Below are 72,089 nucleotides of genomic sequence, written 5' to 3'. Positions count from 1 at the left end.
CAAGGGGGGAGGCATAGAAAGCCATTAAGAGTAGAAAGAGAGAAGAGTAGGGTGGGGAAGAACAGGGGGCAGCACAGCATCCGCATTAATAGAAACAAACATGTACAAATTACGCATTATTGTTATGCACTCACTTCACATCAGAAATGTTTAGCACAAAAGTTAGCGGTAATCAGTTAAGGTTTGGCCGCTAGGCCACCGATGGTCAAAATAACGACACCCTCCTCCATCCGATCACGGCAGGCAGCCTGCTCATGAGAATGTAAGGTTGTTTAGGAATAATTCCGTCTGCGAGTGGTGTCGCCAGATGGACCACAACATGGTAAACCTTTCATAAGCGTCATCCGCCTTCGCCAATTCCTCCATGAGCATAGTGTCATTAAGGATATCCACCCACGCTGAAACAGGGGGGGTGGAGTCCTTTTTCCAGTATAGGGAGATGGCATGATGAGCCGCTGAGAGAGAAAAAAGTTCAGGAGACTGCGTTTCTGCGACCGTATCGACCCAGGGAGAATGGATAAAAGTGCAGACAGAGGCGATGGAGGCAAAGAGGTCTGATACATGTCATTATAAATCGCAAAAATCTTACCCCAAAAAGGGCGTATTCTATCACACTCCCACCAAATATGAACGTATGATCCCTGTGCTCCGTGACAGCGCCAACATCAGTGGTTGACGGAAACATCCTGTGTACTGAGACCGGGACCCTGTACCACCTCGAAAGTAGTTTATAATTCTTCTCCTGTGTAAATCCTGACCTGGAGGATTGATGCGTATGGGTAAAGGAGGTAGACCACTGTGCGGGGGAGATCTCCAAGTGCAGGTCTCTGGACCAGTTGTCTGTGAATGCAGGGAGAGTAGCATACAATCGGGTTTGGACATCTTTATAGATGAACGATAGGGTATGTCTTGGGGTTTGAGCCAGACTGCAGAGATCCTCAAATGGTGTGAGCGGTCTATGTGTATTACCGGAGAGATGGAGATCTCTGCAAATCTGGGTCAGCGAGATAGTAGTGAGCCAGTCAGTCTTTACATTGGACTGGGGATGTGGAGGGGGGCGGAACTGACCAGTAGTAGGATGAACAAATTGATTGGCTGTGGGCCAATGTTCACGGGTATAGTTCCCACAATGTTGCTTAGCAGCAAGGGCTGGGAGGACCGGATTGTCGAATAGGGGTGTTAACGGACCAGGATCTGTGGACAGAGCATAAGTGACAGCCTTAACATACCACAATGTGAGAGCCGCCCTTGTCAGAGGGGAGATCCCCTGCATCATCCGGAACCCGGCATGATGCCCCCACATTAGGGCCCGTAGGTCCACCGGGACCATGTCTTGTTCAATTAAGGTGGAGGGTTTAATGCGAGGTCTCGGGAACCAGTCCAAGAGTCGGGATAGTATCGCGGATGTGTGGTACAGTCGGAAATCAGGGAGGCCTGCTCCCCCTCTGAGTTTGGGGGCATTTAAAACCTTATGTTTAAGTCTAGAGGGGTGGTGTTGCCACACAAACCTGCCCACTATGGCTCACAAAGCTAAAAAAAAAGGAAGTCGGTAGAAGGATGGGAAGAGTCTGGAACAGATATAACGCCCTCGGAAGGACATCCATTTTAATGACACTCATCCTCCCCCACCATGATAGCTTGAGAGTGTGCCAATTCTCAAGAGAGCGCTTAATGGAAGTCAACAAAGGGCTAAAGTTGAGAGCGTACACGTCATGAAAGTTAGCAGGGATTTCCGTACCGAGATATTTGATCGACCGAGATTGCCACTTAAAGGAGAAGCGTTGCTGAACAAATTTTAGGTCAGCCGGTGGTAAAGATACATTTAAAGCTTCCGTTTTGTGCAGATTCAGTTTGAAATTACTATAAGCTCCAAACCGATCAAGCTCCTCGAGTATGGCAGGGAGGCTAAGACGGGGTCGAGTAACATACAATAGTAAATCATCTGCGTAGAGAGATAGCTTACGGGGAGCCGAAGGGGTGTCGATCCCATGAATAGAATGATTATTTCTGATGGCTTGAGCCAAATGTTCGACAGTAATCGCAAACAAAAGAGGCGATAGGGGGCACCCCTGTCTGGTGCCGTTCCGGATCCCAAAAGCCTCCGACGTTTCCCCGTTAGCCAGGACCCTGGCAGATGGATTCTTGTAAAGAGCCATAATTTTGGCGAGCATTCGTGGACCCAAACCTATTTGCTGCAGGGAGGCCTGGAGAAACATCCAGTTCACCCGATCGAACGCCTTTTCGGCATCGCAAGGTCCGTTTTGTTAGGTTTTTACAGCATTTTGAAAGTTTATAAACTAGCAGCAGACTGTGGCCATCTTAGGTGTGGGCATCTGAAGCCAGACTGTATTTCTTCCTGGATTTCAGCCTTGCAGATCTCGCACATGCTCAATGCTGCACAAGCAGTGAAATAAGTTTCAGGTCAGGTTTCCATGGCAACGGCAGTGTTAGAGGAAGTTGCCACCCATATCTATGCAAACCCCTCCTCCCTCCAGGAACCAGTAAATATACTGCATGTACAAGAAATATTATTCAAGAAACACACACACACTATATATATATATATATCGTGTTCTGTACATATACACACACACACACACATATCTAGCCATGCTGTTGGAGTGGGACATGGCAGGTTGGGAGAGCGAGTCTGCTGTAATAGCTATGCCCGCAAAGCGCAAGCCTAACTCGACCGTAATTAAGGATGGGGGGGGGGGGAGAAGCAGAGGAAGGGCAAAAAGCACATTGTCCTGATGTGGGGTGCGGTTTGCTACGTACACCATTTTGTCAATGGCGGTAAGGGGAGGACGCTGGACAAAGGAAACGCATCAGCCTCAAACATCCACCTCCAGAGTATACGCGCACGCACGCACACCTTAAAAAAGCATGGCCGGAAGCTCCTTTCCATTGATTTGAGGAGCAGCAGTAATAATAAATTGGTGTTCCCGAAAGGCCGCAAAGCCCACTCATTTTCAGGGGGGAGATGCACATGAAACCCGATGACCGCTCAAGATGGGCAGATGGGGAAAAGAGGGAGGGCACAGGCGCAAACAGCCATTGGCCAGAGGGAGAAGGGGAGCCTTGCAGAGAGCAGAACAACCCGGGGAGTACACGCAAGCAGCCAAGGGGGAGCAATATACATACCGATACGACGGAGGTAGCGGGTGCAATTAAGGAGAAAGATTCTCCCTCACCACGACACAAGGGCTCTGTCGGCCGGGCAAACGCAGTGACAAGGAAGATAACTGGCCTGGTCCCTTGCATCCTCGCTAGACATTTTAACACGCCGGACTCACCGGTATAGGATGGGGCTATCGCAACATACCCGGCGCACAGCTAAAAGACTACGTGGGCTCGATGGCCGGTCTGGGGTGACCACAGGATGTACATCATCCATCCAGGCTGTTGCCCAGCTGTCGATTGAAAATCTCTGCAGGCAAAAATCCCAGGAAAGAGATGAAAAGAGAGAGAAAAATAAATCAAGCTTTGGCACCAAAGGTTCCACAACCAGCAGGGTAGTGGAACTGAGTTGCCTGCGGCAGAGAGGCGGTTTGCTACCGGCTAGGACTGCCCATAGGTGGCGCTGTGTTCTTTTTAGTGTGTGCGTGCGTGCGTGCGTGCGTGCGCACGCCCGCGCCTAGTGTCCCCCTCTCAAAAGTGGTGCTGTAACCCTACGGTCCAGAAGAGCAGTGCTTGTCCATAAAAGGCAGAGGAAGTTACCTTACGCTAACCTACTTGAACTAAATCACATAGATTGGATACTCACAGCTTTCTTGCGTGCACGTTGCTGTGTATGGACCACAACCCCTTTCACCTTCTCTGGAAAATTCACAAAACTACCAACAGCTTGTATGCAGTCCTTGGTTATCCTACTAACGTCTTTAACTTGCCTGAAAGAAAAAGAAAAAAAAAAGAAAAAAAATACAAAAAAGGAGTTACGACACGCCAAGTATCACGTTACCTCAATGTAAGTTAAATAGATGTCACGGTCTAATTTTAAGCCCATTCTGCTCGTGTGGCTGTATAGTACGATGTAAATAAGTCAAGACATTAGTATGTGTTACCAAAAGGCAAAGTGAAAAGAAAGTAGTAGCAGTAGTAAAATAAACCCAAGTGCTGCATTCATAGTAACCCCCGGCATTGATAAATAGCGCCTCGGATTGGCGTCTCAAGGTCTGGCATCGGGCTCAGAACTTAGGAGCTATGGCAGTAGAGAGGCTCCCACCGACCACCTAGGGAAGTACAGAAGCCGGAAGGTGACGTGGGCTCATGCTAGGTGAAGAGCCTACGTGCCAACCGGTGTTAAACCAGAGCTCCTGGCGGTAGTTGCTGGGTTTTGCTGCAGGTAAGCACCAGGTCACAGCCCTCGGGGATGCCATGCACAGAGAGGAGAGCAAGCAGGGGTCCGGGAAGCAGATCTAGCAGGTAGGGATCGAGCAGATGCTCGGTCTGCAAAATGAACCAAAGGTCAGTCATAAGTGGTTGGGATAAAGCAGAAGCATAGTCAAGAAACAAGTCAAGGTTAAGTAATGGGTGGTAGGTAGCAAAGCTACAGGAGGCACGGGGGGGGGGGGGGGGGGAGTAAAAATAGCGAGGTATGGCATGCGGACGATGGCAAGTGCTGAGACACGGCAGAAATAGGAAGTTCACGAGAGGGGGAATGGGTTCAATAGAAACACGGTTCACGGCGAGATCGTTCAAGAGAGCACTCTGGTATACTCAGGGCAGGGGCAAAAGACAATGCCGATGGGCCATGGACAACAGACATCGCCAAAAACACTGCACGGGTGGCAGGTTCAGACCTGGATCCTGACAGCACGCCCTCTGCAGCACAGGGGAAGGGGAGGCAGGCAGCACCGGGGGGGTGGAGAGCAACGGGGGGGCAACGAGGAGCACGGGGGGGGGCAACGAGGAGCACGGGGGGGGGGGGGGGCAACGAGGAGCACGGGGGGGGGGCAACGAGGAGCACGGGGGGGGGGGGGGCAACGAGGAGCACGGGGGGGGCAAAGAGGAGCACGGGGGGGGCAAAGAGGAGCACGGGGGGGGGCAAAGAGGAGCACGGGGGGGGGCAAAGAGGAGCACGGGGGGGGGCAAAGAGGAGCACGGGGGGGGGGCAAAGAGGAGCACGGGGGGGGCACTAGGGGGCAGAAACTAGCACAAGGGGGGGGGGCTGGAGAGCAACAGGGGGGGGGCTGGAGAGCAACAGGGGGGGGGGGCTGGGGAGCGCACGGGGGGGGCAGCGAGGAGCACGGGAGGCAGCGAGGAGCACAAGGGGGGCAGGAGAGCACGGGGGGGAGGGGCAGCAAGGAGCACGGGGGGGCAGCAAGGAGCACGGGGGGCAGGAGAGCAAGGGGGGCAGGAGAGCAAGGGGGGCAGGAGAGCAAGGGGGGCAGGAGAGCAAGGGGGGCAGGAGAGCAAGGGGGGAGGGGCAGCGAGGAGCACGGGGGGGCAACGAGGAGCACGGGGGGGGGGGGGGGGGTAACGAGGAGCACGGGGGGGCAACGAGGAGCAGGGGGGGGGCAACGAGGAGCACGGGGGGGGGGGCAAAGAGGAGCACGGGGGGGGGGCAAAGAGGAGCACGGGGGGGGGGGGCAAAGAGGAGCACGGGGGGGGGGGGCAAAGAGGAGCACGGGGGGGGGCAAAGAGGAGCACGGGGGGGGGGGCAGCGGGGGGCACTAGGGGGCAGAAACTAGCACAAGGGGGGGGGGCTGGAGAGCAACAGGGGGGGGGGCTGGAGAGCAACGGGGGGGGGGCTGGAGAGCAACGGGGGGGAAAGGGGAGCGCACGGGGGGGGCAGCGAGGAGCACGGGAGGCAGCGAGGAGCACAAGGGGGGCAGGAGAGCACGGGGGGGAGGGGCAGCAAGGAGCACGGGGGGGCAGCAAGGAGCACGGGGGGCAGGAGAGCAAGGGGGGCAGGAGAGCAAGGGGGGCAGGAGAGCAAGGGGGAGGGGCAGCGAGGAGCACGGGGGGCAACGAGGAGCACGGGGGGGCAACGAGGAGCACGGGGGGGGGGGGCAACGAGGAGCACGGGGGGGGGGGGGGGGGCAACGAGGAGCACGGGGGGGGGGCAACGAGGAGCACGGGGGGGGGGCAACGAGGAGCACGGGGGGGGGGGCAACGAGGAGCACGGGGGGGGGGCAACGAGGAGCACGGGGGGGGGGGGCAACGAGGAGCACGGGGGGGGGCAACGAGGAGCACGGGGGGGCACGGGGCGGCAGCGGGGGGCACTAGGGGGCAGAAAGTAGCACAAGGGGGGGCTGGAGAGCACAAGGGGGGGGGCTGGAGAGCACAGGGGGGGGCTGGAGAGCACAAGGGGGGGGGCTGGAGAGCACAAGGGGGGGGGGGCTGGAGAGCACAAGGGGGGGGGGCTGGAGAGCACAGGGGGGGGGGCTGGAGAGCAACAGGGGGGGGGGCTGGAGAGCAAGGGGGGGGATGGGGAGCGCACGGGGAGGCAGCGAGGAGCACGAGGGGCAGCAAGGAGCACGGGGGGGGCAGCAAGGAGCACGGGGGGGGGCAGCAAGGAGCACGGGGGGGGGGCAGCAAGGAGCACGGGGGGGGGGGCAGCAAGGAGCACGGGGGGGGGGCAGCAAGGAGCACGGGGGGGGGGGGCAGCAAGGAGCACGGGGGGGGGGCAGCAAGGAGCACGGGGGGGGGGGCAGCAAGGAGCACGGGGGGCAGGAGAGCAAGGAGCACGGGGGGGCAGCAAGGAGCACGGGGGGGCAGCAAGGAGCACGGGGGGGCAGCAAGGAGCACGGGGGGGCAGCAAGGAGCACGGGGGGGGGCAGCAAGGAGCACGGGGGGGCAGCAAGGAGCACGGGGGGGCAGCAAGGAGCACGGGGTGGGGGGCAACGAGGAGCACGGGGTGGGGGGCACTAGGGGGCAGAAAGTAGCACAAGGGGGGGGGCTCGAGAGCACAAGGGGGGGCTGGAGAGCAACGGGGGGGATGGGGAGCGCACGGGGGGGGCAGCGAGGAGCTCGAGGGGCAGCGAGGAGCACGGGGGGGGGGCAACGAGGAGCACGGGGGGGGGGGGGCAACGAGGAGCACGGGGGGGGGCAACGAGGAGCACGGGGGGGGGCGGCAACGAGGGAGCACGGGGGGGGGCGGCAACGAGGAGCACGGGGGGGGGCAACGAGGAGCACGGGGGGGGGCAACGAGGAGCACGGGGGGGGGCAACGAGGAGCACGGGGGGGGGCAACGAGGAGCACGGGGGGGGGCAACGAGGAGCACGGGGGGGGGGCAACGAGGAGCACGGGGGGGGGGCAACGAGGAGCACGGGGGGGGGGCAACGAGGAGCACGGGGGGGGGCAACGAGGAGCACGGGGGGGGGGGCAACGAGGAGCACGGGGGGGGGGGCAACGAGGAGCACGGGGGGGGGGCAACGAGGAGCACGGGGGGGGGGGCAACGAGGAGCACGGGGGGGCACGGGGCGGCAGCAGGGGGCACTAGGGGGCAGAAAGTAGCACAAGGGGGGGGCTGGAGAGCACAAGGGGGGGGGGCATGGGGCGGCAGCGGGGGGCACTAGGGGGCAGAAAGTAGCACAAGGGGGGGGGGGCTGGAGAGCACAAGGGGGGGGGGGCTGGAGAGCACAAGGGGGGGGGGGGCTGGAGAGCACAAGGGGGGGGGGGGCTGGAGAGCAACGGGGGGGGGGGGGGGCTGGAGAGCAACGGGGGGGATGGGGAGCGCACGGGGGGGCAGCGAGGAGCACGGGGGGGGGCAGCAAGGAGCACGGGGGGGGCAGCAAGGAGCACGGGGGGGGGGGCAGCAAGGAGCACGGGGGGGGGGGGGCAGCAAGGAGCACGGGGGGGGGGGGCAGCAAGGAGCACGGGGGGGGGGGGGCAGCAAGGAGCACGGGGGGGGGGGGGGCAGCAAGGAGCACGGGGGGGGGGCAGCAAGGAGCACGGGGGGGGGGCAGCAAGGAGCACGGGGGGGGGGGGGGCAGCAAGGAGCACGGGGGGGGGCAGCAAGGAGAACGGGGGGGAGCAAGGAGCACGGGGTGGGGGGTAGCAAGGAGCACGGGGGGGCAGCAAGGAGCACGGGGTGGGGGGCAACGAGGAGCACGGGGTGGGGGGCACTAGGGGGCAGAAAGTAGCACAAGGGGGGGGGGGCTCGAGAGCACAAGGGGGGGCTGGAGAGCAACGGGGGGATGGGGAGCGCACGGGGGGCAGCGAGGAGCTCGAGGGGCAGCGAGGAGCACGGGGGGGGGGCAACGAGGAGCACGGGGGGGGGGGCAACGAGGAGCACGGGGGGGGCAACGAGGAGCACGGGGGGGGCAACGAGGAGCACGGGGGGGGGGCAACGAGGAGCACGGGGGGGGGGGCAACGAGGAGCACGGGGGGGGGGGGCAACGAGGAGCACGGGGGGGGGGCAACGAGGAGCACGGGGGGGGGGGCAACGAGGAGCACGGGGGGGGGGCAACGAGGAGCACGGGGGGGGCAACGAGGAGCACGGGGGGGGGCAACGAGGAGCACGGGGGGGGGGCAACGAGGAGCACGGGGGGGGGGGGCAACGAGGAGCACGGGGGGGGGGGGGCAACGAGGAGCACGGGGGGGGGGGGGGCAACGAGGAGCACGGGGGGGCACGGGGCGGCAGCAGGGGGCACTAGGGGGCAGAAAGTAGCACAAGGGGGGGGCTGGAGAGCACAAGGGGGGGGGGCATGGGGCGGCAGCGGGGGGCACTAGGGGGCAGAAAGTAGCACAAGGGGGGGGGGCTGGAGAGCACAAGGGGGGGGGGCTGGAGAGCACAAGGGGGGGGGGGCTGGAGAGCACAAGGGGGGGGGGGCTGGAGAGCAACGGGGGGGGGGCTGGAGAGCAACGGGGGGGATGGGGAGCGCACGGGGGGCAGCGAGGAGCACGGGGGGGGGCAGCAAGGAGCACGGGGGGGGCAGCAAGGAGCACGGGGGGGGGGGGGGAGCAAGGAGCACGGGGGGGGGGGGGCAGCAAGGAGCACGGGGGGGGGGGGGGGCAGCAAGGAGCACGGGGGGGGGGGCAGCAAGGAGCACGGGGGGGGGGCAGCAAGGAGCACGGGGGGGGGGGGGCAGCAAGGAGCACGGGGGGGGGGGGGCAGCAAGGAGCACGGGGGGGGGCAGCAAGGAGCACGGGGGGGGGCAGCAAGGAGGGGTGGGGGGTAGCAAGGAGCACAAGGGGGGGGCAGCAAGGAGCACAAGGGGGGGCAGCAAGGAGCACAAGGGGGGGGCAGCAAGGAGCACAAGGGGGGGGCAGCAAGGAGCACAAGGGGGGGGCAGCAAGGAGCACAAGGGGGGGGCAGCAAGGAGCACAAGGGGGGGGCAGCAAGGAGCACAAGGGGGGGGCAGCGAGGAGCACGGGGGGGCAACGAGGAGCACGGGGGGGGGGGGTAACGAGGAGCACGGGGGGGCAACGAGGAGCAGGGGGGGGGCAACGAGGAGCACGGGGGGGGGGGCAAAGAGGAGCACGGGGGGGGGGCAAAGAGGAGCACGGGGGGGGGGGGCAAAGAGGAGCACGGGGGGGGGGGGGCAAAGAGGAGCACGGGGGGGGGCAAAGAGGAGCACGGGGGGGGGGGGCAGCGGGGGGCACTAGGGGGCAGAAACTAGCACAAGGGGGGGGGGCTGGAGAGCAACAGGGGGGGGGCTGGAGAGCAACGGGGGGGGGGCTGGAGAGCAACGGGGGGGAAAGGGGAGCGCACGGGGGGGGCAGCGAGGAGCACGGGAGGCAGCGAGGAGCACAAGGGGGGCAGGAGAGCACGGGGGGGAGGGGCAGCAAGGAGCACGGGGGGCAGCAAGGAGCACGGGGGGCAGGAGAGCAAGGGGGGCAGGAGAGCAAGGGGGGCAGGAGAGCAAGGGGGAGGGGCAGCGAGGAGCACGGGGGGGCAACGAGGAGCACGGGGGGGGGCAACGAGGAGCACGGGGGGGGGGGGCAACGAGGAGCACGGGGGGGGGGGGGGGCAACGAGGAGCACGGGGGGGGGGGCAACGAGGAGCACGGGGGGGGGGGGGGCAACGAGGAGCACGGGGGGGGGGGGCAACGAGGAGCACGGGGGGGGGCAACGAGGAGCACGGGGGGGGGGCAACGAGGAGCACGGGGGGGGGCAACGAGGAGCACGGGGGGGCACGGGGCGGCAGCGGGGGGCACTAGGGGGCAGAAAGTAGCACAAGGGGGGGCTGGAGAGCACAAGGGGGGGGGGCTGGAGAGCACAGGGGGGGGCTGGAGAGCACAAGGGGGGGGGGCTGGAGAGCACAAGGGGGGGGGGCTGGAGAGCACAAGGGGGGGGGGGCTGGAGAGCACAGGGGGGGGGGCTGGAGAGCAACAGGGGGGGGGGCTGGAGAGCAAGGGGGGGGATGGGGAGCGCACGGGGAGGCAGCGAGGAGCACGAGGGGCAGCAAGGAGCACGGGGGGGGCAGCAAGGAGCACGGGGGGGGGCAGCAAGGAGCACGGGGGGGGGGGCAGCAAGGAGCACGGGGGGGGGGCAGCAAGGAGCACGGGGGGGGGGGCAGCAAGGAGCACGGGGGGGGGGGCAGCAAGGAGCACGGGGGGGGGGGCAGCAAGGAGCACGGGGGGCAGGAGAGCAAGGAGCACGGGGGGGCAGCAAGGAGCACGGGGGGGCAGCAAGGAGCACGGGGGGGCAGCAAGGAGCACGGGGGGGCAGCAAGGAGCACGGGGGGGCAGCAAGGAGCACGGGGGGGGCAGCAAGGAGCACGGGGGGGCAGCAAGGAGCACGGGGTGGGGGGGCAACGAGGAGCACGGGGTGGGGGGCACTAGGGGGCAGAAAGTAGCACAAGGGGGGGGGGGCTCGAGAGCACAAGGGGGGGCTGGAGAGCAACGGGGGGGATGGGGAGCGCACGGGGGGGGCAGCGAGGAGCTCGAGGGGCAGCGAGGAGCACGGGGGGGGGGCAACGAGGAGCACGGGGGGGGGGGGCAACGAGGAGCACGGGGGGGGGGCAACGAGGAGCACGGGGGGGGGGCGGCAACGAGGAGCACGGGGGGGGGCGGCAACGAGGAGCACGGGGGGGGGCAACGAGGAGCACGGGGGGGGGCAACGAGGAGCACGGGGGGGGGCAACGAGGAGCACGGGGGGGGGCAACGAGGAGCACGGGGGGGGGGCAACGAGGAGCACGGGGGGGGGGCAACGAGGAGCACGGGGGGGGGGGCAACGAGGAGCACGGGGGGGGGGCAACGAGGAGCACGGGGGGGGGCAACGAGGAGCACGGGGGGGGGGGCAACGAGGAGCACGGGGGGGGGGGCAACGAGGAGCACGGGGGGGGGGGGGCAACGAGGAGCACGGGGGGGGGGGGCAACGAGGAGCACGGGGGGGGCACGGGGCGGCAGCAGGGGGCACTAGGGGGCAGAAAGTAGCACAAGGGGGGGGCTGGAGAGCACAAGGGGGGGGGGCATGGGGCGGCAGCGGGGGGCACTAGGGGGCAGAAAGTAGCACAAGGGGGGGGGGGCTGGAGAGCACAAGGGGGGGGGGCTGGAGAGCACAAGGGGGGGGGGGCTGGAGAGCACAAGGGGGGGGGGGGGCTGGAGAGCAACGGGGGGGGGGGGCTGGAGAGCAACGGGGGGGATGGGAGCGCACGGGGGGGCAGCGAGGAGCACGGGGGGGGGGCAGCAAGGAGCACGGGGGGGGCAGCAAGGAGCACGGGGGGGCAGCAAGGAGCACGGGGGGGCAGCAAGGAGCACGGGGGGGGGGCAGCAAGGAGCACGGGGGGGCAGCAAGGACACGGGGGGGGCAGCAAGGAGCACGGGGGGGGGGGCAGCAAGGAGCACGGGGGGGGGGGCAGCAAGGAGCACGGGGGGGGGGGCAGCAAGGAGCACGGGGGGGGGGGCAGCAAGGAGCACGGGGGGGGGCAGCAAGGAGCACGGGGGGGGGGGCAGCAAGGAGCACGGGGGGGGGGGGGCAGCAAGGAGCACGGGGGGGGGCAGCAAGGAGAACGGGGGGGAGCAAGGAGCACGGGGTGGGGGGTAGCAAGGAGCACGGGGGGGCAGCAAGGAGCACGGGGTGGGGGGCAACGAGGAGCACGGGGTGGGGGGCACTAGGGGGCAGAAAGTAGCACAAGGGGGGGGGGGCTCGAGAGCACAAGGGGGGGCTGGAGAGCAACGGGGGGGATGGGGAGCGCACGGGGGGGGCAGCGAGGAGCTCGAGGGGCAGCGAGGAGCACGGGGGGGGGGCAACGAGGAGCACGGGGGCACGAGAGCACGGGGGGGGCAACGAGGAGCACGGGGGGGGGCAACGAGGAGCACGGGGGGGGGCAACGAGGAGCACGGGGGGGGGGGCAACGAGGAGCACGGGGGGGGGGGCAACGAGGAGCACGGGGGGGGGGCAACGAGGAGCACGGGGGGGGGCAACGAGGAGCACGGGGGGGGGGCAACGAGGAGCACGGGGGGGGGGGCAACGAGGAGCACGGGGGGGGGGGCAACGAGGAGCACGGGGGGGGGCAACGAGGAGCACGGGGGGGGGGCAACGAGGAGCACGGGGGGGGGGGGCAACGAGGAGCACGGGGGGGGGGCAACGAGGAGCACGGGGGGGGGGGGGGGGCAACGAGGAGCACGGGGGGGCACGGGGCGGCAGCAGGGGGCACTAGGGGGCAGAAAGTAGCACAAGGGGGGGGCTGGAGAGCACAAGGGGGGGGGGCATGGGGCGGCAGCGGGGGGCACTAGGGGGCAGAAAGTAGCACAAGGGGGGGGGGGCTGGAGAGCACAAGGGGGGGGGGCTGGAGAGCACAAGGGGGGGGGGCTGGAGAGCACAAGGGGGGGGGGGGCTGGAGAGCAACGGGGGGGGGGGCTGGAGAGCAACGGGGGGATGGGGAGCGCACGGGGGGGCAGCGAGGAGCACGGGGGGGGGCAGCAAGGAGCACGGGGGGGGCAGCAAGGAGCACGGGGGGGGGGGGGGGAGCAAGGAGCACGGGGGGGGGGGCAGCAAGGAGCACGGGGGGGGGGGGGGGCAGCAAGGAGCACGGGGGGGGGGGGGCAGCAAGGAGCACGGGGGGGGGGCAGCAAGGAGCACGGGGGGCAGTGGGGGGCAGCAAGGAGCACGGGGGGGGGGGGCAGCAAGGAGAACGGGGGGGAGCAAGGAGCACGGGGTGGGGGGTAGCAAGGAGCACAAGGGGGGGGCAGCAAGGAGCACAAGGGGGGGCAGCAAGGAGCACAAGGGGGGGGCAGCAAGGAGCACAAGGGGGGGGCAGCAAGGAGCACAAGGGGGGGGCAGCAAGGAGCACAAGGGGGGGCAGCAAGGAGCACAAGGGGGGGCAGCAAGGAGCACAAGGGGGGGCAGCAAGGAGCACAAGGGGGGGCTGGAGAACACAGGGAGGCAGCAAGGAGCACTGGGGGGGGGGGAGGAGAGCACGGAGGGGGGAGGAGGAAAGCAAGGGGGGACAGCGGAGAGCACTGGGGGGCTGTATAGCCCAGGGGGAGGTGGAGAGCACTGGGTGAAAGGCTGAGGGTACAGGGGGTAGCGGTAAGAATGGGGCTGGTGAAAAAGCCAAGGGGAAGGTGGAGACCACTGGGGAGAGGGTTAAGCATGAGGGGAGGTGGACAGCACTGGGGGCTAGAGCACCAAGTGAAAGGCAGAGGGCACAGGGGGTGACAGAGAGTACTGGGGGCAGTGGTGAGAATGGAGGAGGTGGAAAGGACTGGGGGAGATGCCAAAAGGCGCAGAGGGAGGTGGAGAACACTGGGGGGGCGGCACAGGGGGAGGTGAAAAGTACTTGGATGAGGTGGAGAGAACTGGGAGGGGGCTGGAGAGCACTGGGGAGAGGCAGAGGGCACAGTGGCAGCAAAGAGCACATGGGGGAGGTGGATAGCCCTGGGGGAGAGGCAGAGAGCACAGGGGTCTCCGGTGAAGCTCTAGGCGTGTGTGAGCTTGCACCTGTTCGGCGCCAGGCTGGCTGTCCTGGGAACATATCCACTGCCCGCCACCAATCCCACAATGTGTGCTGCTCAGCGCTCCACTGTCACTTCTCCTCACACAGGAATATCTCACAACACTTGTCTAGGACTCCTGTCAGGTAGGTGGGTTAGTGTATGGGTCAGGTAAGTGGGTCAGTGTGTATGGGTCAGGTAGGTCAGTGTAATGGTTAGGTATGTCACATATTATAAGGGCAGGGCAAACAGGATGAATTAGGGGGGTGGCGGCAAAATTAGGTTTTGTCTAGGCCATCAACATTTCTTGCACAGGCCCTGCAGGTTGGCGATACAGTAAACCCGCTTTCCTGAACCACCGAGAGTTTCATCCGCAGCAGTCAGCCGTAGGGTCCCCTACCTTACTGCTACACGACTGAGCCAAAGATGTGCATCTGTCACCTGGTCTCAGGTGACCTGACACCACAGCAGTAAACTACTTCCAATGGCGGGGGGGGGGGGGCACTCAAGACAAGCACAAAGAGTTGCTAGGGGTGCAGAAGGCAGTAAACCATACCTATAGCTCCCCAGAATGAGCTTAAACCCACGCCCACCCAAGTGATCAGAAGGATCGTGTTTGGGAGATCAGAAAGGGAAACGAGTAGACCCAGACACAAGGAGCTCGACTGTTACCTAACCTTACCCTAGAGATAGAAGCAGAGCCAAAAGCAAAGACCCGTAAACATAAGGAGGACTTAAGCAATGCTGGTCCTAGAGTAACCCCTGCTCTCAAAAGCAGGGTGGCATCAAACCCAAAATGGAGACAAAGACCCTCAGTATGCACTGCCCAGAAACTGGGCACACGTACAACCCAGGAGGGAGGGAGACAACTTAAGAAAACGCTGACCCACCACAGCAATGTGACCGCCTCAAGCCCACGCGTAGCCCGCCAAAACGGCAAGTTGGGGAACCAAGGAGAGAAGGGAAGGGAAGGGGTTAGCATGGCCACTGACCAAACAGATGCTCCTCTCCATCAAATGGGGAGTGGGAGCAGCAATTGCAAAACGGTAAAGAGGCGATTCAGCAGACACAGAAATTACCCAAGCCCAGTGACACTCAGGGGGGCACCCCGGCCGAGCCACTGCTAGCCGTGTTGATTTAAACATGGATCAGTAGCCTGAACCCGCCCCCTTTCTCTACTCATTGGGTGACTGGCTTTGATTGAGCCAATGGCATCATGCTGCTGTCTCAGAAAATGAGGAGGGACGTACCGGGCAGCCAAGACACTCCTGCAACATCCCTGGATATAGATGGGCTCGTGCAAGTATTAGACTTTTTATCTTAATGCATTGATATGAAAAAAAAAAAAAAAAAAAATGACGAGGAAGGCATCGGCTGAAATGCATTGGCATTTTTTGTATGCGGCTATTGCTGGTGTGCAGCAATAAAGTCCATTGTTGAAGAAGCCATCGAGTTGCCGACTCACGTCTGTTATGCACATGTAGACACTGGCCGGTAAGGGGAGAATGCTGGGTGAAGGAAAAGAGCCAGCGTCACATCCTTCCGCCACGACACGTCGGAACATGCAAAACTTGGGTGGAAGCTATGCAATGCGAGGGCGTTTACTAACATTGACATGGCAGGCGCTGCTACCCACCAAAGTAGGTCGCACGGCCACAGCCTAAACGTTTGCCGAGCCCACCTGTGAGGGTCCAGACGCAGTACGCTGGCCATGGAAAGGTACCCCAGAGTATACCCCTGCCAATGCAAGCAGAGTGTCAGTAAAGCCAAATGTAGCCAAAGAACCTCAGTATGCTCCAACCAGCCGCTGGGTACACGTCAAACCTGGAAGGAGGGAGGGAGACCGCCCATGAAATACCGGAGCCCCCGCCGGCAATGTCACCGCTGCTGCCTACACAGAGGCCACCAAACAGCCAGTCCGGAACCAAGGAGGGAAAGAAAGGGGTTAAGACATGGTCACCGACCAGCCAGACGCTTCTCTCCATCGACTGGGGGGCAGGGTGGCAATAGTAAAAACAGGGAGTAGGTGACTGAGCAGACGCCAAACCGCCCCAATCCTACCGACGCTCAGGGAGAGGGGTGATATACATGGAGACTGAGTTACAATCAACTGGCACAAGAGGAGAGAGGGTGTGGATGCAGATGGCCATTGACTGGAGGGTGGAAAGGAACTCGCGGAGCCCACCACCACAGGGAGTAAACACAGCAAGGGGGAGGAATATAGATACCAGTACACCTGAGGTAGCAGGACGACGCTCTGTCAGCCAGTCAAAACCTCTGTTGCAAAGAAGATAGCTGCACGGTCCTATGCATCACCGTGAGACATTTAAGTCACTGGTCCATCATCCAAGCCTGTCGCCTCGGCCTGCCCGATTATCGAAAATATTGGCAGGGAAAACTCCCAGGAGAGAGATGAATGGGGGAAAAATAAAAAAATAAAATAAAAAAAAGCTTTGCCACCAGAGGTCCCAGCAGGGAAATAGTTCCTTACTCTTACACTACGAAAAACAGTTGCCGATGGCAGAGAGGTGGTTTACGACCCGCTAGGACTGCCCATAGGCGGCGTCGTGTTTGTTTTTCTGCCCAGTGTCCTACTCACAAAAAGGTAGCGCTGTAACCCTATGATCAAGAAGAGCAGCATTTGTCGATGAAAGGCAAGTTACCTTGAGTTACCCCTTGAAATAAAACACATAGATCAGATACTCACACAGGTGACTTGCATGATCATCACAGTATAAGGCTAACCCCTTGGACTTGTCTGAAAAAAAATTCACAAAACTGCCTCCAGCAGACATGCGTGCAGGTCCTGGCGTCTTGCTACACCTTTAAATTGCCTGAAAGAGAAATGAAAGAAAAAAAAAAGAAAGAAAAGATGTAAACAAAAGTTACAGTACCGCCACCAACACGATACCTCAATTTAACAGGTACAATGCTCCCGGTGTTTAAAATTTAAGCCTGCTCTGCTCGTGTTGCTGTAGAATACGATGTCACATGTCAATACTCTAGTATTGATTACCCAAAAAGGCACATTGAAAAGGAAGTAGTAGTAGTAAAAAGAAGACCACGTGATGCAGTCATAGTAATCCCCAGCATTGATATCAATGGATACATTGATAGCACCCTCGTTGGTGTGTCACGGATCAGGATCGGAGGTCAGGAGGTATAGCAGTGGAGAGGCTCCCACTGACCGTTACAGAAGCCAGTCACCGTAGCGGATGGGGTGGGCTCTCCTGGGGTGTCGAGCATATGCCCAAACCGGTGCTCACCAGAGCTCCTGATGGTAGAAGCTGGGTTTTGCTGCGGGTAAGTACCGGGTCGCGGCCCTCTGGGATCGATCGCCTCACCAAGTGGAGGGCCAGCAGGGGTTCCGCAGCAGATCTATCAGCTAGGGATGGAGCAGAAGCTTGGTCAGTAAATGAGCTAAAAGTTGATCACAAGGGGTTGGAGGTTGGGATCGAGAGGAAGCAAAGTCAAGAAACAAGCCAAAGTTAAGTAACGGGCGCTAGCAAAACTACAGGCAGAAAGGGGGACTACAAAGAGCGAGGTACGAGCTGGTGAGAGCTCAATCGCCTGGCAAACAGGGAGTGCTAAAATAAGAAGTTCACGGGAAGGGCAAAGGCTCCAATAGAAACAAGGCTCATGGCGAGATCGTTCAAGGAATTGTCCTCCGGGGAGCACTCCGTTATCCTCTGGTGGCTCAGTTATCCTCTGGCGGCTGTGAGGCAAAAGACGAGGCCAAATGCAACAGAGGTGGCAGGTTCAGAGCCCGGGTCCTGACAGCACTCCCCTCCTCTGAGGACATCCCCTGGATGTTCTTAGGGTCAGGATGGTGTGGGAACATCTGGTGGAATTCTGTCGTTAGTCTGTGGGCATGAACATTCTCGACGGTTTGTCAAGAATTTTCGTCTGGCCCCATTTCCTGCCACTTCGACCAGATACTGCAAATGTTACCAACAATCTGGGAATCGAGAATTGCCTCGAGAGCCGATTCTTCCCCTTGCACCTCGACAAGTGGAAAAGGAGGGAGAATTCCACACAGAAAAAGGGTTTTTCATCAAATGTTTTCAGCAAGGATACGGGAAACACTGGGTCGAATTTCATACAGTCAGGACATTTTTAAGCGATACTAAAGTCTTATTTTGTTCTCTTTTTGTAGAACAACCCTGTTATATACTTACCTGCCCTGTGCGGTGGCTTGACAAAGAGCAGCCCGGATCCTGCTCTTTGTGGGTACCTCGATGTCGAGAAGGAATCTGGAAAAAAGGTCAGGAGTCCTCACACGTGTCCCTAAAGTAAAAAAAAAAAACAAAAAAAAAAAAAAACAAACACACACCGACTTGTGTACTCATAGGGAAAGGCCGACAGGATGGGCAGATGCAGCCACGACAGGGAGAAAAGGCGATAAACCCAAGGCAGAGGCGGCTGAGCTCCAAAACGTAGGCAGAAAGGCAAGCGAGAGCAGTAAAACACTACCTCCAAATGCACACCATACCTATAGCTCACCAGAATGGGCTTAATCCCACTCTCGCCCAAGAGATAAGAGGGATGGTGTACGGGAGACCAGAAACGGAAACAAGTAGCCGTAAACACAAGGAGCTGGACTGTTAAACGAACCTTACCCTGGAGGTTGAAGCAGAGCCAACAGCCATCTGTAACCATATGGAAGGCTTAAACAATGCTGTAGGACTGAGCGGATGCCGAGCATGATGTGTACAGGGTATGCCCTCCTAGCTCCACCCACCCACACAGGGGAAGAGCGAAGGCAAGCCTACCTCTGCCACAGCACAAAGCATGGGCAAAAGGGCAGCGGCAGAAGGGAGGAAAGCCCTTCAACAAAATGATATATGTAGCCAGGCCTACGTTACACGTCTAGACATTACAAAGAAGCTCACCCAAGCTCTAAGGCGGCGTCTAAAGAACGTGTGAGCAGAGTGTCGGTGTCTGGCTATAGCGTTCACGGTAAATCCATAATAGAGACGATCCAGGAACTCCATCGCTTCTTTGTCAATAGACTTTATTGTGGCACAACAGCAATAGCAAGAAACGAGTAAGGCATCGGCTGAAACGCATTAGCATCTTTTGTGTTCTGCTATTGCGCAACAACAACGTCTATTGATGAAGAAGCCATCGAGTTGCTGGCTCGTATCTATTATACATAGCTAGACACTGGCGTGTACGGGGGAGGATGCTGGGCGAAGAGAGCCAGCTTCACCCATCTGCCTCTAGCCACGGCAAAGCAACCAGGGCAATTACTAAGGTTGGAATGGAAGGCTCTGCCACCCGCCAAAGTATGCCACAAAGCCACAGGTTAAAATTTGCCCAGAACACAGACAGGTGCTGAGCCCGCCGGTGAGAGAGAGTCCTGACACAATACGCTGGCCGTGGACAGTTGCCCTATGAAACAGGTTGCCGAGGTTTCCTGCCACGCAAGCAGAGTACCAAAATGGAGCCAAAGAACCCAAGTATGCACCCCGCAACCACTGGACACAAACACACACACACACACACACACACACACACACAACCCAGGAGGGAGGGATGGAGGGAGGGAGACCACCTATAAAAAAAAAAAATACATGAGATTCTCCAGCAATGTGACCTCTGCAGCACCCGCGGTGGGAACCATAGATAGAAGGGAGGAGGTTAAAAAACAGCATGGGCGACCACCAGCCAGATGCTCATACCTATTAACGGATGGAGAGGCAAGACGGAGAGGCAAGAACACAAAGAGCGAAGAGGTGTCCTATAGCAGAGACACAACAGCGCCAGACCCTCTGCCACCCAAGGGGGCACACATGGAGCCCAAGGTCCACTCAACAGGCAGAAGGGGAGAGGAAGGTAATCGTGCAAAGGTGCGAGGTCACAGATGCAGGCAGTAATTGAATGGCAGGTGGAAGGGGCATGGCAGAGCTAAACACCCCAGGGAGTACCTACAGCCTGCCAGGGGAGAAATAATCATAACCAGTCCAGCAGAGTAACACTCTGGAGGACAAATCTGCATCCCAATGAGACAGGGGTGTTAGCTACCTGGTCAAATGCATTCCCTGTGAGACATTTAACTGGCCGGCCTTACCGTTCCAGGATGGGGCCGTCGCAGCCAACCCAGCGCACAGCGAAAAAGTGTGGGCTTGCTGGCCAAGCTGGGATGGCTGCGGGATCTACATTATCCAGCCTGTTGACCAAAACTAGCAGTTGGAAGATCCACATGGGTAAAACGCTAACGAAAAATGAAAAAAGCTTTTTTTGACACAAAGGTTTCAAAAAAATAAATTACTCGGGCCTGCCCATAGACTATGCCGTGTTCTTGTTTTATTATACCTATTGTCCTACTCCTAAAGCCGGCGCGGTAATCCTACACTCAAGACGACCTGTGTCCATCACTGACAGAAAGAAAAAGTTACCCTGACCTACCTGTGTGAAACAAATCTTGTAGATGGGATACATGAAGGTGACTTTCATGATGGTCATAGTTTATGGCCCATGCCTTCACCTTAACTGAAAAACAAAACAAAAACAGTTAGATTAATCCAACGACCTGCATTTTAAAAAATCCGTCATATACCACCAGCCGACTCATATGCCGGTCACGGTTTCCTACCGATACTTTCGAGATAGCCTGGAAAACAAAAAAAAACAAGTTGAATCAAGGTACAGCGGTAGTGGTGATACTGTAGTAGTTACACTGCTCCCAGTTTCATTTTACACCTGTTCTGCTTGTGAGGTTATATAATATGATGTAACAGATCACACCAATCCTATGTGGAGGTCCTGGGTCCGTACACCTGCTGTGCACATTATAAGGGGCACCCACCAACCCTGTGATGAGTTGCTGGGTCTGCACACCCACTGAGCCCATTATAAGGGGTTCTCACCAGTCCTGTGCCGAGTTCCCAGGATTCTACACCCACCGATCCCTTTGAGTGGTTCCATTCATTCCTGTGCTGAGTTCACCGGTCTGTACACCCACTCATCCCATTAGGAGGGGTCCCACAATCCGCATGCTTAGATCTCAGGTCTGTACACCAGCTCTGCCCATTATGAGGGGTTCAAACTATCCCTCTGCGTAGTTGCCGGGTCTGCACATTATGAGGGGTTCCCACCAACCCGGTGCCGAGTTCACAGGTCTGTACACCCACTGGGCCTGTTCTGATGGGTTCCCATAATCCCTGTGCAGAGTTCCTGGGTCTGCCCACCCACTCTACCCATTATGAGGGGTTTCCACCTAACCTGTGCCGAGTTCACATGTCTGTACACCAGCTCTGCCCATCATGAGGGGTTCCCACCAAATCTATGCCAATGTTTCCAGGCCTATACATTAGGAGGGGTTCCCAGGAGGCCTGTGCTGAGTTTCCAAGTTTCTACACTCACAGATCCCATTATGAGTGGTTCCCATCATTCCTGTGCTGAGTTCCCAGGTCTGTACACCTGCTGGGCCCATAATGAGGCATTCCAGCAATCCCTGTGCCGAGCTCCCAGGTCTGCACACCCACTCTGTCAATTATGAGGGGTTCCCAACAAACCTATCCCAAGTTAGCTGGTCTGTAAACCCACTGATCACGTTAAGAGGGGTTCCCAAAATCCCTGTGCAGAGTTCACGGGTCTGTACACCACCTCTGCCCATTAGGAGGGTTCCCATGAGCCCAGTGCTGAGATTCCCAGGACTGTAAACCTGCTTTGCCCATTATGAGGCATTCCAACTATCCCTGTGCTGAGATCCCAGTTCTGTACACCCACTCTGCCCATTATGGGGGGTTTCCCATGAGCCCTATGCTGAGATCCCCAGGTCTGTACAACTGCTGGGCCCATTATAAGGGGTTATCCCCAGACACGTGCTGAGTTCCCGGGTCTGTAAACCCACTCATCCCATTAGGAGGCATTCCCACCAACCACGTGCTGAGGTCCCATGTCTGTACACCTGCTGGGCCCATTATGAGGCAATGCAACAATCCCTGTGCCGAGTTCCCAGGTCTGTACACAAACTCTGCACATTAGGAAGGGTTCCCATCAGCCCTGTGCTGAGATTTCCAGGTCGGTAAACCTGTGGGGCTCAATATGAGGCATTCCAACAATCCCTGTGCTGAGATCCCAGGTCTGTAAACGACCACTTACCTTTATGAGGGGGTTCCCATGAGCCTTATGCTGAGATTCCCAGGTCTGTACACCTGCTGGGCCCATTATGAGGGGTTCCCCCCCCCCCAAACACCTGCTGAGTTCCCGGGTCTATAAACCCACTCATCCCATTATCAGGCGTTCCCACAAACTATGTGCTGAGGTCTCGGGTCAGTACACTTGCTGGGCTCAATATGAGGCATCCCAACAATCCCTGTGCCGAGTACCCAGGTCTGTACACCACCTCTGCCCTTTATGAGGAGGTTCCCATAAGCCCATTGCGGAGATTCCCAGGTCTGTAAACCTGCTGGGCCCATTATGAGAGGTTCTTTCCAAGCACGTACTGATCTCCCGGGTCTGTCAACCCACTCATCCCATTATGAGGCGTTCCCACCAACCATGTGCTGAGGTCCCAGGTCTGTACACCCACCCTGCCCATTATGATGGGTTCCCACCAGAACTGACCCAACTTCCCTGATCTGTAAACCCACTGATCCCATTATGAGGGGGTTCCCAAAATCCCTGTGCCTAGTTCCCGGGTCTGTACACCACCTCTGCCCATTAGGAAGGGTTCCCACCAGCCCTGTGCTGAGATTTCCAGGTCTGTAAACCTGTGGGGCTCAATATGAGGCATTCCAACAATCCCTGTGCTGAGATCCCAGGTCTGTAAACGACCTCTTCCCTTTATGAGGGGGTTCCCATGAGCCTTATGCTGAGATTCCCAGGTCTGTACACCTGCTGGGCCCATTATGAGGGGTTCCCCCCCCCCCCAAACACCTGCTGAGTTCCCGGGTCTATAAACCCACTCATCCCATTATGAGGTGTTCCCACCAACCATGTGCTGAGGTCCCAGGTCTGTACACCCACCCTGCCCATTATGATGGGTTCCCACCAGAACTATCCCAAGTTCCCTGGTCTGTAAACCCACTGATCCCATTATGAGGGGTTCCCACAATACCTGTGCCTAGTTCCCGGGTCTGTACACCACCTCTGCCCATTATGAGGGGGTTCCCACCAGCACTGTGCTGAGATTCCCAGGTGTGTAAACCTGCTGGGCTCAATATGAGGCATTCCAACAATCCCTGTGCTGAGTTCCCAGGTTTTTAAACAACCTCTGCCCTTTATGAGGGGGTTCCCATGAGCTCTATGCTGAGATTCCCAGGTCTGTACACCTGCTGGGCCCATTATGAGGGGTTCCCCCCAAACACCTGCTGAGTTCCGGGGTCTATAAACCCACTCAACCCATTATGAGGAGTTCCCACAAACTATGTGCTGAGGTCTCAGGTCTGTACACCTGCTGGGCCCATTATGAGGCATTCCAAAAATCCCTACGCTGAGGTCCCAGGTCTGTACACCCACTCTGCCCATTATGATGGGTTCCCACCAGAAATGTCCCAAGTTACCTGGTCTGTAAACCCACTCTACCCATTATGAGAGGTTCCCAAGAAATTTGACCCAACTGCCCTGATCTGTACACCCACCGATCCCAATATGAGGTGTTCCCAAAATCCCTGTGCCGAAATCCCAGCTCTGTACACCACCTCTGCCCATTAGGAGGAGGTTTCCACCAGCCCTGTGCTGGGATTCCCAGGTCTGTAAACCTGCTGGGCCCATTATGAGAGGTTCTTCCCAAGCACCTACTAATCTCCCGGGTCTGTCAACCCACTCATCCCATTATGAGGCGTTCCCACCAACCATGTGCTGAGGTCCCAGGTCTGTACATCCACCCTGCCCGTTATGATGGGTTCCCACCAGAACTGTCCCAAGTTCCCTGGTCTGTAAACCCACTGATCCCATTATGAGGGGTTCCCACAATACCTGTGCCGAGTTCCCGGGTCTGTGCACCACCTCTGCCCTTTATGAGGGGGTTCCCATGAGCCCTATGCTGAGATTCCCAGGTCTGTAAACCTGCTGGGCCCATTATGAGGGGTTCCACCCAAACACCTGCTGAGTTCCCGGGTCTATAAACCCACTCATCCCATTATGAGGCATTCCCACAAACTATGTGCTGAGGTCTCAGGTCTGTACACCTGCTGGGCCCATTATGAGGGGTTCCACCCAAACACCTGCTGAGTTCCTGGGTCTATAAACCCACTCATCCCATTATGAGGCATTCCCACAAACTATGTGCTGAGGTCTCAGGTCTGTGCACCTGCTGGGCCCATTATGAGGCATTCCAACAATCCCTATGCTGAGGTCCCAGGTCTGTACACCCAGCCTGCCCATTATAAAGGGTTCCCACCAGAACTGTCCCAAGTTCCCTGGTCTGTAAACCCACTGATCCCATTATGAGGGGTTCCCACAATACCTGTGCCGAGTTCCCCGGTCTGTACACCACCTCTGCCCATTAAGAGGGGGTTCCCACCAGCCCTGTGCTGAGATTCCCAGGTCTGTAAACCTGCTGGGCTCAATATGAGGCATTCCAACAATGCTTGTGATGAGGTCCCAGGTCTGTACACCACCTCTGCCCTTTATGAGGGGGTTCCCATAAGCCCTATGCTGAGATTCCCAGGTCTGTAAACCTGCTGGGCCCATTATGAGAGGTTCTTCCCAAACACATACTGAGCTCCCGGGTCTATAAACCCACTCATCCCATTATGAGGCATTCCCACAAACTATGTGCTGAGGTCTCAGGTCTGTGCACCTGCTGGGCCCATTATGAGGCATTCCAACAATCCCTATGCTGAGGTCCCAGGTCTGTACACCCAGCCTGCCCATTATAAAGGGTTCCCACCAGAACTGTCCCAAGTTCCCTGGTCTGTAAACCCACTGATCCCATTATGAGGGGTTCCCACAATCCCTGTGCCGAGGTCCCGGGTCTGTACACCGCTTCTGCCCATTATGAGGGGGCTCCCATCAGCCCTGTGCTGAGATTCCCAGGTCTGTAAACCTGCTGGGCCCATTATGAGGCATTGCAACAAACCCTGCGCTGAGTTCCCAAGTCTCTACACCCACCCTACCCATTATGACAGGTTCCCAAGAAATTTGACTTAACTGCCCTGATCTGTACACCCACTGATCCCATTATGAGGGGTTCCCAAAATCACCGTGCCAAGTTCCCGGGTCTGTACACCACCTCTGCCCATGAAGAGGGGGTTCCCACCAGCCCTGTGCTGAGATTCCCAGGTCTGTACACCACCTCTGCCCTTTATGAGGGGGTTCCCATAAGCCCTATGCTGAGATTCCCAGGTTTGTAAACCTGTGGGGCTCAATAAAGAGGCATTCCAACAATCCCTGTGCCGAGTTCCAAGGTCTGTACACATCCTCTGCCCATTATGAGGGGGTTCCCACCAGCCCTGCGCTGAGATTCCCAGGTCTGTAAACCTGCTGGGCCCATTATGAGGCATTGCAACAAACCCTGCGCTGAGTTCCCAGGTCTCTACACCCACCCTACCCATTATGAGAGGTTCCCAAGAAATTTGACCCAACTGCCCTGATCTGTACACCCACTGATCCCATTATGAGGGGTTCCCAAAATCCCTGTGCCAAGTTCCCGGGTCTGTACACCACCTCTGCCCATTAAGAGGGGGTTCCCACCAGCCCTGTGCTGGGATTCCCAGGTCTGTAAACCTGGGGGGCTCAATATGAAGCATTCCAACAATCCCTGTGATGAGAACCCAGGTCTGTACACCACCTCTGCCCTTTATGAGGGGGGTTCCGATAAGCCCTATGCTGAGATTCCCAGGTCTGTAAACCTGCTGGGCCCATTAGGAGAGGTTCTTCCCAAGCACATACTGATCTCCCGGGTCTGTCAACCCACTCATCCCATTATGAGGCGTTCCCACCAACCAAGTGCTGAGGTCCCAGGTCTGTAAACCTGCTGGGCCCATTATGAGGGGTTCCACCCAAACACCTGCTGAGTTGCTGGGTCTACAAACCCACTCATCCCATTATGAGGCATTCCCACAAACTATGTGCTGAGGTCTCAGGTCTGTGCACCTGCTGGGCCCATTATGAGGCATTCCAACAATCCCTATGCTGAGGTCCCAGGTCTGTACACCCAGCCTGCCCATTATAAAAGGGTTCCCACCAGAACTGCCCCAAGTTCCCTGGTCTGTCAACCCACTGATCCCATTACGAGGGGTTCCCACAATCCCTGTGCCGAGGTCCCGGGTCTGTACACCGCTTCTGCCCATTATGAGGGGGTTCCCATCAGCCCTGTGCTGAGATTCCCAGGTCTGTAAACCTGCTGGGACCATTATGAGGCATTGCAACAAACCCTGCGCTGAGTTCCCAGGTCTCTACACCCACCCTACCCATTATGAGAGGTTCCCAAGAAATTTGACCCAACTGCCCTGATCTGTACACCCACTGATTCCATTATGAGGTGTTCCCAAAATCACCGTGCCAAGTTCCCGGGTCTGTACACCACCTCTGCCCTTTATGAGGGGGTTCCCATAAGCCCTTTGCAGAGATACTCAGGTCTGTAAACCTGCTGGGCCCATTAGGGGAGGTTCTTCCCAAGCACGTACTGATCTCCCGGGTCTGTCAACCCACTCATCCCATTATGAGGTGTTCCCACCAACCATGTGCTGAGGTCCCAGGTCTGTACACCCACCCTGCCCATTATGATGGGTTCCCACCAGAACTATCCCAAGTTCCCTGGTCTGTAAACCCACTGATCCCATTATGAGGGGTTCCCACAATACCTGTGCCTAGTTCCCGAGTCTGTACACCACCTCTGCCCATTATGAGGGGGTTCCCACCAGCACTGTGCTGAGATTCCCAGGTGTGTAAACCTGCTGGGCTCAATATGAGGCATTCCAACAATCCCTGTGCTGAGTTCCCAGGTTTTTAAACAACCTCTGCCCTTTATGAGGGGGTTCCCATGAGCTCTATGCTGAGATTCCCAGGTCTGTACACCTGCTGGGCCCATTATGAGGGGTTCCCCCCAAACACCTGCTGAGTTCCGGGGTCTATAAACCCACTCAACCCATTATGAGGAGTTCCCACAAACTATGTGCTGAGGTCTCAGGTCTGTACACCTGCTGGGCCCATTATGAGGCATTCCAAAAATCCCTACGCTGAGGTCCCAGGTCTGTACACCCACTCTACCCATTATGAGAGGTTCCCAAGAAATTTGACCCAACTGCCCTGATCTGTACACCCACCGATCCCAATATGAGGTGTTCCCAAAATCCCTGTGCCGAAATCCCAGCTCTCTACACCACCTCTGCCCATTAGGAGGAGGTTTCCACCAGCCCTGTGCTGGGATTCCCAGGTCTGTAAACCTGCTGGGCCCATTATGAGAGGTTCTTCCCAAGCACCTACTAATCTCCCGGGTCTGTCAACCCACTCATCCCATTATGAGGCGTTCCCACCAACCATGTGCTGAGGTCCCAGGTCTGTACACCCACCCTGCCCGTTATGATGGGTTCCCACCAGAACTGTCCCAAGTTCCCTGGTCTGTAAACCCACTGATCCCATTATGAGGGGTTCCCACAATACCTGTGCCGAGTTCCCGGGTCTGTGCACCACCTCTGCCTTTTATGAGGGGGTTCCCATGAGCCCTATGCTGAGATTCCCAGGTCTGTAAACCTGCTGGGTCCATTATGAGGGTTTCCACCCAAACACCTGCTGAGTTCCCGGGTCTATAAACCCACTCATCCCATTATGAGGCATTCCCACAAACTATGTGCTGAGGTCTCAGGTCTGTACACCTGCTGGGCCCATTATGAGGGGTTCCACCCAAACACCTGCTGAGTTCCTGGGTCTATAAACCCACTCATCCCATTATGAGGCATTCCCACAAACTATGTGCTGAGGTCTCAGGTCTGTGCACCTGCTGGGCCCAATATGAGGCATTCCAACAATCCCTATGCTGAGGTCCCAGGTCTGTACACCCAGCCTGCCCATTATAAAGGGTTCCCACCAGAACTGTCCCAAGTTCCCTGGTCTGTAAACCCACTGATCCCATTATGAGGGGTTCCCACAATCCCTGTGCCGAGGTCCCGGGTCTGTACACCGCTTCTGGCCATTATGAGGGGGCTCCCATCAGCCCTGTGCTGAGATTCCCAGGTCTGTAAACCTGCTGGGCCCATTATGAGGCATTGCAACAAACCCTGCGCTGAGTTCCCAAGTCTCTACACCCACCCTACCCATTATGACAGGTTCCCAAGAAATTTGACCCAACTGCCCTGATCTGTACACCCACTGATCCCATTATGAGGGGTTCCCAAAATCCCTGTGCCAAGTTCCCGGGTCTGTACACCACCTCTGCCCATTAAGAGGGGGTTCCCACCAGCCCTGTGCTGGGATTCCCAGGTCTGTAAACCTGGGGGGCTCAATATGAAGCATTCCAACAATCCCTGTGATGAGAACCCAGGTCTGTACACCACCTCTGCCCTTTATGAGGGGGTTCCGATAAGCCCTATGCTGAGATTCCCAGGTCTGTAAACCTGCTGGGCCCATTAGGAGAGGTTCTTCCCAAGCACATACTGATCTCCCGGGTCTGTCAACCCACTCATCCCATTATGAGGCGTTCCCACCAACCAAGTGCTGAGGTCCCAGGTCTGTAAACCTGCTGGGCCCATTATGAGGGGTTCCACCCAAACACCTGCTGAGTTGCTGGGTCTACAAACCCACTCATCCCATTATGAGGCATTCCCACAAACTATGTGCTGAGGTCTCAGGTCTGTGCACCTGCTGGGCCCATTATGAGGCATTCCAACAATCCCCATGCTGAGGTCCCAGGTCTGTACACCCAGCCTGCCCATTATAAAAGGGTTCCCACCAGAACTGCCCCAAGTTCCCTGGTCTGTCAACCCACTGATCCCATTATGAGGGGTTCCCACAATCCCTGTGCCGAGGTCCCGGGTCTGTACACCGCTTCTGCCCATTATGAGGGGGTTCCCATCAGCCCTGTGCTGAGATTCCCAGGTCTGTAAACCTGCTGGGACCATTATGAGGCATTGCAACAAACCCTGCGCTGAGTTCCCAGGTCTCTACACCCACCCTACCCATTATGAGAGGTTCCCAAGAAATTTGACCCAACTGCCCTGATCTGTACACCCACTGATTCCATTATGAGGTGTTCCCAAAATCACCGTGCCAAGTTCCCGGGTCTGTACACCACCTCTGCCCTTTATGAGGGGGTTCCCATAAGCCCTTTGCAGAGATACTCAGGTCTGTAAACCTGCTGGGCCCATTAGGGGAGGTTCTTCCCAAGCACGTACTGATCTCCCGGGTCTGTCAACCCACTCATCCCATTATGAGGTGTTCCCACCAACCATGTGCTGAGGTCCCAGGTCTGTACACCCACCCTGCCCATTATGATGGGTTCCCACCAGAACTATCCCAAGTTCCCTGGTCTGTAAACCCACTGATCCCATTATGAGGGGTTCCCACAATACCTGTGCCTAGTTCCCGGGTCTGTACACCACCTCTGCCCATTATGAGGGGGTTCCCACCAGCACTGTGCTGAGATTCCCAGGTGTGTAAACCTGCTGGGCTCAATATGAGGCATTCCAACAATCCCTGTGCTGAGTTCCCAGGTTTTTAAACAACCTCTGCCCTTTATGAGGGGGTTCCCATGAGCTCTATGCTGAGATTCCCAGGTCTGTACACCTGCTGGGCCCATTATGAGGGGTTCCCCCCAAACACCTGCTGAGTTCCGGGGTCTATAAACCCACTCAACCCATTATGAGGAGTTCCCACAAACTATGTGCTGAGGTCTCAGGTCTGTACACCTGCTGGGCCCATTATGAGGCATTCCAAAAATCCCTACGCTGAGGTCCCAGGTCTGTACACCCACTCTGCCCATTATGATGGGTTCCCACCAGAAATGTCCCAAGTTACCTGGTCTGTAAACCCACTCTACCCATTATGAGAGGTTCCCAAGAAATTTGACCCAACTGCCCTGATCTGTACACCCACCGATCCCAATATGAGGTGTTCCCAAAATCCCTGTGCCGAAATCCCAGCTCTGTACACCACCTCTGCACATTAGGAGGAGGTTTCCACCAGCCCTGTGCTGGGATTCCCAGGTCTGTAAACCTGCTGGGCCCATTATGAGAGGTTCTTCCCAAGCACCTACTAATCTCCAGGGTCTGTCAACCCACTCATCCCATTATGAGGCGTTCCCACCAACCATGTGCTGAGGTCCCAGGTCTGTACACCCACCCTGCCCGTTATGATGGGTTCCCACCAGAACTGTCCCAAGTTCCCTGGTCTGTAAACCCACTGATCCCATTATGAGGGGTTCCCACAATACCTGTGCCGAGTTCCCGGGTCTGTGCACCACCTCTGCCCTTTATGAGGGGGTTCCCATGAGCCCTATGCTGAGATTCCCAGGTCTGTAAACCTGCTGGGCTCAATATGAGGCATTCCAACAATGCTTGTGATGAGGTCCCAGGTCTGTACACCACCTCTGCCCTTTATGAGGGGGTTCCCATGAGCCCTATGCTGAGATTCCCAGGTCTGTAAACCTGCTGGGTCCATTATGAGGGTTTCCACCCAAACACCTGCTGAGTTCCCGGGTCTATAAACCCACTCATCCCATTATGAGGCATTCCCACAAACTATGTGCTGAGGTCTCAGGTCTGTACACCTGCTGGGCCCATTATGAGGGGTTCCACCCAAACACCTGCTGAGTTCCTGGGTCTATAAACCCACTCATCCCATTATGAGGCATTCCCACAAACTATGTGCTGAGGTCTCAGGTCTGTGCACCTGCTGGGCCCAATATGAGGCATTCCAACAATCCCTATGCTGAGGTCCCAGGTCTGTACACCCAGCCTGCCCATTATAAAGGGTTCCCACCAGAACTGTCCCAAGTTCCCTGGTCTGTAAACCCACTGATCCCATTATGAGGGGTTCCCACAATCCCTGTGCCGAGGTCCCGGGTCTGTACACCGCTTCTGGCCATTATGAGGGGGCTCCCATCAGCCCTGTGCTGAGATTCCCAGGTCTGTAAACCTGCTGGGCCCATTATGAGGCATTGCAACAAACCCTGCGCTGAGTTCCCAAGTCTCTACACCCACCCTACCCATTATGACAGGTTCCCAAGAAATTTGACCCAACTGCCCTGATCTGTACACCCACTGATCCCATTATGAGGGGTTCCCAAAATCCCTGTGCCAAGTTCCCGGGTCTGTACACCACCTCTGCCCATTAAGAGGGGGTTCCCACCAGCCCTGTGCTGGGATTCCCAGGTCTGTAAACCTGGGGGGCTCAATATGAAGCATTCCAACAATCCCTGTGATGAGAACCCAGGTCTGTACACCACCTCTGCCCTTTATGAGGGGGTTCCGATAAGCCCTATGCTGAGATTCCCAGGTCTGTAAACCTGCTGGGCCCATTAGGAGAGGTTCTTCCCAAGCACATACTGATCTCCCGGGTCTGTCAACCCACTCATCCCATTATGAGGCGTTCCCACCAACCAAGTGCTGAGGTCCCAGGTCTGTAAACCTGCTGGGCCCATTATGAGGGGTTCCACCCAAACACCTGCTGAGTTGCTGGGTCTACAAACCCACTCATCCCATTATGAGGCATTCCCACAAACTATGTGCTGAGGTCTCAGGTCTGTGCACCTGCTGGGCCCATTATGAGGCATTCCAACAATCCCCATGCTGAGGTCCCAGGTCTGTACACCCAGCCTGCCCATTATAAAAGGGTTCCCACCAGAACTGCCCCAAGTTCCCTGGTCTGTCAACCCACTGATCCCATTATGAGGGGTTCCCACAATCCCTGTGCCGAGGTCCCGGGTCTGTACACCGCTTCTGCCCATTATGAGGGGGTTCCCATCAGCCCTGTGCTGAGATTCCCAGGTCTGTAAACCTGCTGGGACCATTATGAGGCATTGCAACAAACCCTGCGCTGAGTTCCCAGGTCTCTACACCCACCCTACCCATTATGAGAGGTTCCCAAGAAATTTGACCCAACTGCCCTGATCTGTACACCCACTGATTCCATTATGAGGTGTTCCCAAAATCACCGTGCCAAGTTCCCGGGTCTGTACACCACCTCTGCCCTTTATGAGGGGGTTCCCATAAGCCCTTTGCAGAGATACTCAGGTCTGTAAACCTGCTGGGCCCATTAGGGGAGGTTCTTCCCAAGCACGTACTGATCTCCCGGGTCTGTCAACCCACTCATCCCATTATGAGGTGTTCCCACCAACCATGTGCTGAGGTCCCAGGTCTGTACACCCACCCTTCCCATTATGATGGGTTCCCACCAGAACTATCCCAAGTTCCCTGGTCTGTAAACCCACTGATCCCATTATGAGGGGTTCCCACAATACCTGTGCCTAGTTCCCGGGTCTGTACACCACCTCTGCCCATTATGAGGGGGTTCCCACCAGCACTGTGCTGAGATTCCCAGGTGTGTAAACCTGCTGGGCTCAATATGAGGCATTCCAACAATCCCTGTGCTGAGTTCCCAGGTTTTTAAACAACCTCTGCCCTTTATGAGGGGGTTCCCATGAGCTCTATGCTGAGATTCCCAGGTCTGTACACCTGCTGGGCCCATTATGAGGGGTTCCCCCCAAACACCTGCTGAGTTCCGGGGTCTATAAACCCACTCAACCCATTATGAGGAGTTCCCACAAACTATGTGCTGAGGTCTCAGGTCTGTACACCTGCTGGGCCCATTATGAGGCGTTCCAAAAATCCCTACGCTGAGGTCCCAGGTCTGTACACCCACTCTGCCCATTATGATGGGTTCCCACCAGAAATGTCCCAAGTTACCTGGTCTGTAAACCCACTCTACCCATTATGAGAGGTTCCCAAGAAATTTGACCCAACTGCCCTGATCTGTACACCCACCGATCCCAATATGAGGTGTTCCCAAAATCCCTGTGCCGAAATCCCAGCTCTGTACACCACCTCTGCACATTAGGAGGAGGTTTCCACCAGCCCTGTGCTGGGATTCCCAGGTCTGTAAACCTGCTGGGCCCATTATGAGAGGTTCTTCCCAAGCACCTACTAATCTCCAGGGTCTGTCAACCCACTCATCCCATTATGAGGCGTTCCCACCAACCATGTGCTGAGGTCCCAGGTCTGTACACCCACCCTGCCCGTTATGATGGGTTCCCACCAGAACTGTCCCAAGTTCCCTGGTCTGTAAACCCACTGATCCCATTATGAGGGGTTCCCACAATACCTGTGCCGAGTTCCCGGGTCTGTGCACCACCTCTGCCCTTTATGAGGGGGTTCCCATGAGCCCTATGCTGAGATTCCCAGGTCTGTAAACCTGCTGGGCTCAATATGAGGCATTCCAACAATGCTTGTGATGAGGTCCCAGGTCTGTACACCACCTCTGCCCTTTATGAGGGGGTTCCCATGAGCCCTATGCTGAGATTCCCAGGTCTGTAAACCTGCTGGGTCCATTATGAGGGTTTCCACCCAAACACCTGCTGAGTTCCCGGGTCTATAAACCCACTCATCCCATTATGAGGCATTCCCACAAACTATGTGCTGAGGTCTCAGGTCTGTACACCTGCTGGGCCCATTATGAGGGGTTCCACCCAAACACCTGCTGAGTTCCTGGGTCTATAAACCCACTCATCCCATTATGAGGCATTCCCACAAACTATGTGCTGAGGTCTCAGGTCTGTGCACCTGCTGGGCCCAATATGAGGCATTCCAACAATCCCTATGCTGAGGTCCCAGGTCTGTACACCCAGCCTGCCCATTATAAAGGGTTCCCACCAGAACTGTCCCAAGTTCCCTGGTCTGTAAACCCACTGATCCCATTATGAGGGGTTCCCACAATCCCTGTGCCGAGGTCCCGGGTCTGTACACCGCTTCTGGCCATTATGAGGGGGCTCCCATCAGCCCTGTGCTGAGATTCCCAGGTCTGTAAACCTGCTGGGCCCATTATGAGGCATTGCAACAAACCCTGCGCTGAGTTCCCAAGTCTCTACACCCACCCTACCCATTATGACAGGTTCCCAAGAAATTTGACCCAACTGCCCTGATCTGTACACCCACTGATCCCATTATGAGGGGTTCCCAAAATCCCTGTGCCAAGTTCCCGGGTCTGTACACCACCTCTGCCCATTAAGAGGGGGTTCCCACCAGCCCTGTGCTGGGATTCCCAGGTCTGTAAACCTGGGGGGCTCAATATGAAGCATTCCAACAATCCCTGTGATGAGAACCCAGGTCTGTACACCACCTCTGCCCTTTATGAGGGGGTTCCGATAAGCCCTATGCTGAGATTCCCAGGTCTGTAAACCTGCTGGGCCCATTAGGAGAGGTTCTTCCCAAGCACATACTGATCTCCCGGGTCTGTCAACCCACTCATCCCATTATGAGGCGTTCCCACCAACCAAGTGCTGAGGTCCCAGGTCTGTAAACCTGCTGGGCCCATTATGAGGGGTTCCACCCAAACACCTGCTGAGTTGCTGGGTCTACAAACCCACTCATCCCATTATGAGGCATTCCCACAAACTATGTGCTGAGGTCTCAGGTCTGTGCACCTGCTGGGCCCATTATGAGGCATTCCAACAATCCCCATGCTGAGGTCCCAGGTCTGTACACCCAGCCTGCCCATTATAAAAGGGTTCCCACCAGAACTGCCCCAAGTTCCCTGGTCTGTCAACCCACTGATCCCATTATGAGGGGTTCCCACAATCCCTGTGCCGAGGTCCCGGGTCTGTACACCGCTTCTGCCCATTATGAGGGGGTTCCCATCAGCCCTGTGCTGAGATTCCCAGGTCTGTAAACCTGCTGGGACCATTATGAGGCATTGCAACAAACCCTGCGCTGAGTTCCCAGGTCTCTACACCCACCCTACCCATTATGAGAGGTTCCCAAGAAATTTGACCCAACTGCCCTGATCTGTACACCCACTGATTCCATTATGAGGTGTTCCCAAAATCACCGTGCCAAGTTCCCGGGTCTGTACACCACCTCTGCCCTTTATGAGGGGGTTCCCATAAGCCCTTTGCAGAGATACTCAGGTCTGTAAACCTGCTGGGCCCATTAGGGGAGGTTCTTCCCAAGCACGTACTGATCTCCCGGGTCTGTCAACCCACTCATCCCATTATGAGGTGTTCCCACCAACCATGTGCTGAGGTCCCAGGTCTGTACACCCACCCTGCCCATTATGATGGGTTCCCACCAGAACTATCCCAAGTTCCCTGGTCTGTAAACCCACTGATCCCATTATGAGGGGTTCCCACAATACCTGTGCCTAGTTCCCGGGTCTGTACACCACCTCTGCCCATTATGAGGGGGTTCCCACCAGCACTGTGCTGAGATTCCCAGGTGTGTAAACCTGCTGGGCTCAATATGAGGCATTCCAACAATCCCTGTGCTGAGTTCCCAGGTTTTTAAACAACCTCTGCCCTTTATGAGGGGGTTCCCATGAGCTCTATGCTGAGATTCCCAGGTCTGTACACCTGCTGGGCCCATTATGAGGGGTTCCCCCCAAACACCTGCTGAGTTCCGGGGTCTATAAACCCACTCAACCCATTATGAGGAGTTCCCACAAACTATGTGCTGAGGTCTCAGGTCTGTACACCTGCTGGGCCCATTATGAGGCATTCCAAAAATCCCTACGCTGAGGTCCCAGGTCTGTACACCCACTCTGCCCATTATGATGGGTTCCCACCAGAAATGTCCCAAGTTACCTGGTCTGTAAACCCACTCTACCCATTATGAGAGGTTCCCAAGAAATTTGACCCAACTGCCCTGATCTGTACACCCACCGATCCCAATATGAGGTGTTCCCAAAATCCCTGTGCCGAAATCCCAGCTCTGTACACCACCTCTGCCCATTAGGAGGAGGTTTCCACCAGCCCTGTGCTGGGATTCCCAGGTCTGTAAACCTGCTGGGCCCATTATGAGAGGTTCTTCCCAAGCACCTACTAATCTCCCGGGTCTGTCAACCCACTCATCCCATTATGAGGCGTTCCCACCAACCATGTGCTGAGGTCCCAGGTCTGTACATCCACCCTGCCCGTTATGATGGGTTCCCACCAGAACTGTCCCAAGTTCCCTGGTCTGTAAACCCACTGATCCCATTATGAGGGGTTCCCACAATACCTGTGCCGAGTTCCCGGGTCTGTGCACCACCTCTGCCCTTTATGAGGGGGTTCCCATGAGCCCTATGCTGAGATTCCCAGGTCTGTAAACCTGCTGGGCCCATTATGAGGGGTTCCACCCAAACACCTGCTGAGTTCCCGGGTCTATAAACCCACTCATCCCATTATGAGGCATTCCCACAAACTATGTGCTGAGGTCTCAGGTCTGTACACCTGCTGGGCCCATTATGAGGGGTTCCACCCAAACACCTGCTGAGTTCCTGGGTCTATAAACCCACTCATCCCATTATGAGGCATTCCCACAAACTATGTGCTGAGGTCTCAGGTCTGTGCACCTGCTGGGCCCATTATGAGGCATTCCAACAATCCCTATGCTGAGGTCCCAGGTCTGTACACCCAGCCTGCCCATTATAAAGGGTTCCCACCAGAACTGTCCCAAGTTCCCTGGTCTGTAAACCCACTGATCCCATTATGAGGGGTTCCCACAATACCTGTGCCGAGTTCCCCGGTCTGTACACCACCTCTGCCCATTAAGAGGGGGTTCCCACCAGCCCTGTGCTGAGATTCCCAGGTCTGTAAACCTGCTGGGCTCAATATGAGGCATTCCAACAATGCTTGTGATGAGGTCCCAGGTCTGTACACCACCTCTGCCCTTTATGAGGGGGTTCCCATAAGCCCTATGCTGAGATTCCCAGGTCTGTAAACCTGCTGGGCCCATTATGAGAGGTTCTTCCCAAACACATACTGAGCTCCCGGGTCTATAAACCCACTCATCCCATTATGAGGCATTCCCACAAACTATGTGCTGAGGTCTCAGGCCTGTGCACCTGCTGGGCCCATTATGAGGCATTCCAACAATCCCTATGCTGAGGTCCCAGGTCTGTACACCCAGCCTGCCCATTATAAAGGGTTCCCACCAGAACTGTCCCAAGTTCCCTGGTCTGTAAACCCACTGATCCCATTATGAGGGGTTCCCACAATCCCTGTGCCGAGGTCCCGGGTCTGTACACCGCTTCTGCCCATTATGAGGGGGCTCCCATCAGCCCTGTGCTGAGATTCCCAGGTCTGTAAACCTGCTGGGCCCATTATGAGGCATTGCAACAAACCCTGCGCTGAGTTCCCAAGTCTCTACACCCACCCTACCCATTATGACAGGTTCCCAAGAAATTTGACTTAACTGCCCTGATCTGTACACCCACTGATCCCATTATGAGGGGTTCCCAAAATCACCGTGCCAAGTTCCCGGGTCTGTACACCACCTCTGCCCATGAAGAGGGGGTTCCCACCAGCCCTGTGCTGAGATTCCCAGGTCTGTACACCACCTCTGCCCTTTATGAGGGGGTTCCCATAAGCCCTATGCTGAGATTCCCAGGTTTGTAAACCTGTGGGGCTCAATAAAGAGGCATTCCAACAATCCCTGTGCCGAGTTCCAAGGTCTGTACACATCCTCTGCCCATTATGAGGGGGTTCCCACCAGCCCTGCGCTGAGATTCCCAGGTCTGTAAACCTGCTGGGCCCATTATGAGGCATTGCAACAAACCCTGCGCTGAGTTCCCAGGTCTCTACACCCACCCTACCCATTATGAGAGGTTCCCAAGAAATTTGACCCAACTGCCCTGATCTGTACACCCACTGATCCCATTATGAGGGGTTCCCAAAATCCCTGTGCCAAGTTCCCGGGTCTGTACACCACCTCTGCCCATTAAGAGGGGGTTCCCACCAGCCCTGTGCTGGGATTCCCAGGTCTGTAAACCTGGGGGGCTCAATATGAAGCATTCCAACAATCCCTGTGATGAGAACCCAGGTCTGTACACCACCTCTGCCCTTTATGAGGGGGGTTCCGATAAGCCCTATGCTGAGATTCCCAGGTCTGTAAACCTGCTGGGCCCATTAGGAGAGGTTCTTCCCAAGCACATACTGATCTCCCGGGTCTGTCAACCCACTCATCCCATTATGAGGCGTTCCCACCAACCAAGTGCTGAGGTCCCAGGTCTGTAAACCTGCTGGGCCCATTATGAGGGGTTCCACCCAAACACCTGCTGAGTTGCTGGGTCTACAAACCCACTCATCCCATTATGAGGCATTCCCACAAACTATGTGCTGAGGTCTCAGGTCTGTGCACCTGCTGGGCCCATTATGAGGCATTCCAACAATCCCTATGCTGAGGTCCCAGGTCTGTACACCCAGCCTGCCCATTATAAAAGGGTTCCCACCAGAACTGCCCCAAGTTCCCTGGTCTGTCAACCCACTGATCCCATTACGAGGGGTTCCCACAATCCCTGTGCCGAGGTCCCGGGTCTGTACACCGCTTCTGCCCATTATGAGGGGGTTCCCATCAGCCCTGTGCTGAGATTCCCAGGTCTGTAAACCTGCTGGGACCATTATGAGGCATTGCAACAAACCCTGCGCTGAGTTCCCAGGTCTCTACACCCACCCTACCCATTATGAGAGGTTCCCAAGAAATTTGACCCAACTGCCCTGATCTGTACACCCACTGATTCCATTATGAGGTGTTCCCAAAATCACCGTGCCAAGTTCCCGGGTCTGTACACCACCTCTGCCCTTTATGAGGGGGTTCCCATAAGCCCTTTGCAGAGATACTCAGGTCTGTAAACCTGCTGGGCCCATTAGGGGAGGTTCTTCCCAAGCACGTACTGATCTCCCGGGTCTGTCAACCCACTCATCCCATTATGAGGTGTTCCCACCAACCATGTGCTGAGGTCCCAGGTCTGTACACCCACCCTGCCCATTATGATGGGTTCCCACCAGAACTATCCCAAGTTCCCTGGTCTGTAAACCCACTGATCCCATTATGAGGGGTTCCCACAATACCTGTGCCTAGTTCCCGGGTCTGTACACCACCTCTGCCCATTATGAGGGGGTTCCCACCAGCACTGTGCTGAGATTCCCAGGTGTGTAAACCTGCTGGGCTCAATATGAGGCATTCCAACAATCCCTGTGCTGAGTTCCCAGGTTTTTAAACAACCTCTGCCCTTTATGAGGGGGTTCCCATGAGCTCTATGCTGAGATTCCCAGGTCTGTACACCTGCTGGGCCCATTATGAGGGGTTCCCCCCAAACACCTGCTGAGTTCCGGGGTCTATAAACCCACTCAACCCATTATGAGGAGTTCCCACAAACTATGTGCTGAGGTCTCAGGTCTGTACACCTGCTGGGCCCATTATGAGGCATTCCAAAAATCCCTACGCTGAGGTCCCAGGTCTGTACACCCACTCTGCCCATTATGATGGGTTCCCACCAGAAATGTCCCAAGTTACCTGGTCTGTAAACCCACTCTACCCATTATGAGAGGTTCCCAAGAAATTTGACCCAACTGCCCTGATCTGTACACCCACCGATCCCAATATGAGGTGTTCCCAAAATCCCTGTGCCGAAATCCCAGCTCTGTACACCACCTCTGCACATTAGGAGGAGGTTTCCACCAGCCCTGTGCTGGGATTCCCAGGTCTGTAAACCTGCTGGGCCCATTATGAGAGGTTCTTCCCAAGCACCTACTAATCTCCAGGGTCTGTCAACCCACTCATCCCATTATGAGGCGTTCCCACCAACCATGTGCTGAGGTCCCAGGTCTGTACACCCACCCTGCCCGTTATGATGGGTTCCCACCAGAACTGTCCCAAGTTCCCTGGTCTGTAAACCCACTGATCCCATTATGAGGGGTTCCCACAATACCTGTGCCGAGTTCCCGGGTCTGTGCACCACCTCTGCCCTTTATGAGGGGGTTCCCATGAGCCCTATGCTGAGATTCCCAGGTCTGTAAACCTGCTGGGCTCAATATGAGGCATTCCAACAATGCTTGTGATGAGGTCCCAGGTCTGTACACCACCTCTGCCCTTTATGAGGGGGTTCCCATGAGCCCTATGCTGAGATTCCCAGGTCTGTAAACCTGCTGGGTCCATTATGAGGGTTTCCACCCAAACACCTGCTGAGTTCCCGGGTCTATAAACCCACTCATCCCATTATGAGGCATTCCCACAAACTATGTGCTGAGGTCTCAGGTCTGTACACCTGCTGGGCCCATTATGAGGGGTTCCACCCAAACACCTGCTGAGTTCCTGGGTCTATAAACCCACTCATCCCATTATGAGGCATTCCCACAAACTATGTGCTGAGGTCTCAGGTCTGTGCACCTGCTGGGCCCAATATGAGGCATTCCAACAATCCCTATGCTGAGGTCCCAGGTCTGTACACCCAGCCTGCCCATTATAAAGGGTTCCCACCAGAACTGTCCCAAGTTCCCTGGTCTGTAAACCCACTGATCCCATTATGAGGGGTTCCCACAATCCCTGTGCCGAGGTCCCGGGTCTGTACACCGCTTCTGGCCATTATGAGGGGGCTCCCATCAGCCCTGTGCTGAGATTCCCAGGTCTGTAAACCTGCTGGGCCCATTATGAGGCATTGCAACAAACCCTGCGCTGAGTTCCCAAGTCTCTACACCCACCCTACCCATTATGACAGGTTCCCAAGAAATTTGACCCAACTGCCCTGATCTGTACACCCACTGATCCCATTATGAGGGGTTCCCAAAATCCCTGTGCCAAGTTCCCGGGTCTGTACACCACCTCTGCCCATTAAGAGGGGGTTCCCACCAGCCCTGTGCTGGGATTCCCAGGTCTGTAAACCTGGGGGGCTCAATATGAAGCATTCCAACAATCCCTGTGATGAGAACCCAGGTCTGTACACCACCTCTGCCCTTTATGAGGGGGTTCCGATAAGCCCTATGCTGAGATTCCCAGGTCTGTAAACCTGCTGGGCCCATTAGGAGAGGTTCTTCCCAAGCACATACTGATCTCCCGGGTCTGTCAACCCACTCATCCCATTATGAGGCGTTCCCACCAACCAAGTGCTGAGGTCCCAGGTCTGTAAACCTGCTGGGCCCATTATGAGGGGTTCCACCCAAACACCTGCTGAGTTGCTGGGTCTACAAACCCACTCATCCCATTATGAGGCATTCCCACAAACTATGTGCTGAGGTCTCAGGTCTGTGCACCTGCTGGGCCCATTATGAGGCATTCCAACAATCCCCATGCTGAGGTCCCAGGTCTGTACACCCAGCCTGCCCATTATAAAAGGGTTCCCACCAGAACTGCCCCAAGTTCCCTGGTCTGTCAACCCACTGATCCCATTATGAGGGGTTCCCACAATCCCTGTGCCGAGGTCCCGGGTCTGTACACCGCTTCTGCCCATTATGAGGGGGTTCCCATCAGCCCTGTGCTGAGATTCCCAGGTCTGTAAACCTGCTGGGACCATTATGAGGCATTGCAACAAACCCTGCGCTGAGTTCCCAGGTCTCTACACCCACCCTACCCATTATGAGAGGTTCCCAAGAAATTTGACCCAACTGCCCTGATCTGTACACCCACTGATTCCATTATGAGGTGTTCCCAAAATCACCGTGCCAAGTTCCCGGGTCTGTACACCACCTCTGCCCTTTATGAGGGGGTTCCCATAAGCCCTTTGCAGAGATACTCAGGTCTGTAAACCTGCTGGGCCCATTAGGGGAGGTTCTTCCCAAGCACGTACTGATCTCCCGGGTCTGTCAACCCACTCATCCCATTATGAGGTGTTCCCACCAACCATGTGCTGAGGTCCCAGGTCTGTACACCCACCCTGCCCATTATGATGGGTTCCCACCAGAACTATCCCAAGTTCCCTGGTCTGTAAACCCACTGATCCCATTATGAGGGGTTCCCACAATACCTGTGCCTAGTTCCCGGGTCTGTACACCACCTCTGCCCATTATGAGGGGGTTCCCACCAGCACTGTGCTGAGATTCCCAGGTGTGTAAACCTGCTGGGCTCAATATGAGGCATTCCAACAATCCCTGTGCTGAGTTCCCAGGTTTTTAAACAACCTCTGCCCTTTATGAGGGGGTTCCCATGAGCTCTATGCTGAGATTCCCAGGTCTGTACACCTGCTGGGCCCATTATGAGGGGTTCCCCCCAAACACCTGCTGAGTTCCGGGGTCTATAAACCCACTCAACCCATTATGAGGAGTTCCCACAAACTATGTGCTGAGGTCTCAGGTCTGTACACCTGCTGGGCCCATTATGAGGCATTCCAAAAATCCCTACGCTGAGGTCCCAGGTCTGTACACCCACTCTGCCCATTATGATGGGTTCCCACCAGAAATGTCCCAAGTTACCTGGTCTGTAAACCCACTCTACCCATTATGAGAGGTTCCCAAGAAATTTGACCCAACTGCCCTGATCTGTACACCCACCGATCCCAATATGAGGTGTTCCCAAAATCCCTGTGCCGAAATCCCAGCTCTGTACACCACCTCTGCCCATTAGGAGGAGGTTTCCACCAGCCCTGTGCTGGGATTCCCAGGTCTGTAAACCTGCTGGGCCCATTATGAGAGGTTCTTCCCAAGCACCTACTAATCTCCCGGGTCTGTCAACCCACTCATCCCATTATGAGGCGTTCCCACCAACCATGTGCTGAGGTCCCAGGTCTGTACATCCACCCTGCCCGTTATGATGGGTTCCCACCAGAACTGTCCCAAGTTCCCTGGTCTGTAAACCCACTGATCCCATTATGAGGGGTTCCCACAATACCTGTGCCGAGTTCCCGGGTCTGTGCACCACCTCTGCCCTTTATGAGGGGGTTCCCATGAGCCCTATGCTGAGATTCCCAGGTCTGTAAACCTGCTGGGCCCATTATGAGGGGTTCCACCCAAACACCTGCTGAGTTCCCGGGTCTATAAACCCACTCATCCCATTATGAGGCATTCCCACAAACTATGTGCTGAGGTCTCAGGTCTGTACACCTGCTGGGCCCATTATGAGGGGTTCCACCCAAACACCTGCTGAGTTCCTGGGTCTATAAACCCACTCATCCCATTATGAGGCATTCCCACAAACTATGTGCTGAGGTCTCAGGTCTGTGCACCTGCTGGGCCCATTATGAGGCATTCCAACAATCCCTATGCTGAGGTCCCAGGTCTGTACACCCAGCCTGCCCATTATAAAGGGTTCCCACCAGAACTGTCCCAAGTTCCCTGGTCTGTAAACCCACTGATCCCATTATGAGGGGTTCCCACAATACCTGTGCCGAGTTCCCCGGTCTGTACACCACCTCTGCCCATTAAGAGGGGGTTCCCACCAGCCCTGTGCTGAGATTCCCAGGTCTGTAAACCTGCTGGGCTCAATATGAGGCATTCCAACAATGCTTGTGATGAGGTCCCAGGTCTGTACACCACCTCTGCCCTTTATGAGGGGGTTCCCATGAGCCCTATGCTGAGATTCCCAGGTCTGTAAACCTGCTGGGCTCAATATGAGGCATTCCAACAATGCTTGTGATGAGGTCCCAGGTCTGTACACCACCTCTGCCCTTTATGAGGGGGTTCCCATGAGCCCTATGCTGAGATTCCCAGGTCTGTAAACCTGCTGGGTCCATTATGAGGGTTTCCACCCAAACACCTGCTGAGTTCCCGGGTCTATAAACCCACTCATCCCATTATGAGGCATTCCCACAAACTATGTGCTGAGGTCTCAGGTCTGTACACCTGCTGGGCCCATTATGAGGGGTTCCACCCAAACACCTGCTGAGTTCCTGGGTCTATAAACCCACTCATCCCATTATGAGGCATTCCCACAAACTATGTGCTGAGGTCTCAGGTCTGTGCACCTGCTGGGCCCAATATGAGGCATTCCAACAATCCCTATGCTGAGGTCCCAGGTCTGTACACCCAGCCTGCCCATTATAAAGGGTTCCCACCAGAACTGTCCCAAGTTCCCTGGTCTGTAAACCCACTGATCCCATTATGAGGGGTTCCCACAATCCCTGTGCCGAGGTCCCGGGTCTGTACACCGCTTCTGGCCATTATGAGGGGGCTCCCATCAGCCCTGTGCTGAGATTCCCAGGTCTGTAAACCTGCTGGGCCCATTATGAGGCATTGCAACAAACCCTGCGCTGAGTTCCCAAGTCTCTACACCCACCCTACCCATTATGACAGGTTCCCAAGAAATTTGACCCAACTGCCCTGATCTGTACACCCACTGATCCCATTATGAGGGGTTCCCAAAATCCCTGTGCCAAGTTCCCGGGTCTGTACACCACCTCTGCCCATTAAGAGGGGGTTCCCACCAGCCCTGTGCTGGGATTCCCAGGTCTGTAAACCTGGGGGGCTCAATATGAAGCATTCCAACAATCCCTGTGATGAGAACCCAGGTCTGTACACCACCTCTGCCCTTTATGAGGGGGTTCCGATAAGCCCTATGCTGAGATTCCCAGGTCTGTAAACCTGCTGGGCCCATTAGGAGAGGTTCTTCCCAAGCACATACTGATCTCCCGGGTCTGTCAACCCACTCATCCCATTATGAGGCGTTCCCACCAACCAAGTGCTGAGGTCCCAGGTCTGTAAACCTGCTGGGCCCATTATGAGGGGTTCCACCCAAACACCTGCTGAGTTGCTGGGTCTACAAACCCACTCATCCCATTATGAGGCATTCCCACAAACTATGTGCTGAGGTCTCAGGTCTGTGCACCTGCTGGGCCCATTATGAGGCATTCCAACAATCCCCATGCTGAGGTCCCAGGTCTGTACACCCAGCCTGCCCATTATAAAAGGGTTCCCACCAGAACTGCCCCAAGTTCCCTGGTCTGTCAACCCACTGATCCCATTATGAGGGGTTCCCACAATCCCTGTGCCGAGGTCCCGGGTCTGTACACCGCTTCTGCCCATTATGAGGGGGTTCCCATCAGCCCTGTGCTGAGATTCCCAGGTCTGTAAACCTGCTGGGACCATTATGAGGCATTGCAACAAACCCTGCGCTGAGTTCCCAGGTCTCTACACCCACCCTACCCATTATGAGAGGTTCCCAAGAAATTTGACCCAACTGCCCTGATCTGTACACCCACTGATTCCATTATGAGGTGTTCCCAAAATCACCGTGCCAAGTTCCCGGGTCTGTACACCACCTCTGCCCTTTATGAGGGGGTTCCCATAAGCCCTTTGCAGAGATACTCAGGTCTGTAAACCTGCTGGGCCCATTAGGGGAGGTTCTTCCCAAGCACGTACTGATCTCCCGGGTCTGTCAACCCACTCATCCCATTATGAGGTGTTCCCACCAACCATGTGCTGAGGTCCCAGGTCTGTACACCCACCCTGCCCATTATGATGGGTTCCCACCAGAACTATCCCAAGTTCCCTGGTCTGTAAACCCACTGATCCCATTATGAGGGGTTCCCACAATACCTGTGCCTAGTTCCCGGGTCTGTACACCACCTCTGCCCATTATGAGGGGGTTCCCACCAGCACTGTGCTGAGATTCCCAGGTGTGTAAACCTGCTGGGCTCAATATGAGGCATTCCAACAATCCCTGTGCTGAGTTCCCAGGTTTTTAAACAACCTCTGCCCTTTATGAGGGGGTTCCCATGAGCTCTATGCTGAGATTCCCAGGTCTGTACACCTGCTGGGCCCATTATGAGGGGTTCCCCCCAAACACCTGCTGAGTTCCGGGGTCTATAAACCCACTCAACCCATTATGAGGAGTTCCCACAAACTATGTGCTGAGGTCTCAGGTCTGTACACCTGCTGGGCCCATTATGAGGCATTCCAAAAATCCCTACGCTGAGGTCCCAGGTCTGTACACCCACTCTGCCCATTATGATGGGTTCCCACCAGAAATGTCCCAAGTTACCTGGTCTGTAAACCCACTCTACCCATTATGAGAGGTTCCCAAGAAATTTGACCCAACTGCCCTGATCTGTACACCCACCGATCCCAATATGAGGTGTTCCCAAAATCCCTGTGCCGAAATCCCAGCTCTGTACACCACCTCTGCCCATTAGGAGGAGGTTTCCACCAGCCCTGTGCTGGGATTCCCAGGTCTGTAAACCTGCTGGGCCCATTATGAGAGGTTCTTCCCAAGCACCTACTAATCTCCCGGGTCTGTCAACCCACTCATCCCATTATGAGGCGTTCCCACCAACCATGTGCTGAGGTCCCAGGTCTGTACATCCACCCTGCCCGTTATGATGGGTTCCCACCAGAACTGTCCCAAGTTCCCTGGTCTGTAAACCCACTGATCCCATTATGAGGGGTTCCCACAATACCTGTGCCGAGTTCCCGGGTCTGTGCACCACCTCTGCCCTTTATGAGGGGGTTCCCATGAGCCCTATGCTGAGATTCCCAGGTCTGTAAACCTGCTGGGCCCATTATGAGGGGTTCCACCCAAACACCTGCTGAGTTCCCGGGTCTATAAACCCACTCATCCCATTATGAGGCATTCCCACAAACTATGTGCTGAGGTCTCAGGTCTGTACACCTGCTGGGCCCATTATGAGGGGTTCCACCCAAACACCTGCTGAGTTCCTGGGTCTATAAACCCACTCATCCCATTATGAGGCATTCCCACAAACTATGTGCTGAGGTCTCAGGTCTGTGCACCTGCTGGGCCCATTATGAGGCATTCCAACAATCCCTATGCTGAGGTCCCAGGTCTGTACACCCAGCCTGCCCATTATAAAGGGTTCCCACCAGAACTGTCCCAAGTTCCCTGGTCTGTAAACCCACTGATCCCATTATGAGGGGTTCCCACAATACCTGTGCCGAGTTCCCCGGTCTGTACACCACCTCTGCCCATTAAGAGGGGGTTCCCACCAGCCCTGTGCTGAGATTCCCAGGTCTGTAAACCTGCTGGGCTCAATATGAGGCATTCCAACAATGCTTGTGATGAGGTCCCAGGTCTGTACACCACCTCTGCCCTTTATGAGGGGGTTCCCATAAGCCCTATGCTGAGATTCCCAGGTCTGTAAACCTGCTGGGCCCATTATGAGAGGTTCTTCCCAAACACATACTGAGCTCCCGGGTCTATAAACCCACTCATCCCATTATGAGGCATTCCCACAAACTATGTGCTGAGGTCTCAGGCCTGTGCACCTGCTGGGCCCATTATGAGGCATTCCAACAATCCCTATGCTGAGGTCCCAGGTCTGTACACCCAGCCTGCCCATTATAAAGGGTTCCCACCAGAACTGTCCCAAGTTCCCTGGTCTGTAAACCCACTGATCCCATTATGAGGGGTTCCCACAATCCCTGTGCCGAGGTCCCGGGTCTGTACACCGCTTCTGCCCATTATGAGGGGGCTCCCATCAGCCCTGTGCTGAGATTCCCAGGTCTGTAAACCTGCTGGGCCCATTATGAGGCATTGCAACAAACCCTGCGCTGAGTTCCCAAGTCTCTACACCCACCCTACCCATTATGACAGGTTCCCAAGAAATTTGACTTAACTGCCCTGATCTGTACACCCACTGATCCCATTATGAGGGGTTCCCAAAATCACCGTGCCAAGTTCCCGGGTCTGTACACCACCTCTGCCCATGAAGAGGGGGTTCCCACCAGCCCTGTGCTGAGATTCCCAGGTCTGTACACCACCTCTGCCCTTTATGAGGGGGTTCCCATAAGCCCTATGCTGAGATTCCCAGGTTTGTAAACCTGTGGGGCTCAATAAAGAGGCATTCCAACAATCCCTGTGCCGAGTTCCAAGGTCTGTACACATCCTCTGCCCATTATGAGGGGGTTCCCACCAGCCCTGCGCTGAGATTCCCAGGTCTGTAAACCTGCTGGGCCCATTATGAGGCATTGCAACAAACCCTGCGCTGAGTTCCCAGGTCTCTACACCCACCCTACCCATTATGAGAGGTTCCCAAGAAATTTGACCCAACTGCCCTGATCTGTACACCCACTGATCCCATTATGAGGGGTTCCCAAAATCCCTGTGCCAAGTTCCCGGGTCTGTACACCACCTCTGCCCATTAAGAGGGGGTTCCCACCAGCCCTGTGCTGGGATTCCCAGGTCTGTAAACCTGGGGGGCTCAATATGAAGCATTCCAACAATCCCTGTGATGAGAACCCAGGTCTGTACACCACCTCTGCCCTTTATGAGGGGGGTTCCGATAAGCCCTATGCTGAGATTCCCAGGTCTGTAAACCTGCTGGGCCCATTAGGAGAGGTTCTTCCCAAGCACATACTGATCTCCCGGGTCTGTCAACCCACTCATCCCATTATGAGGCGTTCCCACCAACCAAGTGCTGAGGTCCCAGGTCTGTAAACCTGCTGGGCCCATTATGAGGGGTTCCACCCAAACACCTGCTGAGTTGCTGGGTCTACAAACCCACTCATCCCATTATGAGGCATTCCCACAAACTATGTGCTGAGGTCTCAGGTCTGTGCACCTGCTGGGCCCATTATGAGGCATTCCAACAATCCCTATGCTGAGGTCCCAGGTCTGTACACCCAGCCTGCCCATTATAAAAGGGTTCCCACCAGAACTGCCCCAAGTTCCCTGGTCTGTCAACCCACTGATCCCATTACGAGGGGTTCCCACAATCCCTGTGCCGAGGTCCCGGGTCTGTACACCGCTTCTGCCCATTATGAGGGGGTTCCCATCAGCCCTGTGCTGAGATTCCCAGGTCTGTAAACCTGCTGGGACCATTATGAGGCATTGCAACAAACCCTGCGCTGAGTTCCCAGGTCTCTACACCCACCCTACCCATTATGAGAGGTTCCCAAGAAATTTGACCCAACTGCCCTGATCTGTACACCCACTGATTCCATTATGAGGTGTTCCCAAAATCACCGTGCCAAGTTCCCGGGTCTGTACACCACCTCTGCCCTTTATGAGGGGGTTCCCATAAGCCCTTTGCAGAGATACTCAGGTCTGTAAACCTGCTGGGCCCATTAGGGGAGGTTCTTCCCAAGCACGTACTGATCTCCCGGGTCTGTCAACCCACTCATCCCATTATGAGGTGTTCCCACCAACCATGTGCTGAGGTCCCAGGTCTGTACACCCACCCTGCCCATTATGATGGGTTCCCACCAGAACTATCCCAAGTTCCCTGGTCTGTAAACCCACTGATCCCATTATGAGGGGTTCCCACAATACCTGTGCCTAGTTCCCGAGTCTGTACACCACCTCTGCCCATTATGAGGGGGTTCCCACCAGCACTGTGCTGAGATTCCCAGGTGTGTAAACCTGCTGGGCTCAATATGAGGCATTCCAACAATCCCTGTGCTGAGTTCCCAGGTTTTTAAACAACCTCTGCCCTTTATGAGGGGGTTCCCATGAGCTCTATGCTGAGATTCCCAGGTCTGTACACCTGCTGGGCCCATTATGAGGGGTTCCCCCCAAACACCTGCTGAGTTCCGGGGTCTATAAACCCACTCAACCCATTATGAGGAGTTCCCACAAACTATGTGCTGAGGTCTCAGGTCTGTACACCTGCTGGGCCCATTATGAGGCATTCCAAAAATCCCTACGCTGAGGTCCCAGGTCTGTACACCCACTCTACCCATTATGAGAGGTTCCCAAGAAATTTGACCCAACTGCCCTGATCTGTACACCCACCGATCCCAATATGAGGTGTTCCCAAAATCCCTGTGCCGAAATCCCAGCTCTCTACACCACCTCTGCCCATTAGGAGGAGGTTTCCACCAGCCCTGTGCTGGGATTCCCAGGTCTGTAAACCTGCTGGGCCCATTATGAGAGGTTCTTCCCAAGCACCTACTAATCTCCCGGGTCTGTCAACCCACTCATCCCATTATGAGGCGTTCCCACCAACCATGTGCTGAGGTCCCAGGTCTGTACACCCACCCTGCCCGTTATGATGGGTTCCCACCAGAACTGTCCCAAGTTCCCTGGTCTGTAAACCCACTGATCCCATTATGAGGGGTTCCCACAATACCTGTGCCGAGTTCCCGGGTCTGTGCACCACCTCTGCCTTTTATGAGGGGGTTCCCATGAGCCCTATGCTGAGATTCCCAGGTCTGTAAACCTGCTGGGTCCATTATGAGGGTTTCCACCCAAACACCTGCTGAGTTCCCGGGTCTATAAACCCACTCATCCCATTATGAGGCATTCCCACAAACTATGTGCTGAGGTCTCAGGTCTGTACACCTGCTGGGCCCATTATGAGGGGTTCCACCCAAACACCTGCTGAGTTCCTGGGTCTATAAACCCACTCATCCCATTATGAGGCATTCCCACAAACTATGTGCTGAGGTCTCAGGTCTGTGCACCTGCTGGGCCCAATATGAGGCATTCCAACAATCCCTATGCTGAGGTCCCAGGTCTGTACACCCAGCCTGCCCATTATAAAGGGTTCCCACCAGAACTGTCCCAAGTTCCCTGGTCTGTAAACCCACTGATCCCATTATGAGGGGTTCCCACAATCCCTGTGCCGAGGTCCCGGGTCTGTACACCGCTTCTGGCCATTATGAGGGGGCTCCCATCAGCCCTGTGCTGAGATTCCCAGGTCTGTAAACCTGCTGGGCCCATTATGAGGCATTGCAACAAACCCTGCGCTGAGTTCCCAAGTCTCTACACCCACCCTACCCATTATGACAGGTTCCCAAGAAATTTGACCCAACTGCCCTGATCTGTACACCCACTGATCCCATTATGAGGGGTTCCCAAAATCCCTGTGCCAAGTTCCCGGGTCTGTACACCACCTCTGCCCATTAAGAGGGGGTTCCCACCAGCCCTGTGCTGGGATTCCCAGGTCTGTAAACCTGGGGGGCTCAATATGAAGCATTCCAACAATCCCTGTGATGAGAACCCAGGTCTGTACACCACCTCTGCCCTTTATGAGGGGGTTCCGATAAGCCCTATGCTGAGATTCCCAGGTCTGTAAACCTGCTGGGCCCATTAGGAGAGGTTCTTCCCAAGCACATACTGATCTCCCGGGTCTGTCAACCCACTCATCCCATTATGAGGCGTTCCCACCAACCAAGTGCTGAGGTCCCAGGTCTGTAAACCTGCTGGGCCCATTATGAGGGGTTCCACCCAAACACCTGCTGAGTTGCTGGGTCTACAAACCCACTCATCCCATTATGAGGCATTCCCACAAACTATGTGCTGAGGTCTCAGGTCTGTGCACCTGCTGGGCCCATTATGAGGCATTCCAACAATCCCCATGCTGAGGTCCCAGGTCTGTACACCCAGCCTGCCCATTATAAAAGGGTTCCCACCAGAACTGCCCCAAGTTCCCTGGTCTGTCAACCCACTGATCCCATTATGAGGGGTTCCCACAATCCCTGTGCCGAGGTCCCGGGTCTGTACACCGCTTCTGCCCATTATGAGGGGGTTCCCATCAGCCCTGTGCTGAGATTCCCAGGTCTGTAAACCTGCTGGGACCATTATGAGGCATTGCAACAAACCCTGCGCTGAGTTCCCAGGTCTCTACACCCACCCTACCCATTATGAGAGGTTCCCAAGAAATTTGACCCAACTGCCCTGATCTGTACACCCACTGATTCCATTATGAGGTGTTCCCAAAATCACCGTGCCAAGTTCCCGGGTCTGTACACCACCTCTGCCCTTTATGAGGGGGTTCCCATAAGCCCTTTGCAGAGATACTCAGGTCTGTAAACCTGCTGGGCCCATTAGGGGAGGTTCTTCCCAAGCACGTACTGATCTCCCGGGTCTGTCAACCCACTCATCCCATTATGAGGTGTTCCCACCAACCATGTGCTGAGGTCCCAGGTCTGTACACCCACCCTGCCCATTATGATGGGTTCCCACCAGAACTATCCCAAGTTCCCTGGTCTGTAAACCCACTGATCCCATTATGAGGGGTTCCCACAATACCTGTGCCTAGTTCCCGGGTCTGTACACCACCTCTGCCCATTATGAGGGGGTTCCCACCAGCACTGTGCTGAGATTCCCAGGTGTGTAAACTGCTGGGCTCAATATGAGGCATTCCAACAATCCCTGTGCTGAGTTCCCAGGTTTTTAAACAACCTCTGCCCTTTATGAGGGGGTTCCCATGAGCTCTATGCTGAGATTCCCAGGTCTGTACACCTGCTGGGCCCATTATGAGGGGTTCCCCCCAAACACCTGCTGAGTTCCGGGGTCTATAAACCCACTCAACCCATTATGAGGAGTTCCCACAAACTATGTGCTGAGGTCTCAGGTCTGTACACCTGCTGGGCCCATTATGAGGCATTCCAAAAATCCCTACGCTGAGGTCCCAGGTCTGTACACCCACTCTGCCCATTATGATGGGTTCCCACCAGAAATGTCCCAAGTTACCTGGTCTGTAAACCCACTCTACCCATTATGAGAGGTTCCCAAGAAATTTGACCCAACTGCCCTGATCTGTACACCCACCGATCCCAATATGAGGTGTTCCCAAAATCCCTGTGCCGAAATCCCAGCTCTCTACACCACCTCTGCCCATTAGGAGGAGGTTTCCACCAGCCCTGTGCTGGGATTCCCAGGTCTGTAAACCTGCTGGGCCCATTATGAGAGGTTCTTCCCAAGCACCTACTAATCTCCCGGGTCTGTCAACCCACTCATCCCATTATGAGGCGTTCCCACCAACCATGTGCTGAGGTCCCAGGTCTGTACACCCACCCTGCCCGTTATGATGGGTTCCCACCAGAACTGTCCCAAGTTCCCTGGTCTGTAAACCCACTGATCCCATTATGAGGGGTTCCCACAATACCTGTGCCGAGTTCCCGGGTCTGTGCACCACCTCTGCCTTTTATGAGGGGGTTCCCATGAGCCCTATGCTGAGATTCCCAGGTCTGTAAACCTGCTGGGTCCATTATGAGGGTTTCCACCCAAACACCTGCTGAGTTCCCGGGTCTATAAACCCACTCATCCCATTATGAGGCATTCCCACAAACTATGTGCTGAGGTCTCAGGTCTGTACACCTGCTGGGCCCATTATGAGGGGTTCCACCCAAACACCTGCTGAGTTCCTGGGTCTATAAACCCACTCATCCCATTATGAGGCATTCCCACAAACTATGTGCTGAGGTCTCAGGTCTGTGCACCTGCTGGGCCCAATATGAGGCATTCCAACAATCCCTATGCTGAGGTCCCAGGTCTGTACACCCAGCCTGCCCATTATAAAGGGTTCCCACCAGAACTGTCCCAAGTTCCCTGGTCTGTAAACCCACTGATCCCATTATGAGGGGTTCCCACAATCCCTGTGCCGAGGTCCCGGGTCTGTACACCGCTTCTGGCCATTATGAGGGGGCTCCCATCAGCCCTGTGCTGAGATTCCCAGGTCTGTAAACCTGCTGGGCCCATTATGAGGCATTGCAACAAACCCTGCGCTGAGTTCCCAAGTCTCTACACCCACCCTACCCATTATGACAGGTTCCCAAGAAATTTGACCCAACTGCCCTGATCTGTACACCCACTGATCCCATTATGAGGGGTTCCCAAAATCCCTGTGCCAAGTTCCTGGGTCTGTACACCACCTCTGCCCATTAAGAGGGGGTTCCCACCAGCCCTGTGCTGGGATTCCCAGGTCTGTAAACCTGGGGGGCTCAATATGAAGCATTCCAACAATCCCTGTGATGAGAACCCAGGTCTGTACACCACCTCTGCCCTTTATGAGGGGGTTCCGATAAGCCCTATGCTGAGATTCCCAGGTCTGTAAACCTGCTGGGCCCATTAGGAGAGGTTCTTCCCAAGCACATACTGATCTCCCGGGTCTGTCAACCCACTCATCCCATTATGAGGCGTTCCCACCAACCAAGTGCTGAGGTCCCAGGTCTGTAAACCTGCTGGGCCCATTATGAGGGGTTCCACCCAAACACCTGCTGAGTTGCTGGGTCTACAAACCCACTCATCCCATTATGAGGCATTCCCACAAACTATGTGCTGAGGTCTCAGGTCTGTGCACCTGCTGGGCCCATTATGAGGCATTCCAACAATCCCCATGCTGAGGTCCCAGGTCTGTACACCCAGCCTGCCCATTATAAAAGGGTTCCCACCAGAACTGCCCCAAGTTCCCTGGTCTGTCAACCCACTGATCCCATTATGAGGGGTTCCCACAATCCCTGTGCCGAGGTCCCGGGTCTGTACACCGCTTCTGCCCATTATGAGGGGGTTCCCATCAGCCCTGTGCTGAGATTCCCAGGTCTGTAAACCTGCTGGGACCATTATGAGGCATTGCAACAAACCCTGCGCTGAGTTCCCAGGTCTCTACACCCACCCTACCCATTATGAGAGGTTCCCAAGAAATTTGACCCAACTGCCCTGATCTGTACACCCACTGATTCCATTATGAGGTGTTCCCAAAATCACCGTGCCAAGTTCCCGGGTCTGTACACCACCTCTGCCCTTTATGAGGGGGTTCCCATAAGCCCTTTGCAGAGATACTCAGGTCTGTAAACCTGCTGGGCCCATTAGGGGAGGTTCTTCCCAAGCACGTACTGATCTCCCGGGTCTGTCAACCCACTCATCCCATTATGAGGTGTTCCCACCAACCATGTGCTGAGGTCCCAGGTCTGTACACCCACCCTGCCCATTATGATGGGTTCCCACCAGAACTATCCCAAGTTCCCTGGTCTGTAAACCCACTGATCCCATTATGAGGGGTTCCCACAATACCTGTGCCTAGTTCCCGGGTCTGTACACCACCTCTGCCCATTATGAGGGGGTTCCCACCAGCACTGTGCTGAGATTCCCAGGTGTGTAAACCTGCTGGGCTCAATATGAGGCATTCCAACAATCCCTGTGCTGAGTTCCCAGGTTTTTAAACAACCTCTGCCCTTTATGAGGGGGTTCCCATGAGCTCTATGCTGAGATTCCCAGGTCTGTACACCTGCTGGGCCCATTATGAGGGGTTCCCCCCAAACACCTGCTGAGTTCCGGGGTCTATAAACCCACTCAACCCATTATGAGGAGTTCCCACAAACTATGTGCTGAGGTCTCAGGTCTGTACACCTGCTGGGCCCATTATGAGGCATTCCAAAAATCCCTACGCTGAGGTCCCAGGTCTGTACACCCACTCTGCCCATTATGATGGGTTCCCACCAGAAATGTCCCAAGTTACCTGGTCTGTAAACCCACTCTACCCATTATGAGAGGTTCCCAAGAAATTTGACCCAACTGCCCTGATCTGTACACCCACCGATCCCAATATGAGGTGTTCCCAAAATCCCTGTGCCGAAATCCCAGCTCTGTACACCACCTCTGCACATTAGGAGGAGGTTTCCACCAGCCCTGTGCTGGGATTCCCAGGTCTGTAAACCTGCTGGGCCCATTATGAGAGGTTCTTCCCAAGCACCTACTAATCTCCAGGGTCTGTCAACCCACTCATCCCATTATGAGGCGTTCCCACCAACCATGTGCTGAGGTCCCAGGTCTGTACACCCACCCTGCCCGTTATGATGGGTTCCCACCAGAACTGTCCCAAGTTCCCTGGTCTGTAAACCCACTGATCCCATTATGAGGGGTTCCCACAATACCTGTGCCGAGTTCCCGGGTCTGTGCACCACCTCTGCCCTTTATGAGGGGGTTCCCATGAGCCCTATGTTGAGATTCCCAGGTCTGTAAACCTGCTGGGCTCAATATGAGGCATTCCAACAATGCTTGTGATGAGGTCCCAGGTCTGTACACCACCTCTGCCCTTTATGAGGGGGTTCCCATGAGCCCTATGCTGAGATTCCCAGGTCTGTAAACCTGCTGGGCCCATTATGAGGGGTTCCACCCAAACACCTGCTGAGTTCCCGGGTCTATAAACCCACTCATCCCATTATGAGGCATTCCCACAAACTATGTGCTGAGGTCTCAGGTCTGTACACCTGCTGGGCCCATTATGAGGGGTTCCACCCAAACACCTGCTGAGTTCCTGGGTCTATAAACCCACTCATCCCATTATGAGGCATTCCCACAAACTATGTGCTGAGGTCTCAGGTCTGTGCACCTGCTGGGCCCATTATGAGGCATTCCAACAATCCCTATGCTGAGGTCCCAGGTCTGTACACCCAGCCTGCCCATTATAAAGGGTTCCCACCAGAACTGTCCCAAGTTCCCTGGTCTGTAAACCCACTGATCCCATTATGAGGGGTTCCCACAATCCCTGTGCCGAGGTCCCGGGTCTCTACACCGCTTCTGGCCATTATGAGGGGGCTCCCATCAGCCCTGTGCTGAGATTCCCAGGTCTGTAAACCTGCTGGGCCCATTATGAGGCATTGCAACAAACCCTGCGCTGAGTTCCCAAGTCTCTACACCCACCCTACCCATTATGACAGGTTCCCAAGAAATTTGACTTAACTGCCCTGATCTGTACACCCACTGATCCCATTATGAGGGGTTCCCAAAATCACCGTGCCAAGTTCCCGGGTCTGTACACCACCTCTGCCCATGAAGAGGGGGTTCCCACCAGCCCTGTGCTGAGATTCCCAGGTCTGTACACCACCTCTGCCCTTTATGAGGGGGTTCCCATAAGCCCTATGCTGAGATTCCCAGGTTTGTAAACCTGTGGGGCTCAATAAAGAGGCATTCCAACAATCCCTGTGTCGAGTTCCAAGGTCTGTACACATCCTCTGCCCATTATGAGGGGGTTCCCACCAGCCCTGCGCTGAGATTCCCAGGTCTGTAAACCTGCTGGGCCCATTATGAGGCATTGCAACAAACCCTGCGCTGAGTTCCCAGGTCTCTACACCCACCCTACCCATTATGAGAGGTTCCCAAGAAATTTGACCCAACTGCCCTGATCTGTACACCCACTGATCCCATTATGAGGGGTTCCCAAAATCCCTGTGCCAAGTTCCCGGGTCTGTACACCACCTCTGCCCATTAAGAGGGGGTTCCCACCAGCCCTGTGCTGGGATTCCCAGGTCTGTAAACCTGGGGGGCTCAATATGAAGCATTCCAACAATCCCTGTGATGAGAACCCAGGTCTGTACACCACCTCTGCCCTTTATGAGGGGGGTTCCGATAAGCCCTATGCTGAGATTCCCAGGTCTGTAAACCTGCTGGGCCCATTAGGAGAGGTTCTTCCCAAGCACATACTGATCTCCCGGGTCTGTCAACCCACTCATCCCATTATGAGGCGTTCCCACCAACCAAGTGCTGAGGTCCCAGGTCTGTAAACCTGCTGGGCCCATTATGAGGGGTTCCACCCAAACACCTGCTGAGTTGCTGGGTCTACAAACCCACTCATCCCATTATGAGGCATTCCCACAAACTATGTGCTGAGGTCTCAGGTCTGTGCACCTGCTGGGCCCATTATGAGGCATTCCAACAATCCCTATGCTGAGGTCCCAGGTCTGTACACCCAGCCTGCCCATTATAAAAGGGTTCCCACCAGAACTGCCCCAAGTTCCCTGGTCTGTCAACCCACTGATCCCATTATGAGGGGTTCCCACAATCCCTGTGCCGAGGTCCCGGGTCTGTACACCGCTTCTGCCCATTATGAGGGGGTTCCCATCAGCCCTGTGCTGAGATTCCCAGGTCTGTAAACCTGCTGGGACCATTATGAGGCATTGCAACAAACCCTGCGCTGAGTTCCCAGGTCTCTACACCCACCCTACCCATTATGAGAGGTTCCCAAGAAATTTGACCCAACTGCCCTGATCTGTACACCCACTGATTCCATTATGAGGTGTTCCCAAAATCACCGTGCCAAGTTCCCGGGTCTGTACACCACCTCTGCCCTTTATGAGGGGGTTCCCATAAGCCCTTTGCAGAGATACTCAGGTCTGTAAACCTGCTGGGCCCATTAGGGGAGGTTCTTCCCAAGCACGTACTGATCTCCCGGGTCTGTCAACCCACTCATCCCATTATGAGGTGTTCCCACCAACCATGTGCTGAGGTCCCAGGTCTGTACACCCACCCTGCCCATTATGATGGGTTCCCACCAGAACTATCCCAAGTTCCCTGGTCTGTAAACCCACTGATCCCATTATGAGGGGTTCCCACAATACCTGTGCCTAGTTCCCGGGTCTGTACACCACCTCTGCCCATTATGAGGGGGTTCCCACCAGCACTGTGCTGAGATTCCCAGGTGTGTAAACCTGCTGGGCTCAATATGAGGCATTCCAACAATCCCTGTGCTGAGTTCCCAGGTTTTTAAACAACCTCTGCCCTTTATGAGGGGGTTCCCATGAGCTCTATGCTGAGATTCCCAGGTCTGTACACCTGCTGGGCCCATTATGAGGGGTTCCCCCCAAACACCTGCTGAGTTCCGGGGTCTATAAACCCACTCAACCCATTATGAGGAGTTCCCACAAACTATGTGCTGAGGTCTCAGGTCTGTACACCTGCTGGGCCCATTATGAGGCATTCCAAAAATCCCTACGCTGAGGTCCCAGGTCTGTACACCCACTCTACCCATTATGAGAGGTTCCCAAGAAATTTGACCCAACTGCCCTGATCTGTACACCCACCGATCCCAATATGAGGTGTTCCCAAAATCCCTGTGCCGAAATCCCAGCTCTCTACACCACCTCTGCCCATTAGGAGGAGGTTTCCACCAGCCCTGTGCTGGGATTCCCAGGTCTGTAAACCTGCTGGGCCCATTATGAGAGGTTCTTCCCAAGCACCTACTAATCTCCCGGGTCTGTCAACCCACTCATCCCATTATGAGGCGTTCCCACCAACCATGTGCTGAGGTCCCAGGTCTGTACACCCACCCTGCCCGTTATGATGGGTTCCCACCAGAACTGTCCCAAGTTCCCTGGTCTGTAAACCCACTGATCCCATTATGAGGGGTTCCCACAATACCTGTGCCGAGTTCCCGGGTCTGTGCACCACCTCTGCCTTTTATGAGGGGGTTCCCATGAGCCCTATGCTGAGATTCCCAGGTCTGTAAACCTGCTGGGTCCATTATGAGGGTTTCCACCCAAACACCTGCTGAGTTCCCGGGTCTATAAACCCACTCATCCCATTATGAGGCATTCCCACAAACTATGTGCTGAGGTCTCAGGTCTGTACACCTGCTGGGCCCATTATGAGGGGTTCCACCCAAACACCTGCTGAGTTCCTGGGTCTATAAACCCACTCATCCCATTATGAGGCATTCCCACAAACTATGTGCTGAGGTCTCAGGTCTGTGCACCTGCTGGGCCCAATATGAGGCATTCCAACAATCCCTATGCTGAGGTCCCAGGTCTGTACACCCAGCCTGCCCATTATAAAGGGTTCCCACGAGAACTGTCCCAAGTTCCCTGGTCTGTAAACCCACTGATCCCATTATGAGGGGTTCCCACAATCCCTGTGCCGAGGTCCCGGGTCTGTACACCGCTTCTGGCGATTATGAGGGGGCTCCCATCGGCCCTGTGCTGAGATTCCCAGGTCTGTAAACCTGCTGGGCCCATTATGAGGCATTGCAACAAACCCTGCGCTGAGTTCCCAAGTCTCTACACCCACCCTACCCATTATGACAGGTTCCCAAGAAATTTGACCCAACTGCCCTGATCTGTACACCCACTGATCCCATTATGAGGGGTTCCCAAAATCCCTGTGCCAAGTTCCCGGGTCTGTACACCACCTCTGCCCATTAAGAGGGGGTTCCCACCAGCCCTGTGCTGGGATTCCCAGGTCTGTAAACCTGGGGGGCTCAATATGAAGCATTCCAACAATCCCTGTGATGAGAACCCAGGTCTGTACACCACCTCTGCCCTTTATGAGGGGGTTCCGATAAGCCCTATGCTGAGATTCCCAGGTCTGTAAACCTGCTGGGCCCATTAGGAGAGGTTCTTCCCAAGCACATACTGATCTCCCGGGTCTGTCAACCCACTCATCCCATTATGAGGCGTTCCCACCAACCAAGTGCTGAGGTCCCAGGTCTGTAAACCTGCTGGGCCCATTATGAGGGGTTCCACCCAAACACCTGCTGAGTTGCTGGGTCTACAAACCCACTCATCCCATTATGAGGCATTCCCACAAACTATGTGCTGAGGTCTCAGGTCTGTGCACCTGCTGGGCCCATTATGAGGCATTCCAACAATCCCCATGCTGAGGTCCCAGGTCTGTACACCCAGCCTGCCCATTATAAAAGGGTTCCCACCAGAACTGCCCCAAGTTCCCTGGTCTGTCAACCCACTGATCCCATTATGAGGGGTTCCCACAATCCCTGTGCCGAGGTCCCGGGTCTGTACACCGCTTCTGCCCATTATGAGGGGGTTCCCATCAGCCCTGTGCTGAGATTCCCAGGTCTGTAAACCTGCTGGGACCATTATGAGGCATTGCAACAAACCCTGCGCTGAGTTCCCAGGTCTCTACACCCACCCTACCCATTATGAGAGGTTCCCAAGAAATTTGACCCAACTGCCCTGATCTGTACACCCACTGATTCCATTATGAGGTGTTCCCAAAATCACCGTGCCAAGTTCCCGGGTCTGTACACCACCTCTGCCCTTTATGAGGGGGTTCCCATAAGCCCTTTGCAGAGATACTCAGGTCTGTAAACCTGCTGGGCCCATTAGGGGAGGTTCTTCCCAAGCACGTACTGATCTCCCGGGTCTGTCAACCCACTCATCCCATTATGAGGTGTTCCCACCAACCATGTGCTGAGGTCCCAGGTCTGTACACCACCTCTGCCCTTTATGAGGGGGTTCCCATGAGCCCTATGCTGAGATTCCCAGGTCTGTAAACCTGCTGGGTCCATTATGAGGGTTTCCACCCAAACACCTGCTGAGTTCCCGGGTCTATAAACCCACTCATCCCATTATGAGGCATTCCCACAAACTATGTGCTGAGGTCTCAGGTCTGTACACCTGCTGGGCCCATTATGAGGGGTTCCACCCAAACACCTGCTGAGTTCCTGGGTCTATAAACCCACTCATCCCATTATGAGGCATTCCCACAAACTATGTGCTGAGGTCTCAGGTCTGTGCACCTGCTGGGCCCAATATGAGGCATTCCAACAATCCCTATGCTGAGGTCCCAGGTCTGTACACCCAGCCTGCCCATTATAAAGGGTTCCCACCAGAACTGTCCCAAGTTCCCTGGTCTGTAAACCCACTGATCCCATTATGAGGGGTTCCCACAATCCCTGTGCCGAGGTCCCGGGTCTGTACACCGCTTCTGGCCATTATGAGGGGGCTCCCATCAGCCCTGTGCTGAGATTCCCAGGTCTGTAAACCTGCTGGGCCCATTATGAGGCATTGCAACAAACCCTGCGCTGAGTTCCCAAGTCTCTACACCCACCCTACCCATTATGACAGGTTCCCAAGAAATTTGACCCAACTGCCCTGATCTGTACACCCACTGATCCCATTATGAGGGGTTCCCAAAATCCCTGTGCCAAGTTCCCGGGTCTGTACACCACCTCTGCCCATTAAGAGGGGGTTCCCACCAGCCCTGTGCTGGGATTCCCAGGTCTGTAAACCTGGGGGGCTCAATATGAAGCATTCCAACAATCCCTGTGATGAGAACCCAGGTCTGTACACCACCTCTGCCCTTTATGAGGGGGTTCCGATAAGCCCTATGCTGAGATTCCCAGGTCTGTAAACCTGCTGGGCCCATTAGGAGAGGTTCTTCCCAAGCACATACTGATCTCCCGGGTCTGTCAACCCACTCATCCCATTATGAGGCGTTCCCACCAACCAAGTGCTGAGGTCCCAGGTCTGTAAACCTGCTGGGCCCATTATGAGGGGTTCCACCCAAACACCTGCTGAGTTGCTGGGTCTACAAACCCACTCATCCCATTATGAGGCATTCCCACAAACTATGTGCTGAGGTCTCAGGTCTGTGCACCTGCTGGGCCCATTATGAGGCATTCCAACAATCCCCATGCTGAGGTCCCAGGTCTGTACACCCAGCCTGCCCATTATAAAAGGGTTCCCACCAGAACTGCCCCAAGTTCCCTGGTCTGTCAACCCACTGATCCCATTATGAGGGGTTCCCACAATCCCTGTGCCGAGGTCCCGGGTCTGTACACCGCTTCTGCCCATTATGAGGGGGTTCCCATCAGCCCTGTGCTGAGATTCCCAGGTCTGTAAACCTGCGGGGACCATTATGAGGCATTGCAACAAACCCTGCGCTGAGTTCCCAGGTCTCTACACCCACCCTACCCATTATGAGAGGTTCCCAAGAAATTTGACCCAACTGCCCTGATCTGTACACCCACTGATTCCATTATGAGGTGTTCCCAAAATCACCGTGCCAAGTTCCCGGGTCTGTACACCACCTCTGCCCTTTATGAGGGGGTTCCCATAAGCCCTTTGCAGAGATACTCAGGTCTGTAAACCTGCTGGGCCCATTAGGGGAGGTTCTTCCCAAGCACGTACTGATCTCCCGGGTCTGTCAACCCACTCATCCCATTATGAGGTGTTCCCACCAACCATGTGCTGAGGTCCCAGGTCTGTACACCCACCCTGCCCATTATGATGGGTTCCCACCAGAACTATCCCAAGTTCCCTGGTCTGTAAACCCACTGATCCCATTATGAGGGGTTCCCACAATACCTGTGCCTAGTTCCCGGGTCTGTACACCACCTCTGCCCATTATGAGGGGGTTCCCACCAGCACTGTGCTGAGATTCCCAGGTGTGTAAACCTGCTGGGCTCAATATGAGGCATTCCAACAATCCCTGTGCTGAGTTCCCAGGTTTTTAAACAACCTCTGCCCTTTATGAGGGGGTTCCCATGAGCTCTATGCTGAGATTCCCAGGTCTGTACACCTGCTGGGCCCATTATGAGGGGTTCCCCCCAAACACCTGCTGAGTTCCGGGGTCTATAAACCCACTCAACCCATTATGAGGAGTTCCCACAAACTATGTGCTGAGGTCTCAGGTCTGTACACCTGCTGGGCCCATTATGAGGCATTCCAAAAATCCCTACGCTGAGGTCCCAGGTCTGTACACCCACTCTGCCCATTATGATGGGTTCCCACCAGAAATGTCCCAAGTTACCTGGTCTGTAAACCCACTCTACCCATTATGAGAGGTTCCCAAGAAATTTGACCCAACTGCCCTGATCTGTACACCCACCGATCCCAATATGAGGTGTTCCCAAAATCCCTGTGCCGAAATCCCAGCTCTGTACACCACCTCTGCACATTAGGAGGAGGTTTCCACCAGCCCTGTGCTGGGATTCCCAGGTCTGTAAACCTGCTGGGCCCATTATGAGAGGTTCTTCCCAAGCACCTACTAATCTCCAGGGTCTGTCAACCCACTCATCCCATTATGAGGCGTTCCCACCAACCATGTGCTGAGGTCCCAGGTCTGTACACCCACCCTGCCCGTTATGATGGGTTCCCACCAGAACTGTCCCAAGTTCCCTGGTCTGTAAACCCACTGATCCCATTATGAGGGGTTCCCACAATACCTGTGCCGAGTTCCCGGGTCTGTGCACCACCTCTGCCCTTTATGAGGGGGTTCCCATGAGCCCTATGCTGAGATTCCCAGGTCTGTAAACCTGCTGGGCTCAATATGAGGCATTCCAACAATGCTTGTGATGAGGTCCCAGGTCTGTACACCACCTCTGCCCTTTATGAGGGGGTTCCCATGAGCCCTATGCTGAGATTCCCAGGTCTGTAAACCTGCTGGGTCCATTATGAGGGTTTCCACCCAAACACCTGCTGAGTTCCCGGGTCTATAAACCCACTCATCCCATTATGAGGCATTCCCACAAACTATGTGCTGAGGTCTCAGGTCTGTACACCTGCTGGGCCCATTATGAGGGGTTCCACCCAAACACCTGCTGAGTTCCTGGGTCTATAAACCCACTCATCCCATTATGAGGCATTCCCACAAACTATGTGCTGAGGTCTCAGGTCTGTGCACCTGCTGGGCCCAATATGAGGCATTCCAACAATCCCTATGCTGAGGTCCCAGGTCTGTACACCCAGCCTGCCCATTATAAAGGGTTCCCACCAGAACTGTCCCAAGTTCCCTGGTCTGTAAACCCACTGATCCCATTATGAGGGGTTCCCACAATCCCTGTGCCGAGGTCCCGGGTCTGTACACCGCTTCTGGCCATTATGAGGGGGCTCCCATCAGCCCTGTGCTGAGATTCCCAGGTCTGTAAACCTGCTGGGCCCATTATGAGGCATTGCAACAAACCCTGCGCTGAGTTCCCAAGTCTCTACACCCACCCTACCCATTATGACAGGTTCCCAAGAAATTTGACCCAACTGCCCTGATCTGTACACCCACTGATCCCATTATGAGGGGTTCCCAAAATCCCTGTGCCAAGTTCCCGGGTCTGTACACCACCTCTGCCCATTAAGAGGGGGTTCCCACCAGCCCTGTGCTGGGATTCCCAGGTCTGTAAACCTGGGGGGCTCAATATGAAGCATTCCAACAATCCCTGTGATGAGAACCCAGGTCTGTACACCACCTCTGCCCTTTATGAGGGGGTTCCGATAAGCCCTATGCTGAGATTCCCAGGTCTGTAAACCTGCTGGGCCCATTAGGAGAGGTTCTTCCCAAGCACATACTGATCTCCCGGGTCTGTCAACCCACTCATCCCATTATGAGGCGTTCCCACCAACCAAGTGCTGAGGTCCCAGGTCTGTAAACCTGCTGGGCCCATTATGAGGGGTTCCACCCAAACACCTGCTGAGTTGCTGGGTCTACAAACCCACTCATCCCATTATGAGGCATTCCCACAAACTATGTGCTGAGGTCTCAGGTCTGTGCACCTGCTGGGCCCATTATGAGGCATTCCAACAATCCCCATGCTGAGGTCCCAGGTCTGTACACCCAGCCTGCCCATTATAAAAGGGTTCCCACCAGAACTGCCCCAAGTTCCCTGGTCTGTCAACCCACTGATCCCATTATGAGGGGTTCCCACAATCCCTGTGCCGAGGTCCCGGGTCTGTACACCGCTTCTGCCCATTATGAGGGGGTTCCCATCAGCCCTGTGCTGAGATTCCCAGGTCTGTAAACCTGCTGGGACCATTATGAGGCATTGCAACAAACCCTGCGCTGAGTTCCCAGGTCTCTACACCCACCCTACCCATTATGAGAGGTTCCCAAGAAATTTGACCCAACTGCCCTGATCTGTACACCCACTGATTCCATTATGAGGTGTTCCCAAAATCACCGTGCCAAGTTCCCGGGTCTGTACACCACCTCTGCCCTTTATGAGGGGGTTCCCATAAGCCCTTTGCAGAGATACTCAGGTCTGTAAACCTGCTGGGCCCATTAGGGGAGGTTCTTCCCAAGCACGTACTGATCTCCCGGGTCTGTCAACCCACTCATCCCATTATGAGGTGTTCCCACCAACCATGTGCTGAGGTCCCAGGTCTGTACACCCACCCTGCCCATTATGATGGGTTCCCACCAGAACTATCCCAAGTTCCCTGGTCTGTAAACCCACTGATCCCATTATGAGGGGTTCCCACAATACCTGTGCCTAGTTCCCGGGTCTGTACACCACCTCTGCCCATTATGAGGGGGTTCCCACCAGCACTGTGCTGAGATTCCCAGGTGTGTAAACCTGCTGGGCTCAATATGAGGCATTCCAACAATCCCTGTGCTGAGTTCCCAGGTTTTTAAACAACCTCTGCCCTTTATGAGGGGGTTCCCATGAGCTCTATGCTGAGATTCCCAGGTCTGTACACCTGCTGGGCCCATTATGAGGGGTTCCCCCCAAACACCTGCTGAGTTCCGGGGTCTATAAACCCACTCAACCCATTATGAGGAGTTCCCACAAACTATGTGCTGAGGTCTCAGGTCTGTACACCTGCTGGGCCCATTATGAGGCATTCCAAAAATCCCTACGCTGAGGTCCCAGGTCTGTACACCCACTCTGCCCATTATGATGGGTTCCCACCAGAAATGTCCCAAGTTACCTGGTCTGTAAACCCACTCTACCCATTATGAGAGGTTCCCAAGAAATTTGACCCAACTGCCCTGATCTGTACACCCACCGATCCCAATATGAGGTGTTCCCAAAATCCCTGTGCCGAAATCCCAGCTCTGTACACCACCTCTGCACATTAGGAGGAGGTTTCCACCAGCCCTGTGCTGGGATTCCCAGGTCTGTAAACCTGCTGGGCCCATTATGAGAGGTTCTTCCCAAGCACCTACTAATCTCCAGGGTCTGTCAACCCACTCATCCCATTATGAGGCGTTCCCACCAACCATGTGCTGAGGTCCCAGGTCTGTACACCCACCCTGCCCGTTATGATGGGTTCCCACCAGAACTGTCCCAAGTTCCCTGGTCTGTAAACCCACTGATCCCATTATGAGGGGTTCCCACAATACCTGTGCCGAGTTCCCGGGTCTGTGCACCACCTCTGCCCTTTATGAGGGGGTTCCCATGAGCCCTATGCTGAGATTCCCAGGTCTGTAAACCTGCTGGGCTCAATATGAGGCATTCCAACAATGCTTGTGATGAGGTCCCAGGTCTGTACACCACCTCTGCCCTTTATGAGGGGGTTCCCATGAGCCCTATGCTGAGATTCCCAGGTCTGTAAACCTGCTGGGCCCATTATGAGGGGTTCCACCCAAACACCTGCTGAGTTCCCGGGTCTATAAACCCACTCATCCCATTATGAGGCATTCCCACAAACTATGTGCTGAGGTCTCAGGTCTGTACACCTGCTGGGCCCATTATGAGGGGTTCCACCCAAACACCTGCTGAGTTCCTGGGTCTATAAACCCACTCATCCCATTATGAGGCATTCCCACAAACTATGTGCTGAGGTCTCAGGTCTGTGCACCTGCTGGGCCCATTATGAGGCATTCCAACAATCCCTATGCTGAGGTCCCAGGTCTGTACACCCAGCCTGCCCATTATAAAGGGTTCCCACCAGAACTGTCCCAAGTTCCCTGGTCTGTAAACCCACTGATCCCATTATGAGGGGTTCCCACAATCCCTGTGCCGAGGTCCCGGGTCTCTACACCGCTTCTGGCCATTATGAGGGGGCTCCCATCAGCCCTGTGCTGAGATTCCCAGGTCTGTAAACCTGCTGGGCCCATTATGAGGCATTGCAACAAACCCTGCGCTGAGTTCCCAAGTCTCTACACCCACCCTACCCATTATGACAGGTTCCCAAGAAATTTGACTTAACTGCCCTGATCTGTACACCCACTGATCCCATTATGAGGGGTTCCCAAAATCACCGTGCCAAGTTCCCGGGTCTGTACACCACCTCTGCCCATGAAGAGGGGGTTCCCACCAGCCCTGTGCTGAGATTCCCAGGTCTGTACACCACCTCTGCCCTTTATGAGGGGGTTCCCATAAGCCCTATGCTGAGATTCCCAGGTTTGTAAACCTGTGGGGCTCAATAAAGAGGCATTCCAACAATCCCTGTGCCGAGTTCCAAGGTCTGTACACATCCTCTGCCCATTATGAGGGGGTTCCCACCAGCCCTGCGCTGAGATTCCCAGGTCTGTAAACCTGCTGGGCCCATTATGAGGCATTGCAACAAACCCTGCGCTGAGTTCCCAGGTCTCTACACCCACCCTACCCATTATGAGAGGTTCCCAAGAAATTTGACCCAACTGCCCTGATCTGTACACCCACTGATCCCATTATGAGGGGTTCCCAAAATCCCTGTGCCAAGTTCCCGGGTCTGTACACCACCTCTGCCCATTAAGAGGGGGTTCCCACCACCCCTGTGCTGGGATTCCCAGGTCTGTAAACCTGGGGGGCTCAATATGAAGCATTCCAACAATCCCTGTGATGAGAACCCAGGTCTGTACACCACCTCTGCCCTTTATGAGGGGGGTTCCGATAAGCCCTATGCTGAGATTCCCAGGTCTGTAAACCTGCTGGGCCCATTAGGAGAGGTTCTTCCCAAGCACATACTGATCTCCCGGGTCTGTCAACCCACTCATCCCATTATGAGGCGTTCCCACCAACCAAGTGCTGAGGTCCCAGGTCTGTAAACCTGCTGGGCCCATTATGAGGGGTTCCACCCAAACACCTGCTGAGTTGCTGGGTCTACAAACCCACTCATCCCATTATGAGGCATTCCCACAAACTATGTGCTGAGGTCTCAGGTCTGTGCACCTGCTGGGCCCATTATGAGGCATTCCAACAATCCCCATGCTGAGGTCCCAGGTCTGTACACCCAGCCTGCCCATTATAAAAGGGTTCCCACCAGAACTGCCCCAAGTTCCCTGGTCTGTCAACCCACTGATCCCATTATGAGGGGTTCCCACAATCCCTGTGCCGAGGTCCCGGGTCTGTACACCGCTTCTGCCCATTATGAGGGGGTTCCCATCAGCCCTGTGCTGAGATTCCCAGGTCTGTAAACCTGCTGGGACCATTATGAGGCATTGCAACAAACCCTGCGCTGAGTTCCCAGGTCTCTACACCCACCCTACCCATTATGAGAGGTTCCCAAGAAATTTGACCCAACTGCCCTGATCTGTACACCCACTGATTCCATTATGAGGTGTTCCCAAAATCACCGTGCCAAGTTCCCGGGTCTGTACACCACCTCTGCCCTTTATGAGGGGGTTCCCATAAGCCCTTTGCAGAGATACTCAGGTCTGTAAACCTGCTGGGCCCATTAGGGGAGGTTCTTCCCAAGCACGTACTGATCTCCCGGGTCTGTCAACCCACTCATCCCATTATGAGGTGTTCCCACCAACCATGTGCTGAGGTCCCAGGTCTGTACACCCACCCTGCCCATTATGATGGGTTCCCACCAGAACTATCCCAAGTTCCCTGGTCTGTAAACCCACTGATCCCATTATGAGGGGTTCCCACAATACCTGTGCCTAGTTCCCGGGTCTGTACACCACCTCTGCCCATTATGAGGGGGTTCCCACCAGCACTGTGCTGAGATTCCCAGGTGTGTAAACCTGCTGGGCTCAATATGAGGCATTCCAACAATCCCTGTGCTGAGTTCCCAGGTTTTTAAACAACCTCTGCCCTTTATGAGGGGGTTCCCATGAGCTCTATGCTGAGATTCCCAGGTCTGTACACCTGCTGGGCCCATTATGAGGGGTTCCCCCCAAACACCTGCTGAGTTCCGGGGTCTATAAACCCACTCAACCCATTATGAGGAGTTCCCACAAACTATGTGCTGAGGTCTCAGGTCTGTACACCTGCTGGGCCCATTATGAGGCATTCCAAAAATCCCTACGCTGAGGTCCCAGGTCTGTACACCCACTCTGCCCATTATGATGGGTTCCCACCAGAAATGTCCCAAGTTACCTGGTCTGTAAACCCACTCTACCCATTATGAGAGGTTCCCAAGAAATTTGACCCAACTGCCCTGATCTGTACACCCACCGATCCCAATATGAGGTGTTCCCAAAATCCCTGTGCCGAAATCCCAGCTCTGTACACCACCTCTGCACATTAGGAGGAGGTTTCCACCAGCCCTGTGCTGGGATTCCCAGGTCTGTAAACCTGCTGGGCCCATTATGAGAGGTTCTTCCCAAGCACCTACTAATCTCCAGGGTCTGTCAACCCACTCATCCCATTATGAGGCGTTCCCACCAACCATGTGCTGAGGTCCCAGGTCTGTACACCCACCCTGCCCGTTATGATGGGTTCCCACCAGAACTGTCCCAAGTTCCCTGGTCTGTAAACCCACTGATCCCATTATGAGGGGTTCCCACAATACCTGTGCCGAGTTCCCGGGTCTGTGCACCACCTCTGCCCTTTATGAGGGGGTTCCCATGAGCCCTATGCTGAGATTCCCAGGTCTGTAAACCTGCTGGGCTCAATATGAGGCATTCCAACAATGCTTGTGATGAGGTCCCAGGTCTGTACACCACCTCTGCCCTTTATGAGGGGGTTCCCATGAGCCCTATGCTGAGATTCCCAGGTCTGTAAACCTGCTGGGCCCATTATGAGGGGTTCCACCCAAACACCTGCTGAGTTCCCGGGTCTATAAACCCACTCATCCCATTATGAGGCATTCCCACAAACTATGTGCTGAGGTCTCAGGTCTGTACACCTGCTGGGCCCATTATGAGGGGTTCCACCCAAACACCTGCTGAGTTCCTGGGTCTATAAACCCACTCATCCCATTATGAGGCATTCCCACAAACTATGTGCTGAGGTCTCAGGTCTGTGCACCTGCTGGGCCCATTATGAGGCATTCCAACAATCCCTATGCTGAGGTCCCAGGTCTGTACACCCAGCCTGCCCATTATAAAGGGTTCCCACCAGAACTGTCCCAAGTTCCCTGGTCTGTAAACCCACTGATCCCATTATGAGGGGTTCCCACAATCCCTGTGCCGAGGTCCCGGGTCTCTACACCGCTTCTGGCCATTATGAGGGGGCTCCCATCAGCCCTGTGCTGAGATTCCCAGGTCTGTAAACCTGCTGGGCCCATTATGAGGCATTGCAACAAACCCTGCGCTGAGTTCCCAAGTCTCTACACCCACCCTACCCATTATGACAGGTTCCCAAGAAATTTGACTTAACTGCCCTGATCTGTACACCCACTGATCCCATTATGAGGGGTTCCCAAAATCACCGTGCCAAGTTCCCGGGTCTGTACACCACCTCTGCCCATGAAGAGGGGGTTCCCACCAGCCCTGTGCTGAGATTCCCAGGTCTGTACACCACCTCTGCCCTTTATGAGGGGGTTCCCATAAGCCCTATGCTGAGATTCCCAGGTTTGTAAACCTGTGGGGCTCAATAAAGAGGCATTCCAACAATCCCTGTGCCGAGTTCCAAGGTCTGTACACATCCTCTGCCCATTATGAGGGGGTTCCCACCAGCCCTGCGCTGAGATTCCCAGGTCTGTAAACCTGCTGGGCCCATTATGAGGCATTGCAACAAACCCTGCGCTGAGTTCCCAGGTCTCTACACCCACCCTACCCATTATGAGAGGTTCCCAAGAAATTTGACCCAACTGCCCTGATCTGTACACCCACTGATCCCATTATGAGGGGTTCCCAAAATCCCTGTGCCAAGTTCCCGGGTCTGTACACCACCTCTGCCCATTAAGAGGGGGTTCCCACCACCCCTGTGCTGGGATTCCCAGGTCTGTAAACCTGGGGGGCTCAATATGAAGCATTCCAACAATCCCTGTGATGAGAACCCAGGTCTGTACACCACCTCTGCCCTTTATGAGGGGGGTTCCGATAAGCCCTATGCTGAGATTCCCAGGTCTGTAAACCTGCTGGGCCCATTAGGAGAGGTTCTTCCCAAGCACATACTGATCTCCCGGGTCTGTCAACCCACTCATCCCATTATGAGGCGTTCCCACCAACCAAGTGCTGAGGTCCCAGGTCTGTAAACCTGCTGGGCCCATTATGAGGGGTTCCACCCAAACACCTGCTGAGTTGCTGGGTCTACAAACCCACTCATCCCATTATGAGGCATTCCCACAAACTATGTGCTGAGGTCTCAGGTCTGTGCACCTGCTGGGCCCATTATGAGGCATTCCAACAATCCCTATGCTGAGGTCCCAGGTCTGTACACCCAGCCTGCCCATTATAAAAGGGTTCCCACCAGAACTGCCCCAAGTTCCCTGGTCTGTCAACCCACTGATCCCATTATGAGGGGTTCCCACAATCCCTGTGCCGAGGTCCCGGGTCTGTACACCGCTTCTGCCCATTATGAGGGGGTTCCCATCAGCCCTGTGCTGAGATTCCCAGGTCTGTAAACCTGCTGGGACCATTATGAGGCATTGCAACAAACCCTGCGCTGAGTTCCCAGGTCTCTACACCCACCCTACCCATTATGAGAGGTTCCCAAGAAATTTGACCCAACTGCCCTGATCTGTACACCCACTGATTCCATTATGAGGTGTTCCCAAAATCACCGTGCCAAGTTCCCGGGTCTGTACACCACCTCTGCCCTTTATGAGGGGGTTCCCATAAGCCCTTTGCAGAGATACTCAGGTCTGTAAACCTGCTGGGCCCATTAGGGGAGGTTCTTCCCAAGCACGTACTGATCTCCCGGGTCTGTCAACCCACTCATCCCATTATGAGGTGTTCCCACCAACCATGTGCTGAGGTCCCAGGTCTGTACACCCACCCTGCCCATTATGATGGGTTCCCACCAGAACTATCCCAAGTTCCCTGGTCTGTAAACCCACTGATCCCATTATGAGGGGTTCCCACAATACCTGTGCCTAGTTCCCGGGTCTGTACACCACCTCTGCCCATTATGAAGGGGTTCCCACCAGCACTGTGCTGAGATTCCCAGGTGTGTAAACCTGCTGGGCTCAATATGAGGCATTCCAACAATCCCTGTGCTGAGTTCCCAGGTTTTTAAACAACCTCTGCCCTTTATGAGGGGGTTCCCATGAGCTCTATGCTGAGATTCCCAGGTCTGTACACCTGCTGGGCCCATTATGAGGGGTTCCCCCCAAACACCTGCTGAGTTCCGGGGTCTATAAACCCACTCAACCCATTATGAGGAGTTCCCACAAACTATGTGCTGAGGTCTCAGGTCTGTACACCTGCTGGGCCCATTATGAGGCATTCCAAAAATCCCTACGCTGAGGTCCCAGGTCTGTACACCCACTCTACCCATTATGAGAGGTTCCCAAGAAATTTGACCCAACTG

Source organism: Lithobates pipiens, unplaced genomic scaffold (genome assembly GCF_037356315.1).
Source record: "Lithobates pipiens isolate NorthernLeopardFrog02 unplaced genomic scaffold, aLitPip1_a1.2 Scaffold_66, whole genome shotgun sequence".
In the NCBI taxonomy this organism is placed as follows: Eukaryota; Metazoa; Chordata; class Amphibia; order Anura; family Ranidae; genus Lithobates; species Lithobates pipiens.
The sequence above is the reverse complement of the archived record's forward strand: the minus strand, read 5'-3'. Positions refer to the sequence as shown.